Source organism: Platalea leucorodia (assembly GCF_965183815.1).
Source record: "Platalea leucorodia genome assembly, chromosome: 1".
Taxonomy (NCBI): Eukaryota; Metazoa; Chordata; class Aves; order Pelecaniformes; family Threskiornithidae; genus Platalea; species Platalea leucorodia.
In genome coordinates this window covers 81088503-81160591 of record NC_138823.1, presented here as the reverse complement: position 1 = coordinate 81160591, position 72089 = coordinate 81088503, and positions in this window count along the sequence as shown.

Genomic DNA, 72089 nt, shown 5'->3' with positions numbered 1-72089 from the left:
CTGTGTTGGAAATGTATTTTCTTATGTTTTTTAATTATGATTCAGGTAATTCTACAACAGTATTTTATCTCACTCATAATTTATTGTCTCACCAGTCACCAGCAATCAAACTACACCAGCAATTACTTCATATAATTGCTTAGATGACGGTTGATTATCTACCACTCTTTTTGCATGCTCTTCTCAAGAAAAAAAAGGCTAGATTTTCTTTGCAAAACTGAAGAAGCTACCAAGTAACATGGGTAACTAAATCACCAATTTACTGACTGTGTCTGACATGAAAGCACCAGTTACAAGCTCATCAGTCACTTCAACTCAAGGGCTTAAAATAAAGAAATATTGGAAAGGGGTAGGAAGTGGAAAAAAACAAGCCATTAAAAACAACCACCAGATTTGACACAGTCCTTACATTAAAAGGCTTCTGAAGCCACACACTATAAATAAAAACACACATTTCCAGCTTTTTCCTCTTTTGCATTGCACTTGCAGAGTTTTTCCCTAACTTTGATGGAGTACAGACTTTGATCATGTCCATCCCTTTCTGTTAAGAGATATCTTGCTTCCGAGCTTCTAACATCTGTCACCTCATAAACAATTTCTTGTTTTATGTTGAACAGGCAAGCTCCTACTCTTCAACTACTTTGTGTCTCTTCGCCACATTAACCAAAGCAATCTGAACACTTTTGGCCATCACAAAGCTGATCCTATCTTGGAGTTGCTTTAAAATTGACTATTAGCAATATGCACATCCCTAAAACAGAATTTGTCATTAGGGCAAAATCTCTCAAAATAGCCCACTTATGTTCCAGCTAAGGCATTCCAGGCTGTTGCTTGATTAGGGTGACCCTTTCTCCTGTTTTATCATTAATTTGCATTTTTATTTTTCCTCAGAAATGCAAATGAAGATTCACTTGCTTAGTTAACTGTCTTTGTTCAACAAGTGGCAGCAAGTAATTTGTTTCTTTTTGAAACATCCGACATCCCTATTATCTCTCCCCTGCATACACATTCAGATCTGGGTTTCTATTTGCCTTGATAAACAGCAAGTATTAAGAGAAATCTGTTGGTCTCAAAGGACTTTCAGTTGTAGACTTCAAAAAAATCAGATAGGTTGAACTGAGGATTGATGCCAGAAGATCAGTCATATTAAGTCTCATTTTCTTTAAGAACCAACCCGGCTAACTTGGATACAGGTTTTTTGAGTAGAATTCTTTTCTAATTTTCTAAATACTGGAACTACAGCAGACTTTTGGAATATCCCTATTTTCCAAGAATTACAGAAGGCATAAAATAGGTAAGAGAGCTCCTGGCATGGGAACTTGCCTTTGTCAAGAGTTTGATAACAGAGTATAATGAGCTGCGGCTGAGCGGACAACATACACAAAACTCTGGGTTTAGTAAGCCAGGTCCAACAGGGCAACAAAAGCAAGAACTGAGTGTGGTGAGCCTAGATACTGGCCACAGATCAACAAGTAGCAAGAGAACAATGCCTTAAAATTTTGGAAAGTTATCCTGTGATACCATCATGGACTTATTTGATTGGCAGCCTGAGTTGACATCTGCATATAAAAGCCCCCAGTAGTAGAAATGGGTGGAACATTGTTACTTGGCCATCTGACTCCATGTAGAAGCAAACTGCCCAAGGTGGAGCAACTACACATAGGTGCCAAGCCACTTCCCAGAGCCTGACACTGAGACTGGTTGCAGCAAGTGTTGCAGTTTCCCTAGATTCCACTATGCCACCTCACTGGAGAGATGTATAGAGCAGTTGTCAGTTACTGTGGGTGCGTGTGTGTGTGGGTGTGTGAGTACAAAGCTTTTTCCTGATGTAGCCTATCACTGGGACCACTTTAAAAGTTCAGCTTAACAATTTCACGCTGGCCTGGTGTTCTTGTTTCGCTTAAGTTTGTTTTGAAAAAACAAGATAATTTTTTAAGCCCTTATATGTTCCCATCACTCTTTGCCCAGTCCTGCTTTTCTCCAAATTCTAAAACACCCTCTTGAAAGAGCTGATTGTAGGTATACACTATTTTGCATTTACCAAAGGCAAGCCGTGTGATCAGTATGCATTGTGGTGGTGATGTTAGGTGGTTATGATAGGTAATTACTTTGTATTCTGGATAATTGCCTAGAGCTGCCAGGTCCCCCTTGGAAATGACAGGTGTTCATCTGCCCTATGGGGTTGGAAAGTGAGAGCATTTCCCTAGCTATCTGGCCTAAGAAAATGTTGAAAAGTCAGGTGGGCTAGTGGGTGCTGTAGTACAGTGTGACTCCAAGGGAAGGTTTGCAGAATCAGCGTACTGAGGTTAAAGTACTTAACCCTGTCTCCATGAGGCAGCTCCAACACAAAGAGATTGTGAGACTTCCAGCCCCTCTCAGCAATCCAATGAGATGTCCTCACGTTAACTTTTGTTTACAGCAAGGGCAAGATCACATTGTCATAATTTCTTGTAATAAATTCTCTTTCGAATCATGTTGAACTTGGAAACAGTGGAAACTAAAGAACCAAAGCTTGTGGCCATCTGCCTGTTCTCCACAAAACAGACTTCAGATTGCAACCTTTAAAGGGAACCTTCCATGACAGAGCTGGTGTCTTCTAAGCTCCAAGCTGGGAAAGATATTTCTAACATTCTTCCTGATATTTTAGGGATATAGATTGAAATGTATTGACAATTTGCAAGTTTGCTGCTTCTAGTTTCAAAGCTCCTTTTCTAAAAGTTGGGCAACTTTTTCAGTATACTGATATTTTAGCTTGCCCTCCTCCCCACTCTCTTCAGTGAGCCATAAATATTTATGATCTGTGACTCCTGAGGAAGATAGAGACAAGATCTCTAGCATCTAAAAATGGATTTCAATGGAAGTTACATGCTCACGATTCTTCCTATTGACTCTATTGGGAACTGGATTGTTACTAAAACTTGAAAACATATATCAACAAACAGGGCTAAATCATCTCTGTGCATTTTATTTTTAACTAAGCATACAATGACAGAGTAATTCAGGCATTGACAAAAGTTAGAGGAAGGAAAATTTCCCTGCTAGACATTCTGCAGGAAACTTTTCCAACATTAAGAAATATTTCCATTGAAATTCGCTCTTCTTAAGACAGAAAAATCAGCTGTTGTTGTTTCTTTTCTTTAGAATCCCCTCAACTGTAATAAAATAAATGGTAACATTTTCTTGAGAAAATCAGAGCTGCATCATAAACCCTGACTGAGTCAGAAGGAATAGAACTTCTTTTTACTCTATCTGTGCTTTAAGCCAGCACATAGCAAAAGATGTTTTTATATCATAAAATTTGTTCTGGAAAGGTCCTGTCCCAAAAAATTGTGGAGAACTGTTTTTCAAGTGGTTTCATTTTCCTAAGACTATCCAATGTGTCTCCCTGGAACTGAAAATTCCTTTACCTCAAAAGGAACCTTTCTTTTTTGGGGGGAAGTATTTGAGAATAAATTAGGTAAATTACTAAGGGCCAGGAAAGTTCATTATTTCTCTAGAAATATAAAGCAATAGCTTTCTGTAATCGTGATCATCTCCCACATAGTATGAATAATGTGCCAATACGCTAGCAACTGAATAATGAAAGACAGTAGGTGCAATTACACTGTGTTTCCTTGGAAGGATAGTCCAGTTTTGCAATAGTGTTTTAACTCACAGCTGTAGTTACTTACCTCACATTTTATAACTTTGTTCATTTCACATACATTTCAGGAAGAAGGCCTGCTCAACCATTTCTGAAAACATCTTAGTCTGTTTATTTTCTTTGAGTAGGCTTTGATTTATAAGTGCGAAATGGCCTGTACAAATAATCAGAGACTTAAAAAAAAAAAAAGAAGCCTAGCAGCTATTAAAATTGCTACTATGTGCCCTAAATGTGCCCTGTGCCCTATGTGCCCTGACACAGCTGGTGAGAGAGCCAACTATGGAAGGCGTCCTGCTGGATCTCTTGTTTGTTAACAGAGAAGGCCTGGTGAGTGATGTGACAGTTGGAGGCCATCTTGGGCATAGTGATCATGAAATGACAGAGTTTTCCATTCTTGGAGAAGTAAGGAGGGGGGTCAGCAGAACTGCTGCCTTGGACTTTCAGAGGGCAGACTATGGCCTGTTCAGGAGCCTTGTTGACAGAGTCCCTTGGGAGGCAGTCCTGAAGGGCAAAGGAGTTCAGGAAGGCTGGATGTTCTTCAAGAAGGAAATCGTACGGGCGCAGGAGCAGACCGTCTCCATGTGGCAGAAGACAAGCCGGCAGGGCAGACCAGCCTGGCTGAACAGAGAGCTTCGGCTGGAACTCAGGAATAAATGGAGAGTTTACGACCTTTGGAAGAAGGCGCAGGCAACTCAGGAGGACTGCAAGGATGTTGTGAGGTTATGCAGGGAGAAAATTAGAAGGGCCAAAGCCCAGCTGGAACTTAATCTGTCTGCTGCCGTAAAAGACAATAAAAAATGTTTCTCCAAATACATTAGCAACAAAAGGAGGGCTAAGGAGAATCTCCATCCTTTATTGGATGTGGGGGGAAACACAGTGACAGAGGATGAGGAAAAGGCTGAGGTACTTAATGCCTTCTTTGCCTCAGTCTTTAATAGTCAGACCAGTTGTTCTCGGGGTACCCAGCCCCCTGAGCAAGAAGACAGGGACAGAGAGCAGAATGAAGCCCCCACAATCCAAGGGGAAAAGGTTAGTGACCCGCTACACCACGTAGACACACACAAGTCTATGGGGCTGGATGGGATCCACCCAAGGGTACTGAGGGAGCTGGCAGAGGTGCTCACCAAGCCACTTCCCATCATCTATCAGCAGCCCTGGCTAACCAGGGAGGTCCTAGTTGACTGGAGGCTGGCAAATGCGATGCCCATCAACAAGAAGGGCTAGAAGGAGGATCCGGGACACTACAGACCTGTCAGTCTGACCTTGGTGCCAGGGAAGGTTATGCAGCAGATCATTCTGAGTGCCATTACACGTCACGTACAGGACAACGAGGTGATCAGGCCCAGTCAGCATGGGTTTATGAAAGGCAGGTCCTGCTTCACTAACCCAATCTCCTTCTATGACAAGGTGACCCACTTAGTGGATGAGGGGAAGGCTGCGGATGTTGTCTACCTTGACTTTAGTAAAGCCTTTGACATGGTTTCTCACAGCATTCTCCTGGAGAACCTGGCTGCTCATGGCTTGGAAGAATATACTCTTCACTGGGTAAAAAATTGGCTGGATGGCTGGGCCCAAAGAGTTGCAGTAAATGGAATCCAGTTGGTGGCCGGTCACAAGTTGTATTCCCCAGGGTTCAGTATTGGGGCCAGTCCTGTTTAATATCTTTATCAACAATCTAGATGAGGGGATTGAGTGCACCCTCAATAAGTTTGCAGATGACACCAAGTTGGGTGGAAGTGTCGATCTGCTGAAGGGTAGGAAGGCTCTACAGAGGGATCTGGACAGGCTGCATTGATGGGCTGAGGCCAACTGTATGAGGTTCAACAAGGCTAAGTGCTGGGTCCTGCTCTTGGGTCACAACAATCCCATGCAACGCTACAGGCTCAGGGAAGAGTGGCTGGAAAGCTGCCTGGCAGAAAAAGACCTGGGGGTGTTGGTTGACAGCTGCCAGAACATGAGCCAGCAGTGTGCCCAGGTAGCCAACAAGGCCAATAGCATCCTGGCTTACACCAGAAATAGTGTGGCCAGCAGGACCAGGGAAGTGATCATCCCCCTGTACTCAGCACTGGTGAGGCCGCACCTCGAGTACTGTGTTCAGTTTTGGGCCCCTCACTACAAGAAGGACATTGAGGTGCTGGAGCGTGTCCACAGAAGAGCAATGAAGCTGGTGAAGGGTCTAGAGAACAAGTCTTATGAGGAACGGCTGAGGGAGCTGGAGTTGTTTAGTCTGGAGAAAAGGAGGCTGATGGGTGACCTTACTGCTCTCCACAACTACCTGAAAGGAGGTTGTAGTGAGATGGGTGTCGGTCTCTTCTCCCAAGTAACAAGTTATAGGACTAGAGGAAATGGGCTCAAGTTGCACCAGGGCAGGTTTAGGTTGGATATTAGGAAAAACTTCTTTCACTGAAAGGGTAGTCAGGCACTGGAACAGGCTGCCCAGGGAAGTGGTTGAGTCCCCATCCCTGGAGGTATTTAAAAGAGGTGTAGATGTGGTGCTTAGGGACGTGGTTTAGTGGTGGACTTGACAGTGTTAGGTTAACAGTTGGACTCGATGATCTAAAGGTCTTTTCCAACCTAAACCATTCCATAATTCTATCATTCTATGAAACAGGTAGCTTCCAGAACATCTGCCCTGAAATACATATGCAAGTTTTGTGTTCAGCAGTAGAATTCTGAACTATGGGGATGGCTTCTAAAATATTTTAGATAATACAAATATAGGTATTACAAATATAAAAAATAAAAAGTTGTTATTCTGCATACTATTGAAGACCACCGTCCAAGAAGCAAGGGAAAGCATATGTGAGATTGAGTGAATGAGGGCTTTTCTTATGCCCTTTAGCACACAGGCCTACTGGTGATGTTAATACCTGTCCTGTTCTTCCCCCACAGTGGGGGAACTATGGCTGATAGCAGATGCCTTGGGACAACTACTACAACAAGGCAAATACCTAATGATTCTTTTCCAGAGTACCCCTCCAGTCCTTCTATTTCACAATCGTTTGCATGCCAGCTTTGGCATACTTATCATCTTGCAGTAGGAAGTTCCACTTCTGAACTACTCATTGTGTGAAGAAATGTCTTCTTTATTCTTAAGTGTAGCATCCACTCTGGAGTGCACAGGTATCAAAATTACCTTTAGAAAAGCATATCAAATTACTTCCTCAAAGATGTCTTTTATACATTATCAACCTCACACTTTTGTTTTCCTGTCTTCTTAGCTCTTATATGGCTAATGCATATTAGAATATTGAATTGTGTTGGCTCTTAACAAACACATTTGCAGTGGCAGGAAAATAATATCAGTCCTTACTATTATTATTGTGCTTATTATTTTGATTTACCTTTTGTTGTAGCTTACTAAACTAAAAGTAATCCTATCAACAATGCTAATACTCTAAAAATATTTCTTTTTTCTTTCTAACAAACGGGTCACTGTAGCTTCATTGGTTAAAGAGGAAGCTGTATAAATACACTTAGTATCATTTGCACACAAGTTTCTCTGGTATTTTTGCAGATATGAAGGTGCACAATAGAGTGAAGACCATCATCCTAACAACACATACTCTAATAACTGGTAGCTAGGCTGGGGAAAGCAGCTAAGTAGACTGTTGGAAAGACAGATCTGTAACACTGAGTTCGGGATCTACTGTTCTAGAAAGGATGAGTTTAAGAAAAAGACATAGATTTTCACATTTTGGGCCAAACCTGGAACCCATTGCTCTCACTGCATAGTAATTTCTCATTCAATCAAAACATCACTGGAAAAAGGTATAACTTCAAGGTTAGCGTGGATAAACTATTCACTTTCCTTCCTTAAGTGTGCAGTTGTTTCCAGTTACTCTGTTTTCCCTGAGCCATGCTTACTACAGTAGTAAGTACCTTACAAGTTAGTACAAGTACCTTAATGGTACCTTAGAGTACCAGTAACTTACTATATGGTACTTCCTGCTGAAAACAAGATTAGCACTTCTGTCCAAGGGTATCAGGTTAGGCTGCCATGTGATGGATTAAGAGATTTTATTAAATGTGACCTGTATTGGACTTTGAGAGTCTTTCAGAAGATACTGTACACTGTTTAGTAAGCTAATAAAAAGTAAATATCAAGGGATAACCCAAAGTCTAATAAATGAGATTCATCTGGAAAGCCATAGATATAGAAATTGCTCATGTTATGTTAATGGTATTTGATGAAGACAAGACACAGAAATCAAACCTTTTCATTCATGGATTCAGTGGTTGCCAGCAAAGGGCAGAAGTCCACCCTCTGCCCATTTATAACTGGTCAAATAAATAATATATGTTTCTTTCACTTCCTCAGAAGCTTTAGATATTAATCAATCACAGCTACAAGCAGGACATCAGGAAAGATGTGGTGAATGGCATTATGCCATTCAGCAAGGCCTATATAGCTCACTGCAGTAGGTTTTGCCTATTAGGTTTCAGAATCAGGACAAGACTTTGGAGATGTTTCCCAGACATCAGGGAGGTGTCAGCACAGGTCATGTGGGCTCAGCTCATGTGATTTACTTCTTACCACTTCAGGAACTTAAGATGCTGGCAGCTTTTTTGTCCTCCCCACCTTAGGTTTCTTTCTATTGTTTCCCTCTACATCACCTGAAAACTCCTCATTTTAAAATATGCTTGTTACCACTAGCTGACTTGACTTATTGTTCTATTGTCCACAGATTTGTCTGCTGAGTATCTGAGATAATTTCTCAGGCAGGACTGAAGTGTCAATTTTCCCTTGAAAAATGCTTCATTAAAGGGCAATGATGAAAGCTTTTCCAGCAAGAGGAGAAATGGCTAACAGTAATAGAAAATTAGGTTTTCAACTACACCAAAACTGAATGGAAAATGAAGGATGTAAAACACTTGGCATTATCACAGAAGGGGAATTTGATGTGAATGTGAAAAGCCTAAGCAGGTGCTGAACTGGCAATTAATGTTATATGGACAGATTCCACAGGGATGGATTTTATACTGATGGATAAACCAAGAAAACCAAGGAGAATTAACAGATATAAACAGGCAAAGATTCAGTGAAACAACAGTTGTCTTCAGGCCTCCCATCTTATAGCAAAACAAAAAGAAGACATAATGGCTGCAGTTAAAGCAGGATAAGTTTGAATTCAGTCGGGTGTTAAAGTTAAAGCAGAGTCTAAGAGAGAGTGCTTTGTGGCAAAGGCCCTTAGCAAGAGATATCAGAAATATAGAAAGCAGGGCCTGAGGGATGGAATATTTATCAAATGAGTTTAGTAGAATTGCTGTCCACTGTACAGTGAGGATTTCTTGGATTGCTGAGTATGACATCAGTCATCTGAAAAAGAAACAGCTTTGGAATGGCACCTCATTTCTGAAAGTCACAAAACAGATACCTGGAAATTTCCTTAGAGAGGAGTGGGATGGGGTTGGGAGACTGCATAATCTGTCCCATTATGTACAAAGGAGAAAAAATAATATCTAACAAAAGAAATGGGTGTGTTATTGCCATGCTTTTATCGGGAGGCTGAAATATTCTGTTTCCTAAGAGTGAGAGGACTCAATAATATCTGTTACATATTCTCCTCCAAGGATACCTAAAGTACAAATTAATTGTTTAGAGACTAAAAGACTTAACTTCTACTTGGAAGCTTGAGTTTCTGTTCCAACAGACTTACTCAAATACTTCCTAGGCATTGCGGTTAGATTGTTAACATTTAGCAATATTTGATAATGACACAAGAGATGAACTACATCATTTCAAGTATGCCTGTTCCTCTCTCCTTCAGGCCACAAGCTTGTAAAAACTAAAGTTATACCAGAACTTTTATAAATGCATTTTCATAAATGCATTTTTTATAAGTGCAAACCTGTGTGAATCTATAAAATAAGTAAAGGAAGGGGAAATGATATTTTGGTTGTCAAAACCAGTAACACTGATGCAGTGTAATACAAGTAGCATGTCTGGCAGCAGGTCAGGAAGGAGGGAAGAGAAGGAAAGGTTCCAGGACTAGAGTAAAGAAGAGAAAGTGGGCTTGATCAAGGTCAGAGGAAACAAACAAACAAACAAAAAGATATGACATGAGATTAAAGAGAATAATCTTACAGAAAAGCTGAATTGGAAGAATATTTTTTTTTTTTTTTTTTTTTCTGGAAGGCCCTTGACCTTAACCATTTGCAGGTAAAGTCAGTCAATATTAAAGGTCGGAATGAGATGTTTTCATGAAGAGGGGATGATTAGCTTATGCTCACTCACCATGTGGTTCATGCTTTTCAGAATAATCTGTGCTTCTCTTTTGGCAAATATATGAATCTATAATAAATGAGCTAAAATAAGAAACTCTAAAGCCCTTTCCATTTCCTGTACTGTAGAAAACAAAAGCAATAATGAAAAATGAAAGTGCTGATGCACTAAATCAAAACAAGCAAATTAATGACCTCTCAAATTTAAAAATAAAATTAACTCATGAAGAAAAATATCTTTGCTCTCCAAATTGGTGTTACACATTGTGAGGTTTAAAAGAAATCTAAATTTCAAGAAAAATGAGGATCTGGAGGTATGCTCTAAAGTTTTGTCTAGCCTTCATAAGCAAATCTACTCTCAGTTCAATTACACGGTTGTCAAGACTAACGTGAAGCCAACCTTTCTTCCCCTATAATGCAGTTGTGACAATACCATGCCTGTATTAATATAAACACTTTGATGATTTTCAGTTTTAGACTATATCGAGACTCTTTTCCAATGGACTTTATTTCTTTCTGCTTCACAATCCTGATTTCTTTAAAAAGACAGTAAATTCTACAAAGAGGTTTTCTTTTTAATAGACCTAAAATATTTTGATTTCTGCCATTTAAATAAAGAACAGAAACTACATGGATTTGAGCCAGAACTTTAACTCCTTTTAATGGTCATTTAGAATAAACATATCTTTTTAGCACTGTTGTGTTAATTTGGTAATTTTCATGTGCTCCAAATAACAGTCTTCTACAAGCAGCCATGGAAACAAAGCTTGTTGTGTTCTCTAAACACAGCATTGTCTTTCAAAGTAGCAGGCAGGCTGAACAACTCCTTGGGGAATTATTCTCTGCCGGGAAGGTGGCAGAAGTAGTGAGGTGAAAGAATGTAAAAAAGTGGGATAAAGCAAAAGAAGGCAAATAAGATGGGTAAGGGAGATGTAAGCTGTTCCATAAATAAAGTCACATGGAAAAAATACATAATGAAAACCTGCATATCTTAAACCTAGCAAAAGAAAAAGATCATAAAAAATGGTGCAAGACACAAAATTTGGAAATGAGTTTGATAAAAGATTGCTCATGAAAAAAGATTCAAGTGGAATTCTGGCAATGTGAAAGGTTAAGACATTTTTTAAATTGTGCTATAAAAGCATAAACTAGATGTTGAAGGTGGAAAAATCCCTACTTTGACTTATAGACTAATGCACTCTGGAATTATTTTGCTGAGAAAATAAATGTTGTATACCATATACATTACTGCGTGCTATTTAATTAACTATGAAAATAATCATTAAGTAGCTTCTAGACTATCCATATCCATTATGAAATGCATGTACATACATACAGATATTATTTTTCACCTAGGATGAACAGCCTTCAATTATCTCCTCCTACTGTGCATACAGTAATGCACTACCATATGAAAAAAAAAAAGTCAGTGAGAACCAGTGACTGGAAGTTTAAGTCTGTACCATCCAAGTACATATACAGTACATTTTAAACACAATTAACTATTCAGAATATCTAAGAGCCAACTTCTGGACTCTGTATCTTTTTGTTTCAAAATAAGGTTTAATGATATTAAACGTCATAATTTGAAGCATCTCTCATTTTTTTTTCCTTCCTGACAACTCCATTCTAGCCTCATTATGTCCATTTAAGCAGTAAGAAGAAGCACTTGTTGCCTTGATCAGTGGTAGTTCAGATCAATGTACTATAAGAAAGTAATAGTTTTCATGCATGTGCTGTTTATTACATGTTAGATGCAGTTTAAGAAGAATGACAAGGAAATAATGACAAGGAAATAATTTCATAAAGATGATATGGAATATAGCAGCAGTCATCACAGGTAAAACAAGGTTATCTTATAGTCAAAGAACAAATTGCCAGTTAACAAATGCTTATACTATAACGATAAAAAGTGAAAAGGGGATCATGACTACTAGGATAATATTTGAACATAACATCTGTCTTGAATGAAGTTTCAAAGACTTTTTTTTACTGGTGGAGGTATGGTAGACTCTCTTAAATACATAATTTGGTGTATTTTCCCCCATTAAAATATTCCCAGGCAACAATGGCTTTTATTTAATTTAAAAGGAAAAGAGCAAACAACCCCAAATTTCTTTCTTTCATCAGATTCCTACTTTCAGTTCTGACTGTATGACAAAGTCTCTATTTGTTTGCAGAAACAGTTCCAATGTAAAATTGCCTGAAAATTTTTTATGCCTGGGAGCCTACTCTACATTTGAAAGGTACAAAGAATTGTCAACATCTTTTCTCCAGCTGCACAGTTTAAGAAAGTGAACATATGTGGTTTGTTATTAAATAAAATTCACAAGTCTTCTTGCTCTTACTGGTACCACTTCTTATTTCTACCAATTCCCTTTTGAAGAAGCAAGTACAGATATATTGTATAAACAGACCATCCACTTCAAAAATAAGAAGCCATTCAGAATAGACTAAAATTTGATGAGATGGAAACAGAAAAGAGCACCTCAGAGCTTCTCTTGTTTAAAACTTTTTTCTTTCAAAAATATGTTAACTGAACTGCGACATTGCTTTAAAGAATGGCTAGTCTATACTTATACCTCTCATATTTCTTTTCTACTCCTACATTTGATAAATAAATAATAAAATAATTTTATCATCTCTTTTCAATCATCCCATTTGAGTCTTTAAGCACTTATAAATACCATTTAATGGCAAGTCAAAGATTACTCTATGTATGTGGAATTGATTTTCCTTATTCAGCTTGTGGCTTTGTTTGCTTTGAAATTTTTTTTCCCCTTCAGTTATAAGTGCAAAGCTAGGGAATAGTTATTTTCCCTTGTTATTACTAAGAAAAGGTTAAGGAAGTATTCTTCAATATATTTGTGCAGATGAGTCCGAGTAGAAGTTTATCTCCAATGTAACCGATAAGAATTAAATGAGATTTTTTCTTTCTGCCCCAAAGAACTGACATTTTATCTTGGAGTACGGTGGTTTTTATGAACATTCTTAGAACCATCGAGGTCCACCCAGATCCTTTGTCTTCCCAGGGATATAAGCTGTCCTTTTGCCCCTTTTTTAGGTCTCAGTTATAGTGATGTAAATCTTGACTAAGGCTCAGCCACACCATTACGGAAACTATACAGAAAGACAAAAGCTCTCCCAATACAGTGGAAACTCCAACAGAAGAAAGTCAGTTTCTCAACTGGTACATGATCACCTGTAATACCATTGCTCCACTAAAAAGCCATGGGCTCAAAGTGATAACGTGGCATCCGCCTAATTCTGTATACCATGCAGAGCTTCCAGCCTTGGAGAACTCTCTCGTACATCAGAGAATGCAGGATATAGTTCTATTAAAAAAAAAAAAAGGGAAAAAAACAAAGAAAATAAAAGAAAATTATTTCTTTTGCAGTGTGATCAATATAGTAGATTTTGACCAATGATAAGAAAAATATTTTTTTTTTTAATTTTTCCACTTTTTCATACAAATTACCCTCTAACCAAAATGAACATAATCCCTGACATCTATCAGAAATTTGTTTTCAGCACAAAAATGGGAAGCCATGAGATTTCTTAGGTAACCAATACAGAAAAACAGACATTTAAAGAGAGTATGTCCCAAAGATTCCAAAACGAACAGGAAAAAATCTTCTGAACTGAATAGCAAACTGTACTTACAAGCTTTTACCAAGAGTTTTGTCAGGGCTCCGAGTGCACCAACAAGCCCTAATGGACCAGCCTCACCTGGAACATACCTTCATGGCTCTGTCCATGGGTCCAGGTGCAACATTTAAGCTCAGTCCTCGCCTGCAGTCCCTGCCTGAGCTGTGATGTCGAAGTGCTGGTCTGCAGCTCTGTTGTGCTTGGGCCAGGCCATGGACCATGTTGATCCTGACCAATAGATTGCCTTCCTGGCTTGACCTCAACCTGCCTTTTCACCACGGTCCTGACTGGCAGTACCTGGACCTGATCATGGCCTTCATGGTAAGTTCCCAGCTGGACTTTGAACTTTCCTCCTCAGTACAAACTTGGCTGATGATCTTGACTCTAAGTTGAATGTGGCTGTAATCTCTGGGCCCATCTTGCTCCCTTCACTCAGGCTGAAGGGCTGGGCCTTGGTTGGTGAGGTCCCTGCCCTGTTGGCCATCTGACTCCTCTCAGCTCCCATCCCTTAAGGAGTAGCCCTGCTCCTGCTGCTCCCTGACAGCTCACTTGGGCTGTCTTGAGCCCTGAGCCAAGCACTGTGGAGCCTGGTCTGTGGCTGTGCAGGGGCGTTCACCTACGAACCCTCCCAGCCCAGCTCTGAGCTCTGATCTCCCCACAGCACTGATGCTTTACTCAGTCCCAGGCTACTGAGAAAACCCCTCTGGGTATTGCCAGTGGTGGTCTGTGCTCCCTTCCCCTTTGGGCCTGAGACCATCATAACTGAGCTTGAAGTCTCCCATGCCATGTCTCTCTTCTTGATTCTTGTCACTGCTCTGGCTCTGTCCTCTGAAACAGCCCATAGATGACCCATGGTGATTAAATCACTCAGGTTTGAGAGTTGCTCCATTCTATTATTCTCTATCTATAGAATAATATAGATATATTATTCTCTAGAGAGAGAGTATATATTTGTTATTTATTTATAAATATATATACATTATACATGTTATATTTAAATATAAAATTCTATTATATACAAATAGCTGTATAGTAAGTAGCTGTGTCTTGAAGGAAAGAATGAGAATGGAAATGCATCTCCTTTTTTGCTCAACTTCCAATTAACTTGTGGTTAATCTGCTGCACTGGTACCAGAGAGAGCTTCTGTTTTTTACACCTTTGGCAGCTTTGCTCAGTCTTTTTTTTTGGGGCAGGAAGAGGGGGGAAGGGGGCTGTCTCTCAATTATTGTTTTGACTAGCCCGACACTCCGGGCAATCTTCTGGCTCATAACTAATTTGACACCTAGAAATGACAAAAATAGTGACCCACAATCATCACCGTAAAGAAAGATCCTTAACTGAAAAAGCTGGCCACTCACATTAACATCCTGTCAACAGAAAACACTGATAATTGGAAAAGAGGGAATGAAGATGCCACAGCAATAAACAAACCTGAGCTTTGAACAGTAATGTAGTGACTGTAAGCTGAAAACCTGATTTTAGGTGTAACAGATGAGTGTAGTCCAAGAGCGGTGGACCTAGAAGAGAAATTATGAAGACTCATTTAAGTCAGTGAGAAATGGATTATGAGAACCATGGTGGACAACATTTGCTTTATTTGTTTCTGGATTTGTAGGCTAGAGTAAATATTTGAGAGGATTCCTCTAGGGGCAAGTGATTGGTCTTTTTCCCAGGTGAGGCTGAGCAAGCTTAAGCGGAAGTTTAGAGACAATTCAGGAGGAGTCAAATAGAAGAAAGGAGCCAGAAAGTCACAGAAAAAACAAGTGGGAACCAGTGCAGAATAGTTACCTCTGCACTTTGGGTAGCTGGTATAGAGTTTGCTGCAGCTCAGTAAGCCACTGAGACCACTGACAGCCTGAATGCAAGGGCACACTGGAGGAATTGTTTATAAACTTTATATTACTGGTATTCCATGTGACCTAGTCACTTTGAGCTTTCTCTGTTTAAAAACTTAGATATTTCAGTTTAGATTCCAAGAAAGTAATGCTTTTTTACTTTAAAAGTTTTGTGACCTTTTCTGAGATGCTCAGTGTGAAGAAAGGACAGGCAAATAAAACCCAGCTCAGGACTAATAGCAATGATGTTAGAAGATGAAACATCATCATCAGAGGCAACAGTCTTCTGTCTAGAGGGTGATAAACACTTAGAATACATTAGCAAACATCTGCCTGTATGTGAACTATAGACGTTCTAATTATCTAGTCTCTCTAACTACTCTTTTTGGTTTCTTGGAGCATCCTAGGGAACCAAAATCCATTAGGAATTTATGCATAAATATGCTCTGGATAAAACAGTTAGAAGCTGCTGGTCACAATCTAAGAATTTAGCTGTAACAGGCACAGAATATCAAAGTTTGTCTTTATGACTGGTTGAAGCTGTGTTCATTGCAAGTTAAACCAGTCACTACAGCTCATCAACTAGTTTTAAACTGTTTTGTTTTCTTTTTTTCTGCAACTAGCCAATCAATTATAATGAGATTTCCAGTGAGTATTTAGTAAAAATTTCTACAATGTATGGCTGAGCTTTGAGGGTTGGGATAGGAGTGCTTATTTAAGGCCTAAAAATATGAATAGTAGAAGATGGCAGGAATAATAAGACTACAATATATTAACATCAGAACAGTATGCTTGCACTGAATTAAATAAGTAAGAAAGAACCATTACATAGTATTAAAATCCAAATATCTAAAAGGGCACTGAAAATTATATAGGAAATGTTGACAGTATAAATTTTTCATAAAGTAGGATAGAAAAATCAGAATTTGTTGCCTATTGATGACTGCTATTTAGAGGAAGAGCTCTCTTCTGTATTTGAGGCTCATCAACAGATGGATCTAGCCTGAGCTTCACCTATCAAAATGAGCCAATGTGTATATGAGTTGGCAGAATTTGACCTATGTTAGTTTACTGAGTATGCTCTGTGTTATTTTACAAATTGGTTTGATCAGTCTAGAATATGAGTTACTATAGCTCATATTCTCGGAGCTACTATTCTTTTTTGTTAATTCCATGTTATTTAAGTATTAGCTAACTGAAAGAAAATAAACACAATATCAGGTTTATAAACCAAATTAAAAAAAACCTTTCACTAATGTCACATAATAAATACTGATTAAAAAAAAGAAAATCTTTTGGAGGTAATAAAAAAAAATACCTTCTGTATGAGTCTTCCTTTTTTATGGCTCATTTTGACATAAACTCTGTTTTTGCGTCTGCTAAGATGGAATATTTGAGTCTCCTTTGTTAAGTTATTATGCTGGGAGTTTATTGTCAAGAAATTCTGATTTGTATTTTTTTTTTCCCCTCTCTTGAACTTTGGTTTGGATTCAATCAAAATGCATGTACGGAAATTTGAATGGAGTTTGTTTCATTATTTTCATTATATATATGCAACATTGCAAAACCAGAAAGAGCCTGTTCTCGTGTAAGAATTGTGCTTATGGGAATAAGGAGGGAATTGTTTTATGTTAAGGTTCATTAGTGACCAAAAAATCAATTAAATTTGATTCTTGCATGCTTAGTTTTATTGCTTTCACTGAACCAGACTGTTTGTTTTTAGCTGAGAGGGTCTATTTGAGAACTTCTATGTGAAGCAGATTTGCATTTTCTGGATATGTAAGTAAACAAAACCAAAGTCCCTTCTACAGGAACATTCATTTTACAGGAAAGAGGCATATATTAATTGCTTAAATATGTACATTATATTTCTTTAATATTTCATAGCTAACTTAATTTAACACTGGTCTATAAAGTGATTTCTCTCCAGTTAAAATGAAAATGAAAAAAAAAGAACTTAAGAAACGCTATTTGCTTGAAGAGATTCAAGAGAACCATGACAGATCTCAAAGGTGGCACTTAGCCTGAGTGCTAAATGAGAATTAATCTATCATCTGGTCATATTCCTGTAAAAGAAACATGAGTGGTTTACATAGGAGTCTTCTTGCACAGTTCTCTACAAGGTTCAAAAAAGAGTAGTGATTTCTAATAATTGATGAGATATGCAGCAGCTACCTAGTGCAAACAAACAAACAAAACTCTGAAAAGCTAACATCATTTCTCACTTTGTCTCAGAAAGTTATTTACCACCACAGACAAACAACAGAAGTTTCAACCTCATCCTGAATCTAGAAAAACTTGTTCTAGGTCAGCACAGAATCAGCAACACTATCTTCATACTATGTATATAGGATTTGAATTTTAGGAGTCTGAAGTCTATCTCCGTCCCCAGATGTTTTAAATTTGCATATAAATAAGTCATCTTATCAAAGAAAATCTACGATGACTCAAGTCATAAGCTAAAAATGTAACAACACTTCAAAAAAAGATTTTTATTATATATTTTATACTAATATATTTATATTTGGAAATATTCAGTTGGAAATAAATAAGTAATTGGACTTTAAGTTATCACCAGCATTTCAAAGTGTATAGACATTTTTGTGAATTTTAACAGCTGAGGGCCCTAATTTTCAGAGGTATTTTTCTGAAAAGAAAAACATATGAAAGATTGATTTGGGCACCCCAGAACTTTAGTGACTCTCAAAAGTTCACAACTAGATTTTTCTTCATGTGAATTCAGTGTCTATTTATTTACATAGCCAACTTCTTTATCATTAGTATTTACTTAATTGTCTAAATACTAAAACCCTCTGTAAGTTGAAATATCCAATACAACTTGGCTTGGGCATTTCCTTCACATTAAACCCTGAATTGAAACAAACCCTTTGGAACATGGATGTGCATCTATACTGAATTTAAAACTTGCTTTATGGTTTTATCAGCTGTTTTCAAAATCTGAAAGGAAACCATTAACTGGAACTTCTTGCTGATCACTGTTTAGAAAAGAAAAAGAAAACACTACTGAAGTACCTTCCATTTGACAACTGTCCTGTACCAATCAGTAGTTCAGCATTCTTCAGGTTGATAATTCTGAGGAGGAATTTGTAATTCCAAACTAGCTGGAGTGTGAATAAGGTTTCACTTACCTCAAAACTAAAGATATCTTTCATAATAGATTTTTAGTTAAAGAATTTTTTGGACCACTTCAAATAACACTTTTTCCCAAGCCCCCCCTCCACTTTTTTTTTTTTTTCTTTTTTTTTTTTTTAATTGTGATGATGTCTAACACACAAGTTCCCTGGTCACATATTCTTGAATTATATGTATTCTGTCTGGTCAAAATAAAATAAGTTTTAGTTTTCTAGGCAGAGGTTCAAACTTGTTCAGCGTCTTGTCATCGCTTGTCAGTAGAGGGCAATACCTATCAATGTGGTTACTGTACAGGCGGAACTATACAACTAACTGCAATACACTCAAAGGAATGACATTCAGTCAGAAATTATTCTTGAGGCATCTGAGTTTTGCACCGTTTCAGTTATAAGAATTCAGTTAATAGTTGAAAAGAGGCAGCAATCTCATATCTCAAAATGTGACGAGGCAAGATTAAAAGTTCTTAAATAAAGATGGAGATAACCTATTAATTCTCAGGCTCTTTGTTAAGCTGGGAGATTCACTGAGGCATTCAAGTATGAGAGCTCTTGTTCTATATTGCATAATATGATCCAGCATTCAAGGCAGTGGCTGAGATTAGAGTGTTTTCCAATAGTGAAGATTAAAGGCTGTTTTCTGTAGATTGAAATGGTTTAGTAGTATCCTGTTTAAGATCTGTCACAGTTTTTAACTGAGTTTTGTAAAAGCTGTATCTTCATTTTCACTAATGCTGTCTAAAAATGGTATGGGAGAAGTCCAAACAAATACGTGGATTAGCATAACACCTACAGGTTACACAAAGAAGCAGCAAAGGCCTATTTAATCTTAGCTTTCACTTTTTTGAGTGGGGGGAATAGTCACCCTTTACTTTGAAAATTTCAATTCTTTTTCTGTTACTCTTTTTTTAGACAAATTTAACAAAATAATATTGAGCATATCTCTAATTCAATTTCTCAATTTAACTAAGCAACATGTTTTTCATTACTCTAAAGAGGATAAAATATTGGGAATATTTTACTAGCTGTAAATAAGAAGAATTTTCTGTTCTTTCAAATATTTTACTGTATTTAGAAAAAATCAAACTAACCAGTTGTTAACTCAAAAATGTCTTATAATTCTCATTTAGTCTTAAAACTAAGTGTGCTTAGAAGAATTATACTATTAGTATAATGCTGTCAATTCTACGGTCTGTTTAATGGAATTTTATGAAAGGCTGAAAATGAATGGCTACAGCCCTGGGGCTGGTTCATTGTTTTTATTTTTGACACAAAAAATAAAATTTCAGTTGTGCAATTATACTCATACCAGTGCTGGAAAACAGGGAGGCTAAATTCATTATGACTACTTACACTTTCTAGAATGGGAGCACACTAATTCACCTGAAAAAATCTATTTGAAAGAAATCATAAAAGAGTAGTCTAAAACTACTCTTGGTAAATCGATGGTTAGAATCACTGTTTACTTCAGCCTAGAAGGACGAGATAAGAGATAATGTATGTAGACACATCTAAACTACAACAGTTGAAATATTAGGGTGAAGACCAGACATTAAATAAGAAGGACGCAGATAGACCTCTCTTTTCTCATTATACAAGTTGACATAAAAATCTAGGAAGGATTGAGGGGTTCGTCAATTCTCTGTAGCTTGAAAATGCTCACTACTCAAACTTGAGGACCAGACCTTTGACGTGTGTGAAGGAGATGTCCTTGCAAGAGTGAAGATGCCTCAGTGTTCATCTGCCCGCCTGGTCAGTACCATGGTCAAGTCTCTCTGCCTTTGTGCCTCATCAGATATGCACGGGAATGAGATCTGAAGCAACTAAGGATGCCATTCTCCTCTTTAGTCTCTGCATGATTCTTATTGACTTTGTTCTGTGCAGAATTTGCTGGAAGTTTAAGACTAATGGCTGTATAATCTTATGGGTTTTAGGATGACTGCATTGACATTATCTCTTTATACAGAATCATCTGTCTGATGGGACAGAAAGCAACAGATCAAGACAGCTAGTTCTGTCTCAAGAAGAAGGGCTATCTGGGATTATGGGCACCACAGAACTGCTCCTTGGGAAGCAGCATGCTTCAAGAAGATGGAAAGACATGTTCCCTGAGGGTGAGTATCTGCAGATACTATTTTTAAAATGATTCCTTTTAGTAAACTATTTAAAAACATGTGCGAGCTGCTCCAGGAATGTAAACATGTATTACTGAAGCTGCTTTTAATTTGAAGGAAAAAATATCATCAATTAATTGTAATTTCCAGTTTATTATTCTAATTTCTTTATTTCCTGTGGAAGAATCTCTACCCCTACCCTGCTAATGTAGAAAGTCTTTCTTTTCTTCAGTAGTTGCTTTAATGAGCTAAATTGCATATTTTTAATCAGTGCAGTGTGCATAATGTAGAGCATAAAATACTGTGCTGGGTAACAGCATTGGTCTAAAGTTGTTCACAGAAATACAAGCTTGTTATTTTCATTCTGAAGTAATGTAATTCAGCTGAATATCACTGAGGTTTAGGCCTACCCCATTTCTTCTGACACAAACAGGAAAGAAGTAACTTATATGATGTCTGATGTTGAAAATCTTTGACAGATAATAGTAAAGTAGAAAACTAAGTCTGTTCTACATGTTTTGATTGCTGATAGGCAAATATTTGACATATTTTTGAATTGTAAGTTTCAATTGTCATATTTCTCTCCAGAAGTTAGATACCACTAATATAAATGATAAGGTACTTAAAATAAAGAAGATGAAATTAAATAGAATTTATAGCGTTAGGCAATGTTCCAGAACACAGAAATCAACAGATCTTCTGTAGCCCAAGTGTGCTTTGCGTCAGAATTCCAGTTTCAAGGATGAGAGAGAAAATGATCCATAAAGTTTGTTTTTACTAGTATTAAACCTAAAGGTGGTTTACGATTCACTAGGACCCTTGATTGCACAGAAACTGAAGGTCCAGTAGTTATTTGGGAGGTTCCGTTTTCTTAGCAGACCATGCCAATTTCTCTTTAATTATCAAAGAGGTTAAAACCACAAAATCTGACAGATTGTTAGCTGAACGCAACACAGACAGAGGGCACCATTCCATTCAAGCCAGTTTTGGGGAAGTTCTGTTGCACCATATGCTAGAATCAGTTCAACAGCTAATTAGTGCTTATTATAAGACAATCACTCTCTCAAGGAAATTTCTTATGGATGGTCACAATTACAGAGGGAGAAGAAAGAAGGAATATAAATCTGAATAGCATATACCCTCACTGACTTGTTTACTCCAGTCATAAATAAAGGTCAGCATAGTAAGCCATCTTGAATAACCTTTCAGCTCAATCCCAGTAGTCCTGACATTCCTGGGCTGTATCTGGAAAATAAATATTGAATGCTGTAGTGAATTACAGCTTTTTTCCTCCTTTTTCTTAACAGTTGTTGTGTAAAGAATGGAGTAAAGTTGATTATGCAACTGAGTTCTTATCTATTAAATTAAGCTAATTAAAAGAAAAGAAATTGCAACAGCGATTTACAAAAGTTTAGAATTATCAGCCCAAGAAGAAAAGTGATTGTTATAAACATGAAACATAGCTTACTTTCCGATAGTCTTATACATTAATTTTAGTTTACCAGGCAAAAGCAAGAAGCTGAATGCCAATATTTTTATAGGGCAAAAGCAAGAAAAAGGTGAAGAAAGATGCTATGATATGCTGATATTATGGTATATGCTACCTGTTTTCCTGGGACTTAATATGATTCTCATCAGAATTTTTAAGACTTATCTATTCAAATAGGCTGTTGAGGTTCAGGCTTTACAATCTCTCTCTCTGAGGCATGCCTTCTACATAAACAAACTGATATGCAAAACACTTAAGTAGTCTTGACGTTCAAAGAAATTGTTAGACTGAGAACTCTAATTACACAGGCTTTGGGAAGGAATAATTTGGTGTGCAACAGATGTAGAAGAGACCTATTAGGATGATGAGAAGAAGAAAGAGTTAGTTATTGCAAGAATGAATACGTGCCTGTGTGGTATTTCCTAGGCATATGTAAGCAAACTCTCCTTGCAGCCTAGTATGATTGGAAACCACGCAGCTATATTGATAAAACTGTTTATGACCCCAGACTATGTCTGTTCACACCAAGAACAGGCAGGGAAAACCCTCATGAGACTACAAAACTTCTCAAAAACGTATTCTGGAGAACCTTAGCCTTTTTTATGTCCAACCATTTTGGCACAGCAAAATAAAGCCTGAGGAAGAGTTGACTTTTTTTATTAGGTACAGCAAGGAGGGAAGTTTCAAAACAGTCTTTTGGTAGAGCATCAGAGCTAAAGGTCTAAGATAAATTTCATCATTTTTCAAAAGAACTCTACCAGAAAGTAAGTCCTTTGATTTGGTTGGTTGATTTTTGATTTTGTTTTCTTCAGAAGGTGGTTTCACCAAACATCATAATATGGCTTTCTGGAATAAGTTAGAGTTTTATTTTCTATTTTTTGTCGTGGACATACTAAGGTGATTTCTAAGCACAGTCCATTATGAGCTCCTGCAAAATTTCTTAATATGCACACGTGTGACCACTTCAAGTAGAATTCAAATAATAGTGTCTACTAGCTGCTTAAGCTGCCTCTGTTCAACCAATAAAGGAACTTAATTTCCCTGAGCAGATGAAAAAGACTCCTGCTCTCTAAACCAACTGTGTCTGACAATGTATTTGAATGCATTGCATCTCTGCAGTAAACCTCATGCTTTAGAAAACCAAATGCACAACATTTGCAGGCATGCATCTTGCTGAACATGCATGGTGTGATCTCTGTGTGTACATTATGTTCAAGACCTCCCTGGAATCCTAGTCACACATGGGATACACAGGTGTTCTTCCAACAACCTACTTGCTACTGAGAAAATACCAGTCAAGAGCTACCTGCCACTGGAACAAATCGTATAGCTGGCATCTATCTTTCCAAAGTACTTCCTCATTCTGCACTCCTGCACAGAATGAATTGCTTTGTTGACATGGAATTTTGTTCTGAGCTGTTGCCATTCCCAAAGTTCCCCCCCTTTTTAAATAACTTGAAATGTGTCAGTCATATGTGGAAGCAAAGGGGAGATTTTGCTGCTACGGGAATGATTCATGTGGCTTATATTATACTTAGGAAGGCCCTGAGACTAGATGTTTCAGGTTAATCTATACATATGTCACTAGAAGAATATGCAACTAGATTTTTAATAAACCCAAATTTAGCATTGTGGTGGGCTGACCTTGGCTAAGGCCCAAACTCCCATCCAACCACTCTCTCATTCCCCCTTCTCAACAGGACAGAGGGAGAAACTAGGATGAAAAAGCTCATGGGTTGAGATAAAGACAGGGAGATCACTTACCACTTACCGTCTTTGGCAAAACAGACTTGACTTGGGAAAAGTAATTTAATTTGTTGCTAGTTAAAATAGATTTGGGCAGTAAGTTCTAGTTGTTGAAGTGTGGGTTTGAAACTGGGACTTCTGTGAAGCCAGAGAGAAGTAGGAGCACAGAAACACCCTTTTCCGAGCATGAGTGACTACAGAGAGGTGGGATTCTCTTCACAGATGTCAACGTTTATCCTCACTTCACAATCATCTCTAGAACCATCAGCTGGTCTCTTCATCAAAGAAGAGAAATCCAGCTCTGGTGACTATCATGCTTTCTTTACATTTTTGGAAGGAAGAGAGAGAGAGACTTATGGAAGAGATGGAAGGAATATTCACATGGAAAGCATGCTGTGTGAGACTAGATAGCTGTTGCTGCAAAGGAAACAGGCATTGCAGTGAAAAGGGATTCCTTCACCAAATAGGCTCTTATATCTGTTTGCAAGAGCAGCCTGACATTAGTGCTGAAATACTTTTGCATGACAATTGTTGTTAGCAAATAGCAGGGCATATCATCACAAAGAGGAGAGTTGCAGGTCTCAGTACAGAATGTTTACGACAACTAGGTATGACTTTGCATGTATGTATGCTTTCCTACATGAAAAAAAGACATGCACCACTTTCAAAATTGATGCTATACATTAATTTGCAGTGATACTGCCATTACAACTCCCAGGCCTCACATGCAGTCTTTGGAAACAATTTCTGTAACTGAAACACAATTCATTAGTATTACATGACAAAACACTACTGTAGCATCAGTCTCAGCATCCATGAGAGTTAATACTTATGCCTCCCTCTCTGGCAAAAAAAAAAAATCACACACATTCAATTCCTATCAAACTTCTCATTCCGGCACTCAGGCTACAGTTTTCCAGATCAACCTTGTGGCTGGCATGTCAGCTGGAGATGGGGGAAGTTCCAGGCAGTCTTCAGTGTAAAATGGACACCATCTGTGTAGGAAAATCTGAAAATCTGAAATCTGAAGGCAGAAGCAGGATGGCCTGGCATGGGCATGGATCTCCACTACTGTTGGTCAGCCAGACTTCTACTAGAACATTTTGTTCACAGGAGGTCTAATATTCATCTACTCACTATGGGAGGTAAGGGTGCATTTCTACAGCAGCAGGCAGTCCAGATACTTGCATAGCCAGAGGAGCAGCCCCTAATCATCCAGAAAGCCTCAATAGCATGTCATGATCTCAATTGCCAGCAACATGACATACCCCAAGCACAGAGCAAACAAGAATGAGATTCTGCTGGCTGTCCTCAAAAGGGATTCTCTTTTGTCCAGGGGAGCACCTTCAGTTGCAGGGAATTCTCCATTTGGTCTTACTCAAAGCTAGCAAGAAAGACCTCTCAGAGAAACGCCAATAACACAACATGTCTCACAGAATATGCAACCAAGCTTCTCTCTGCCCTTGCACACATTTATTTCACCTCTCTCCCATTCCTAGTCTTGGCAGTGGATTGCTGTAGACATGCAACTCTCACTAGCTCTGTCCCAGGGCATTGTCATGCCCACCAACATAAGGGACACCTGCCAATACTTTGAAGGTCATTCTGTTTATGCAGTCCTCCTGGGACATGGTCAGCAAAAGAATGAGTTGCCATCACACCTGCTCTGCAAGCTGTTGTCTTGGGATGCCTGTGAAAAAGATGCGTGTGGAACAAGAGCATTGCACTGCATGTCTCCAGACACTGCGGAGTATAGACTTCCCTGATTTTTTTTCTGCACAAACATACCTAAAGGGGGCAGTCTGAGCTGCAACTGTCAGCCTTAGGACCCTGGTGTGAAAAAGTCACAGCATTCCAAATAAGTCCAGGAGTGTTACCCAGAGGCCAAGGAACTTGAATTCCAATACCAGCGGGAGAACCTGTCCTGCTTGCAGGCAGAGGGACTTGCATAGCAGTGGCAGAAGGGTCAACTTTTCCACTTTGTGCATCATATCTAAAAGGGCCTACATCAAGACTACAGACTACACAAGAACTCTTGATTACTACTGCACAGCCTTGGGTAGTAAAAGCGTGCAACATGTAGAACATGCTAGCATATTAAACTTTTGAGTAGCTTTAGGATCTCTGTTTTGGTGTAAGCAGGAGTTGGACTAAAAATACAAATAATATCAGTACTTAAGCTTCTTCATAACAATCATATTTAGAATAAAAGATTGAGATGAACTTTCACGCTGAATTTGAACCATTTCTGAGCCAACCGTCATCTGTGGTTCAAAAACTCCAACTATCTTAATCCTGCACATTCACACTTTTGTTTTGTCTTGTATTTGAGAACTATGGTAAATACAGCAGACGTAAGTGATTGTAATTATTTAAATAAGAATGCATGTAAAATTAAGCTTCTGGACATCTTCCACTTCTAAAAACTTTTTTATCCCATCAGTACTGAAAAATGACTATATTATCATTTAGCAAGTAAACCAAAGCAAGCATGATGAGCAGTTTCTAATAATTACTGATTTTTACAAGGCTGAGATTTGATAGTTTCCACTTTGCTACTTTCTGATCATTGTGAAAAAATTAAGGATGGTTGCACATATTACTTTCTAGAGCTTGTCAATTCATCAACTGTATTAGATCTCTCTTCTCCCAGAAAATGAATGTTACTTCATATACTCTCTGCTACCTATGGTTTAAGATGCTTGCAACTGTTAATTTATGTAACTGTTGTGCAGTATGAAGACATGTCATTGCACTTCATCGATCAGTATATACATTTGTTTCAACTTTCCAACATAAAAGAGTAAATTGTTTTTACCACTAGGAAATCTGTATGTATCTCCCTGGAATTCAAATTTAAACAGCTTCTTACCACACTTTACATGTCAGACTTGACAAAATTAACTCATTTCTTCATAACAACTGCCATTGCAGAACAGAAATTTTAATGGTGTCTTAGTAATGTGTTTTATAAAAAGAAAAGGCACTGTTCTGACCTTGATAACAGAATTCACAGTAGTTTCAGGCATCTCTAATATTCCTGTGACTGATTATCCTCAAAATGCTTTTACTGAATTTTGCCCTGTCCTTATATCTGCTCCACTAGCGCAGTAATCTATTACAAGAACCTCTTCCCCAATACAACTTTTTTTTTTTTTCCCTTTCTTTTATTGTCTCACAAGAGCAGCTATTCAAATCAGGCTGATCTCTCCCTTCTCTCAAAACCATAAAAACCCTGTTGATAACAGACAGAAGTACATCAGCTCTGGATTGTCCAAGTAAGAAATCACATTTTGTTTTGGTTTGCCTCTAAACAGATGTTAGGGCTTGCATGCTTCTTTATTAAAGAGCCACACAGGTAACAGATAGGGAAACATAAGACACACAGTCATGCTATCTAGGGACTAATCCAAGCAAATCTTCTGCCCATACATTTTTCATCAATTCTCATTTAGAGTAGACAAATTATCTGATTAAATTGATAAAAAAGCAGATTGATCCCATGTGCTATCTCCTATATGCCTTTCTCTCCATATCGCTGGAAAGGCATTTTAATTATGTATGCATTAGTTGGTGCGTGCATGGGGTGGTATTTTTATGTGCAGTCTTACACACAGTTGTGGTTGTCTGAGAACCCTGATGGCACATGACTGAACCTGAAAACTAAAATGTTTTTTACAATGTAATAGTTGCTCTAGTACGTGGTATTATTTCATCCTGTACACTATGTTTCCTGTATATAAGTACAATACTTTTTGAAAGGTGATGATGTCTCCAGGCAGTCGATGTCAAGATGCTTAATGTGTGTAGAAAGCCCCATGAAAACTAATTGCATAGGTGTCACCATAATACAGCTATACCTGTAAACATCAGCAAGGTAAAAACAAATGAAAATTTTGAGTTGCAGATCTCATTGGGGATTTGGGGGAAGCAATGGAAATAAAGCCTGCTAGGTAACTGGGTAGAGAACTACCCTATCTTCCTTAACTACTTCCCAATAAGAAAAATGCTATCCATCTCCTGCACTTAAATATCATCAGTAATGCTAACACAGAAACTCCTGATGTCTGAATAATGTAGTGAACTCTGTTACATTTACATTAAACTTTTAGCTTTGGTCTGTAATCCAGTTTAATGAAGTGATGCCTTTTTCATCATTTTCCAAACTGGCATCAATGATTCACATTAGCATTCTCATCAAGATCCTGAAATACTGTATGTTCATAAAATATCAAAATAATTTAAACATCATGAAAAGAAGCAGGATTAGAATAGATTTCAGAAGTGGAGACTGAGGAGTCCAGCGAAGGGAGATAATTATTTCAAACAAAAATCGGAAAAGAAAAGGGGACATAAAAGCCACATTTTTTGTTTTCAAAATATAATGGCTGTATGTAATGAACAGTCATCATTTAAGTACAATATACTACAAATTAATAGGAAAACACACTGTAAAAATATGTTCATGAAACAAAAAGCAGGATGCAGTTTAGCTAGTCCCCAGAAGAACTAAAATCTACATCATTTCAAAAGAAAAAGAAATCTTTCAAGAAGAACAGTATCCAGAGAAGAAGTCAACCTCAAGAAAGTGAGAGTAGCTCCTCTATCAGGTAGCTTGGTGATAAGTATAGCAAAGATAAACACCAAATGTTCATTTCAGTACCTGTCCCCAGAGGAATATGTACAAACAGTGAACTGTAGAAACAAATTTAAAGACAGTCATTGTCAAAAAATCCCACACCTTTTATAGAAAGAACAAACTAGGACAGGAAAGAAAGGCCAAATTTGTTCCTTTTCCGCAGTAGTACTTATCTCTGTATGTAGCTGTCCTCTGACTGTTCTCACCCATAAAGAGCTGAAAAGACAGTACAAGGATCTCACTAAAGAAAATAGTTTTTCAAAATATGTTATTTAGTATAGAGAACAAGGTAGGAATTTCTAGCCGAATTTATCTGCAACAGAAATTACCATCAGGCTTACCGCTTCCCCTGTTTACTAGAGCTGCCAGTAGTGGATTGTTTGTAGGGATAATTTGACATTTATATGCTTTTACAATTTCTTTGTTTGCAGTCCTTTCCATATGAAATTTTGCTTTGTCTGCTTTCTGCTCCTTTACTGCTGCTCTGCTCTATAATGTAATTCATTTTGATCTCACACACTGGTACTATCACTTATAATCCAAGGTATCTGCTCCTCAGAAGTCCCATCCTGCAATCTTTCTATAAATCTTATACTCGCTTAAGAAGTTTTGGAGCATTCCCCATCTTACCTGCCAGATATTCTGCAGTTAAGGATACATTTCTTGAATGACCAAACAATACATTTCTCATTTGTGTAAGTTACATAGCTAGAAAATTCATTACACAGATTATCATTTTTATCTATATGTTAAGTGAGGCATGATATGAATGAAATTTCAGAATGTGTTCACAACATTTTAGGAATAAAAAGCCATCCTAACCACCTCATCTATCCTTAGACCACATGATTTGCATGTCAGAGGGCAGTAAGGGTGGTACTTCCCCAAAGAGACAATGGAGTGGAGAAACCCATCCTTGAGCTAGGGAAAATGAGTGAGAAGCAAGAAAGAAACCATTATGCTCTGATGCCTTGCACTGCCCATCACCCCACTGAAGAAATGAGGAGGGACTGAGTGTGATGTGTGGTGAAGACAAGGGGAGATGAGACTAGGAAGGGGGTAGGGGAACAGTTGTACTGAAGTTGAGCCCGGGGAAAGGGAAGGAAAGGAGTTCCCTTAAGTGGTTTTTTAAGGTTTGGGGTTTTTTTGTTTTGTTATTTTTCTGAATGTTTGAATCAGTAGTTAAAATTTTAGGTTAATTGAAATTAAATTATTTTAAGTAAAAACCCCTGGTTGATACTGTTTTGCCCATGACAATCAGAAAGAAACAAATGTGGCCAAATATAGGGGAAAGGGGATAAAAGTTGCTGGGTGTAAACAGGCAGCTTGTCTGTAGGTCTGTCTTACTGATCCTTACATTTGACCACTGCAGTCTATCCTCTACTCTTATTAAATCCTATTTCTAGCTACCACATGGGGGTGAGGTATTTATTCTGCGTGCCTCTGTGCAAACACTAGCCAACTTCAGTCCCGACTGACAGGCCTTTAGGTTAACGGATCTAGGCACCTGCAAGGGGATTGGGACCAGAAACCTCAAGAGCTCATGGTTTCCAGGGTCAGGCAGCTGGGGGAGACCTGAGTTTGGGGGTCAGTTACTGGGCAGCTGGGTCATGGAGCCCGTCAGATTCAGCAGCTCCTAACAGTTCATTACTCGATGGAAATCAAGAAAATTTTGTGCACTTCAAAGAAGAGAGAGACGAAAAGACTTCTTTAGTTTTAAAAGAGACTTGAGTAAAACACCTTGAGGAATGTAAACATATTGTAGAATCTGCACATGAAAGGATTGCCACAAGAGAGACATAGTAGTACTAGGTGAAAAAGGAAACATTTTTTATTTCATATTCTTTCTAAACTTGGATTAAGGACCTGATAAGATCACAATAGCTGAATGGTTAAACCAGCAGAACACAGGGAACAGTATCTTGTGATGAACACAGTATGGCAGTTACCTGCTTAAACCAAAATTACTGACGGTGAAATCATGTGTGTATCTGTGCTCGGTGAACCAGAATGAAACAAAATGTAGGCTTCAGTTAGTCATCACCACCCTGACAGAAGCAAAAGGCAGAGAAGGTGGTTTCTGCGTACAAACATTTTAAACCATCTTCTTCCCACCAAAACTGTTGGGACCCTCCTTCTTCACTGAAGGGATATATTGTGACAAAAGCTTTAGGCTAGCTCATAACTAGGTAAAAAAAAAAATCCCTACCTGCCGTACTCGACACAGCATACTTGATTCAACTACAGACTTTACCATCACAGAAAGAAGCAAAATCATATATTTAGTTGAATTGTCTACTGCTACCCAATGGATGTTTATTCTTTTGTAGACCTGGTAGCCAAAAGCGACTTTTGGTGAGTCACTCTTACCTCAGACACAATAACTGGTTTGGAAGACTGCATCTCACAAGCAGCACTTGAGTTCAGAGGTATCCTGATATCCAGAAAATTATCCCTTCTAGTAAGTCTGTTTTCTATTTCATTATTCTCCGAGATGACAGCACATTTGGGAAAAAAAGATTATTTGCCTGTTTTGAACACTTATTTTCCATGAACGCAGTCATGGCAATAGCTTTGCCAAAGCATTGTGCTTTGTTGAAGTACAAGGGAAACAGCTTCACCACTAGAATCTGACCCATCACTCCTCTGTGCTTCCTTCATAATTTGTGCCTTCAATGGGAACAGGTATTAATACTCTACCTGTGACAGCAGCTCAGCAGACTGTCATGTTTAGGAGAAGATCTTGAAAGCAATTCATGCAAATTACATGCCAGCTTGTCGTCTTCAGTAGAAGAGTACATTAAATGTAAGAAAGTCTTCAGCAGTGACAAGTTAGAAGAGTAAATATGAAAAGTTCTTTCCCTGTCATGAGAGAACAGAGAAGGAAGGTGACAAAAGGTAGCAGAAAGTAGTTTGATTCTCGTGAATTAGGTACGGTTAGTAGCAATGGTTAATAAGTCGAAACTTCCAAATTGCCTAGTGCAGTAAAGATGAAGAGGGCAGTAAATCTCAGAAATTAGTAGTACTAATGAGAATACAGAAACTGGAAGAAATATGATGCCATATTAAGAAAAGAAGTAGAGAGACAAATGAAATGGGATAGTGGGGAAAAAATAGATCCTCTTATTACAATCTAAAAAGACTGCATTTAGCAGAGGCACAGTGAATACTAAAAACCTATTAATATTTTATAAGATTATTCTTGTGTGCATTTTGCAAGAAACAAAATGGGGATACCCTGATAAACTTGCATAGGCTGATCATGCTTAGATACTGTATAGACTTGTTAAACAGGGAACTACAGAAAAACCTCTCAGACCCTTTCTGTACCTTCTGAGAGGCAAAGAGAAAGCACCGAGATGTAGGCCTTACCCCAGCTATAGCTGGGAGAAGAACGCATCCTGTCTAGAGGACTGCAGTGGCTGCACTGCTTCTCTCCAAAAAACCTCTCTCTGGAATTAGGCTGTGCTGCTCAATTTATCATAGCCCAAAAGTTAAACCTAGGAGACCATTTCTATAAAGATGATAAAAACTTCTTGTTCCATTTAAAACAGGTGATGGAACAAGATAGATAGCCAGGTCATTCCACGCAATAGTCTGTTTCCTCAGAAATCCTACCTCCAGAAAATCTCTTCTTGTCTAGATAAAAAAGGACTGTGAGGAAGACCCTCTTGGTTTAAAACTTTCCTTCTCTCCTATGTTTTTGGTGTATTTCTTTGTTCCTTGTGGTGACTTAGTGAAAAACCTTCTGCTCTCAGTCTGTACTTATCCTCTTACAAAGGGAGAAGAAGAAAGCGGCATACTGTTGGTCTTTATCATTTATACTAAGTTTAAGTGGATATCTCAAACCTGCGAGGCCACTGAGGCTTGTGAGGCACTTTTCATTAAATGGTTGGGTAGTCAGAGTCTAACTGGATAATTGCATTCTCTCATGAAAATTTCCTGTTAGACTTACACAACTGTGTTCTGATGTTGCTCATTGAGGGCTACCAAATTCCAAGCAAAAGAATTTGTGTATTAGACTAAGCGATTTTTCTATTCAGTCTGCTCAACTCTTATTTAGGTACTGCCATAGATGTGACTAGCACCGAAGGGATCCCTGGAAGGAATTTCTGTGACCCAAGCAGTTTGCAAATTATCAAACAGATTCTGCCTCTATTCCTATCAAAAACCTTTCAGATCAAGAGACAGGACATACTTAAATAAAAGCAACAAACTGGGGTGCAATCACTGACACTAAGGATGGAGTAATCTGGCCTTAAATAAGAATACAGACAGTGAGCCAGACAGACATGCCTAATGGATATCACTCAAAAGATGATAAATTTAAGATTGCCCTATCCATGGGAAATTCTCCAGGTTGATTTATCTGATTAGAATTATGAGCACTGATATTGTGAATACTCTGAGAATTCCTGGTTTAAAAAGAGAGGCTAATGATATCCTGCCCTCCCTCATCACCTGAAAAAAGGAACACGAAGCAAAGCAATTAGAAAAACAGATAATAGAAGTTTTCCTTCCTCATTGTCAAATAGACTTTTTCTCTTCTACACACAAACATTATTTCACTTGTCTCAGTAACCTCTCGTCATCATAATAATACATCCTTTCAGTGTCAAAATCAAAGTGACCATCATAAGAATTCTGTGCTAACAAGGGTGGCAAAAAATGCTATAAATCCTTTTAACTTGTCCAAATATATCATATTTAAGAAAAGTAAATCAATAAAAAGCATCCAAGAAATAGTTTTAACTTATCCACCTCTTTTTTTCTCTCTGCAATATTATTTTCTTTTTTTTCATTATTTAATTTCTCCTTATTGCAAATAAGAGGATGGAAGGATAGCTGCAGTTCATTTTTTAGTCCTAAAAATTGCTGAGAATATAGCTCTGTGGAAAACATTAGCAAACTGCATATTTTTCAGTTTATGCAGAACGCTTAATTCTTCCAGTAGTTAATTTTTCTACTAGGTATTTTGTAACACTACAATACAAATATAATATTTAATCTGTTCAAATTCTTTACAGGCTGATATACATCAGAATTCAAGTTATTACTCTTCCCTCCAATTAACTGTGCCACAAACCTTAATACTTTCTTAAGGAAAAAATTGAGGCCATGATAAATGGAATGGATGTATAAATTTACATGTGTGTATGCATGCACATTAATTATGTGGAAAGTGTTTAAACATTAAAATCTCTAGTGCAGCCTTCAGAAATGTTGCAACTGGGAATACATTTGTATGATGTAAACACATAAATTTAAGTTGAAGTTTTTATTATTTAGGGTAGCTCAGTTTAAGAGTCAAAAAAATTAATCGAAAGTTAAGGACTCTACCTCAGAAAACAGAGAACAATCTTTTTTCCTTCACACTGAGATAATTTCATGCTCTATCAGCTAAAAGGTCTTAGTCTCTGAGCTGGATGTTTCAATGCTTTCTCCTATACTGGAGAGTTTTCACTTTACAGAAGACAGAATTTGTTATTCACTTGCCTGTATAGGTGGTTTGGTATCAGCTGTATGATCATCCAACAGGAGAATCTAGTCAATCCAACACTGACTACTTTTAGTACATTTTTCTCCTTTTTAGAAAGATTCTGAATTGAAGATGTTTATGTACGAGAAAATGATGACATTGCATACTCTTAACCTACCAGTGCGTTTTCTTTAATGCACCATTCATGATTTTAGTGGTCTACCTCGTTCATTTGAAGTGGTTTACCTTTATGCAGCTTGAAGCAGCCTTTACTTCTGCAAGAGCTGCCACAAAATCACAGGGGAACAAATGACCTCAAAACCAAAAAAGACAATTTTGTCCAGCCTGGCAAATGATAAAGGGAGAATTTAAGTATTGAGTTTACAAACTACTCAAGATCAGAGCAAGATGGAACCTGGAAATTGTTATATTTGATTTTTATGCTTAAATGGCTCCTTGCAATCTCCACTACTATGTACTAAAATCAGATTACTCTGAAAAGCTAGAGATTTCAAAACTTCTTTTTTTACATAAGATAAGGTTAAAACAGTTCCTTGGTAGTTTGCATGTTTTTTCTAAATGAACTACATACAGATAATTTAAAAAAAAAAAAACCCAAGCCACATTCTATTTCTGAAATGTATGTTGTTAATTGGAGACAATCAATTTACTTCCAGAAAGTTTTCAAGGACGTAGTACAGTTTTAAAAATTGTAGCATTCACTTCATCATACTTAGAAATAGTTACTTTACATGAGTGAATACATCTCTGTCTTAGAAATAATGAAATAGTATGAACACAAATCCTTCCAATCTGCCTGTATGTCTTTTAGTACTTGCAATTCTCAATTTCAGGTTCATTTAAAAAAATAAATAAGTATGGGTGATGTTAAGACCAACTGAAGGGTAAGTTAATCTAGTGCGAGTTGCCCTAGTTTTGAAATATTCAAAGCTTGTTACATTACTGTGATGACTTTTACGGAAGAACTGATTCGAACATGAGTTGTAAACATTCCCTAGCAAGTTAATGTATTTTGTAGGCTAGGATTTCTGAATCTTAATAGCTTAGACAAATATTGCAGAGTTAATGGTGTTGAACTTTAAATATCTATGTATACAAATGTATATAAATATAATTTGTGTATCATACATATATATAAATTAATTGTGGGAGTGTAGAATGACAAAAAAATAGACAGCTGATCAGAAGCCAGGAGTAGAAATAAGACAAAGTCATGCATCTTACACTTCAGAAATAAAGAGGCAAAAACATATTCCATGGAAACTATTAAGGGATTTTATAATCTACTGAGCTTTTTTAAAGTATCAAACTCTCTGTCCAATTACAACATCGCTGCTTCTGTGCGAGTTAGCTAACAGATGAGTAGGAGGAAAAATTTGTGATCCTTTTGTTTCACACTCCAGCAATAGCATGTGTAAGAGATTCGTTTTGCTGTGCTTACTGACCTCACACAGCCTTCTTCTGTCTAGCATGCTCAGGGGAAGACACAACAGAAAACTGCATGTTTGGCTTTGATTTTGAGCTATCTTTTCCTAAATTGTGAATGGTACTGTAACAGACTTTGTGTTGCCTCTTGTAAATGGAACTTTCAATTTATTTTCAGTTTGTTTGGACTGGATATCAACAATAAGGCCATTTTGAAGCTGTTACAAAGTTGGGGAGAAAATAAATATAAACTAAGTTTGCTTCTTTCTTGGAGCCAAGTTTTGAATATTGAAAAAAGCACCATCAATCAGAGAAAAAAAATCAACATGTAAAATCCTCTCCTTCAACACCAGTCTCCTCCAGAGCTATGAGAGTTTCCAAGAGACGTGCTTCTCTTTGCCAAATGACAGATGCTTTGAGTCAGGCTGAAGGTGAAATGCAAATCTCCCAGAGAGCCCAAACCACCCTTGTGTGTGAGGAAAATTTAAAGATAAATTCTCCGGGGGGGAAGGGGAAAACTAAAACCAAAACCCCATCTTTAAGAAAAGGTTCGTCGATATATAGATATCCCAAAAACTCAAACCCATAAGAAATTGGTGTACTTAAGAACAATTTTCCCAAATTTAACAGGGTTTGTAGTCAAGCTTCTATAAAAACATTTATCTCTGACCATCATCCTAGGCCTCAGGCTCAGCATCAGAAACATTACTCTATCAGAGTAATTTGCCCCATTTTATCTACAGCTCTTAAAACAGTCTTTTTTTTGGGGGAGTATCCTAGCATCTGCGGTTATTCACTAGTATGAATATACATTTCAGTCTATCTCTGTGCTATTCCTGCCTGGAAAAGTAAATGGCAAAAACTGTGCACTGACCATCGACAAGCATTTAGCAAACTGATACATCACAATGAGGAAACATTAGAATGTAGCATAAATATTCATATGTGCTGTTTGCACTAATTCAAAAGCTCTTTTCATTTGCTTCTTGTAAATTCCTCATATTAATTCCTACCCAACATAATATAAATCCTGGATAACATCTCAAGACTTAACACACATCAAATAAGGTGCACATGATCATAAATTATCTTCTTGTTCCTCTGCTTTGTAAAGTTTAAACTATCATATTTCTATCTTACACTTCCAGTGAAAAAACAGTCAAAGATGTATTCAACATTAAGAATTATTGATAAGGAAAACAAACCAAAGCAAAATATTTTCATGACATTTCTTTAAAACTTCCCATCCCCAAGAGTCACAGTAGAAAAAGAACAAGTGCAGAAAAGGGTAACAAGGACCAACAAGTGTCCATAATATCTTTCTGTGAACAGCTACTAAGGGGACAAGGGCTCTTACCAAGTAAAAAGATGACAAAGAAAATGCAATAATTGATTATAAAATCATTGGGGGCAGGACAATAACCTGAAGAGGGGATGATTACTGATTGTCTCTTATGAGAAAAAGAGAGCATTGAGACAAACTAACAGGAGACAAGTTGAAAATGAAAGGTGTACTTCTTCATTCAACATGTAACTAGACAGTACCACAGATGTAGATGATGACAAAAATGTTCGTGGATTCAGAAAGCAAGTAAATTAATGGTGGGGAAAAAAACCCAAACAAACAAACAGCTATCTTGGCCTACTGAATACAAAGAGATGACATCTGATTCATGAAGTACCCGATTCACAACTTGCTGGGAGCTGGGACATCATAAAAAGGGAACTATCACTACATTCATGTCTCATTTACTTTCATTGTTAGTCTGAATCAGTGTAGGCATATTATTTATTTTCATGGTATAGACCATGTCCTGCCGTGTTTCTGTTCAAAGATGTCAAAAAATAGTAGTACCTAGCACCTTATATCCTCCTGTGTACACAATCCTCCAGAATTAGGTGACTGCAGTACACACTGCCTGAGGCTGTTTTCAAAGTTGTTTGATCATTTCAGGTGCAATTCTATACTGTCCCCATTAGGTAGACATGCAATTTTCAGACTCTTTCAGTATACACTTGCGGATCTCAGTTTTGACATAAAGATATAAAAAATACAAAACAATAAATGGAATTGTTGCTCATTTTACTTTGTATGTATAAAACAGCATAAGATTTAAGTGAAAGAGAAAATATTTTTTAATTAAGGAATAAGTATCTGCAAGGAGTCTGAAGTTATTTACTGAAAATAAACTCATTGGGGGTTTTAAATCACAATCATTCAGCAGAGTCAGGCATACGCAGTCCTAAAGGAAAAATGTCTTTTTATCCCAAGCAATTGAACAAACCTAATTCTCTAACACAAGAATTTAGTACCAGCACTCTGTTTAGATAAAAACTAAAATCACTTCAACAATGGTGTGAATTCACTAACTCATAAGATTACTAAACATGGCAAAGTCTTGCAACTGAATACAGGATTTTCACCTTCGAGTTTTGCAAATCCTTTGACCTTTACAGTCATGAGCACTCAGTCATGGGAGAAAAAAGAAAAAATAATGTGAGTATTCTGAATGGTTTTGTTATGCTTCATCAGAGATATATGAAATGGATCTCATGGTATTAATTTATTTTTCTTTTTTTTTTGTTTGTCATAAGCTTATGATCTGCAGCTAACACAGGAAAGTTAAAAGCAACAGAATCAGACAATGACAATAAGAGCTGCCATCTCACAAGACAGATACACATCTTTATAGGTAGCACTGTGACTTTCATTCAAAAGCTATAACAATTCAAATATAATGAAATGCTTTAACAGCATGATGGCATTTTCAGTTTCCAATCTGACAAAGCTACAGTCCAGGACATTCCAAGGTTTCAATATTACTGAAAGCACTTCACAGTTTAAAATGCTTTCAAAAGCCTTCTGCAGAGACATTGGCTAGATGTGAAGCAGTGAACTGTTAAAGAGGTGAGAAAAGAAATATGCAGAATGATTTGGAAGACAGATGAATTTTCTTTCCTGAGTGTACCCATGGCTGTTTAAGAACAGCATGGGTACTAGCAGCTGCCTACTCATTCTTATACCAGGGAATTCTGCTGCTGCAAGCTGTATTACAGTACAGGGGAGGATGGTTTTCCATTGGAAAAGTAAAAATTTGGAGAAGAAGCAAAATAAAAAGAAATAGAATTGGTTTACAACACCCCAAATTGTGCAGTTTCCATTTACCATATGTGAATGACAAGGAGAAAAGGCAAGTATAAAGTAGACAGGAGTAAGTGAGACTGATTACATAGCAATAGCGAACCTGTGAATTCTGTCACAGTCCGTTTTCAGATTAAGGCCATGTTCTCCCTCCTTCTTTTACTGTAAAAACATTGTTGAATTTCAGTTAAATGTATTACTAAAATGTATTTCTAACCCTTTATATGTTGTTCGATAATATGAAGAAAGGAAAATTGAACAACAATTAATGTAGGTGAATTCTCTTCCTACTTCCTTCACAGTACCACAGTCATTTAACAGCTATGCCAATAAACACACTGTAAGCAATCTCACCTTCCTGGTTTTTGCTAGTGAGTTTAATATCCTGAAAAAAGCACTTGTTTCCAATAGTTCAAACTTTAAAATAGAATACTTCAAAATAGAACGGAATTAATAGATACCACCATCTAATTCATTATTTACTATAGCAGGGAAACAATAGAAAATTATTGCCATTTCTGAGTGCAAAGAGGACAATAACTAGTTCAAATGATCTTTTAAAAAATGATGGGCAATCTGTAATGCTGTAAAGCAATGGGACAATATTTTATAACAGAAGGACCTTTAATACAGGGTGATAATCTATTTTCAAGAAGGGTAGACACTGCTTCCTTCTATCTGTCTTGTACTTCAAGAGTATGTAGCAAAAGCACAAATGTGTCCCAAGACCAGCAATATAGCACTCAAGGCTCATTTAAGCATTTAACTAGCTTTTTGGGTCAGTTTATAGGAGTCATATGAATGACAGATTTTTGGTGTTCCACAACAGTGGATTGTCAAAAGCTATTTCTTTTCCCTTTAAAGCATCCTGCCTTTTTATTTCCTCACTCAGATGAGCAGCTGATGACCCAGCACTGGTGTTCCAGAGACTGTTTGCCTGCCTCTTTGCTTCCTGTGCGGAACAGAAACCCCTGCAGATGTACAGGGTCCGTATCAAAGAATTCCAAAGCAGAGTGTTGCTACTTTACAGCCAGTTTTCAGAAAACAGCACACAATAGGCTTGTAAACCACTACTAATTTATCTGCCATTCATGTCACATGACATTGGCCAGCAGTTTTATTAGGAATGCACTGCGATAGGTTTATGCATACAGTGAGAAATCTCTTGCTTGCCCACTTTGCATATCTGATTTGCACTGCAGGAGAGGTGTTGGCAGGTGGTACTGGTGAGACTGACTGTACTAAACCATTTTTTTTCTATTAGCTAATTCAAGCATGCAACAACTGTAGTTCACTAACAAATCAAGCAGCATAGAACAAGAATAAGTTGATTTGTATGTTTCAAAACTTGGGTATTACAACCAAAATGTAAGCGTAGTTGGAAAATCAAATTTATACTGGAAATAAAAGTTACAATACAGGAATCTGGAGTCTATATCATACTCTGTTCCTATCCAGTGTTAATAGGGCATAGGAGACAGAAAAATTAAATTAGTATAAGCTGGTAGATCTCTTAAGAACTTGATATTTGAGTAGGTAGGATCTAGCTCTGCTCTGACTGCCTTTCTGACTTCTAAGAAGAGAAGGTGGGTGGGTTCAGTCTTTAACACCCATGAGTCTCCAGACTGCCAGCAGGGTACAATGCCTCATGACTCCTCCAGCTCCAGTGGCAGCACAAAGCTTTAAGAGAAGGTCCCATGAGCTCACACTCTGGTCTGGTAAAGCTGACCAAAGTCTCTTTAAGGAAGAACACGCCATGGAAACAGACAGAAAGGCAGGGTCACAAGAGATGTAAGATTTCCATATTTGGTAATTTACCTCTTTTTTATGCTCTATGATCCTGATGAAGGGTCTCAGCTCAAGTGATTTGGGGGTCCACTAAAACCTTCAGTTTATCAGTGGTGTGCTCTCTGTACTACCTCTCTGTCCACAGACTTTCCATAAATTAGCCTTGTTAGCAAAAGAGTGCAAGTACTATTCGATGGCTGCAACCAGGAGGTACATATGTGCTGACTGCTCCCTGTCAACTCTAGGAGTTGGCAAACAGCTACTGTCTCTTTCTGGGCAGCAGAACAAAAAAAATGGCTTGCCTAGGCCATGTGAGCTGTCACATTTTACAGGTCTAGCCTGCATCCTTGATGTTTTATTTCCTTCAACCTTCAAAAGCTGAAAGAATATTTTATAATTGCCCCATTAATCCTAGAAAGAAGCTAAAAAAACATTATTTCTGTGAATCTGGTAATAAGAACACAGGGTGGATGGAAGATATCCTCCAATCTGAATTCAGAAAATGTTTGTTATATGCTCTGATAGAACATATCAGTTCTGATCTGGATTCATGAAGAAACTATATATTTACAAATCTGAGCTTAGACCAAGAGAACTGGGGTGAACCTCAGACAGCCTCTCTCTGCTATTACATTTGAAAGCAAAACAGAACTGATAATGTTAAATTATGCATATCTGCTAAAAAGGATAAAAATGTTCAGAGGCAAAGTGCTGCAATAGACCATTCAAACAATGGGTTCCAGACCTAAATGCAAGCAAACAACAATCCAACTTAACCTGAAAATGAACTGATTTATCTTGAGAAGTACTTTTTGTTCAGAGCACTTGACATTCCTTGCTTTGCGTTACTAGATGAAATTTTATGTAAGGTTTCTATCTGATGCCAAATGTAATAAAATTAGAATCTGAAGGACCTAGAGTATTTGGCCAAACATCACAGCATTATTCTGACCATTGTCAAATTGAGGTGATTTGTTGATGATTTTACTGATATTGCAAAGTGATGAAAACTTTTTAATGCAAATGACAGTATTATGAGTGCTTTTGTAGGTGTTACGAAAGTTTCTGTAGAGAAGTTGTCTTTCACAAACATTTCTAATAATGATACCAGAGCTTGGTAGTTCAGTACATTCACGGCACAAGTTTTACAAGAACATTGTGTAAGAACTGACAAGATTTGTTTTAGTCCTCACACACCTGACAAATCCAAATTCTCCCCTTTGTCTCTACTGTACACGAACTAGGCATTTATTTAAAAGTAAGTAGATAAGCCTTTATTTTCCCCTCTATATCTTAGGAAGGCTCTCGGGGAATGAAAAATTTCCAGACAGAACATTTAGATGGGGCCATATGAACAGAGAAGTCACACAAATAGAAAGCTTGGGAAAACATAAAAAGAAATTTTCAGCAGTTCCTGGTGAAAGAACCTGCCTGGAAGAGACAAATTAAATCATGTCTGTTTAAAAAGTCAGTCCCCAAAGACTGCCAAAGGAAAGGAGAACTAGACTCCATCCCTCATGGACTCCATATGCCAATTACCTTGTAACCATGCTATATATAGCTATAAATATTTAAGAAAGAGCATCTTGAACAACTACGAATTCAGATGCACTTGCTTACTTATACCTTTCCGACACTTGAAGAATGCAAACGTAGACAAGGAATGCAGAGATGGAATTATAAAAATAAACTGAAGTATAGACTGTGGGACTATAAGTAAGAGATAGACATTGAATTAAAATTCTCAGCTTCACAAGCAAGTACTAGAAGAAAGTTTAGCTATCACTCAAAGGATCATAACCTACACTCAGTATAGATACTAGTATTAGTAACTGAGCATTTCAACATATCAAAGAGTAAGCCAACAAGACCAAGTCAGTAAGCTGTAGAAGAGTGCTGTTTCTGTTCATTTGGCTCTGTTCCTTTCTATTTTCAAGGAAATATTTGAAAAGATCTATTAGCTCCTCTCATCTTAGGTTCAGCACTGTTTCCCATCTTTGTGGAGGTCAGTTAGGGCCAGCAGCACATCAGTCTAAAAGTTATTTTAAGATTTAAGCAGAAAAATTCCACCCGATGGTGAAGCTGAGATGGGTTTAGTGAGCAAACAACTCAAGCACAGAACAACTAAATACTTCTTTTGAAAATACTGGACTAGTTAGGCACTTAGAAAACAAACAGTACAACAATATGCTTAGTGTGATCCAGGGACTGAAAGATGAAGCACTTGTGCATTTTAAAAGTCATTTTTGGGTGCATTATAGGAAAACCACTACCTGTGGCACAATAAGTCATTTTTTAAACATTTATTAAACAGGCACTGAAGTCATCCGCATTATCTTATGTTTGTTGTGATGGCACTGCTTCCCAGTACCAAAGCCAAATTTACTTAGAGTCAGTGTAGTTACATTATAGAACATTCTTGAGGCAGGAAGAGTTTTGTTTCTCTCCTTTTCCAGATCTTTTTTGTGTAATCATGGGACCACAAGTCAATTGTATGGTAAGGGAAAGTATTTGTCAAAAGCACAGAATTTTTGGCATAAAGGCAAGGATAATTATGGAATGGCTACGATGAGGGGGCCAACTGTTCTGAATACACTTCCGTACTACTGAAAAGTATTTGATAAGTGCCTTTCACTTTAATGAACTATTCTATTCTTCTTGCTTTTCCTAAAGTGAAATATACACAGCTAAAGAAGACTGTTTGTGAACCCTGCTCTTTGTTCCAAGTCTGATTAAAATTTTAGCTTTGTATTTCTAATTTTACAGGCTGAGACATTTGGATTCGCTAGTTTTTAAATGTATACTTCAATCATCAGAGACCAAACAATCTATTATTAGTACAGGTCTTCCATACCACCCAGCAGAAAGCAGCTATAGCTCCCACTATGAGGTCTTACAGAGCTTTTTCTACCATATTATTTTGGAATAGCATTTCAGAGAATTCTGTTCTATCACAATAATCCTGAAAATTTTACTAAACTTTGTTACCTGAAGGATAATAACTTCTGTTTACTCCAGAGAAATAACTGAAAGTTTAAAATAATTAAAATATAAGAGGAAATTTAACTTTTATACATAATAGTCATTCATATAAATACCCTGCAGTATTTCCAAAAGATCCCTAAAAGTGTTTAAGTAACAGTGTTCTTAGTCATTACTAATCATGTTAGCTAGAACCAAAACAGGTTTGGGGAAGGAGGGAGAGGAAATAATGAACAGTTTGGAGACTCTTTTATGATATTCTAGATATAATCGGCTTCATAAGTGTCCCATTTTCTTCCATGTTAAAAAGTGGGGTGTTTTTCTGAACATAGCATTCATGAATCTTAGATTTTTAAGCAGAGCCAACTGGTTTTCCCAGAACAGATTTTTCAAAAAGCAAAGTCTCTTTAAGGTCAGAATGTTTTAATAATTAATCTTATTTCACTCACTTCTTTCTCCCCTGCTCTTTATTACCATAAAAAAAGTAAAAAAAAAAAAAAAAAGCAAACATTACCCAAATGTAAAGGAGAAAGAAAGGCTTACTTTCATTTGCTATATCAAGGGACAAAAATTAGAATTCAGCTCTCTAAGACTGAAAAATTTGAAATTTATCTTATAAAAAATAGTGCTTTAAAAATTATGGTAATTTGGAGCCAAAAACTAAGTATGAATTCACAGGAATTCATTTAATGAAATCCTTTGTAATAAGTGAACAAAATTTTAAACCAAATACCCTGATACAAGACCTGAAGAGTCCTGAATTTAATGCCCAGAGCATGGCCCAGTTAAATTAATACAATTACCTGAAATTATATCAGCCTCTTGAGTCACAGTGGATTTTTGTCTAAAGCTTTCACATTACATTTGCAGTTCTTCTCCAGTTCAGACATATTTAACACACTGCAGTGACTTTACCAGAAATTTCTGACCTTTCAGATTATCCATGAATCGTAAGAGCGTGAAAATGCCAACAAAAAAAAAAAAAAAAAGGATCCACTTCTGAACCTTAATTGATTCTATGATGCAATTCATATGAATCAACACATCCAACCCCTTTTACAGGCACACAGATTCTTATAATGTTGCAACTATATTTAATAGAAAGAGATTGAAGATGTAATGTCCCCTCTGAATTGGTATTAACATAATTGTAAACAGGACTTTCTAACATTGCTCAAGTAGTTTCCATAGTGACTGATTTTACACTGGAATATAAAACATCCTCTGCTTCTGTGTTATTTCTGCTTTAGAGTTTAATATTTAAGAGCACTAGGAAGAATGTGAATAGCGCTTAAGTTGTAGCACAGGTATATACTTAGTACCCCTGAGGATAACATTCATATTTAAAAATTCTTTTTAGATATTCTCAATACCAAATCTTACCTGAATTGAGTTACCTTTGAAAAAGTGTACTTTAGAGTTCCCCATAGTTTTGCACTCCAGCTCCACAGAGATGCTCTTTTTGTTACAGAATTGTCCTGGTTTCAGCTGGGATAGAGTTAATTTTCTTCTTAGTAGCTGATGCAGTGATGTGTTTTGGGTTTAGGATGAGAACAATGTGGATAAGGCACTGATGTTTTGGTTCTTGCTAAGCAGTGCTAAGTTGTTGCTAAATAGTTGCTAAGTAGTGCTTACACTGGTCAAGGACTTTTCAGCTTCCCATGCTCTGCCAGGTGCATGAGGGGCTGGGAGGGAGCACAGCTGGGGTGGCTGACCCAGACTGGCCAAAGGGCTATGCCGTACCATGTGACGTCATGCTCAGTATATAAGCTGGGGGAAGAAGAAGGAAGGGGGGGGATGTTTTGTGTGATGGTGTTTGTCTTCCCAAGTAACCCTTACGCATGATGGAGCCCTGCTTTCCTGGGGATGGCTGAACACCTGCCTGCCCATGGGAAGTAGTGAATGAATTCCTTGCTTTGCTTTGCTTGCACACGCGGCTTTTTGTTTTACTGCTAATCTATTTTATTTTACTTCAGTTATTAGACTGTTCTTATCTCGACCCACAAGTTTTCTCCCTTTTACCCTTCCGATTCTCTCCCCGATCTGACCAGCGGGGGGGAGTGAGCAAGTGGCTGTGTGGTGCTTAGTTGCTAGCTGGGGTTAAACCAAGACAAGAATGTGACTGCCCTGCCTACAGGGTCCAGTCATTTCTTTCTGGCCAAGCCTTAGTGTTGTATTCAATGATTCTCCTTCTGAAACTTGCTTATTCCTTAAACATCACTGAAAACTATTTCTGTCTTGCCTTATTACCCACACAGAACAGATATACAGTTCAGTCTTTTGGATAGACCTTCTTGCGTCATTGCACTTGCATGGTTCCGCCTTCACCTCTCACCTTTACATACCTGTCAAATTCAAAGCACATCCTTTCAGATGTTGTTTCTAAGCATATAACTCTCAAGAGACTTTGCTACACATCATTAGCTTCCCTATCAACACCTTAACTTATTTTCAGACATTTTTGATGTCTTATAAGCCACTCCTTGAATAACTTAGCAAATGTAAACCTAATAAAACTAAAGATCATACTCTTCCTGTAACTCCAATAAATAAACCTCTCTTTTTTTCTTTCCTTTTATTTCCTAGTAAAATAGCCCTGTAACCTACACTTTACTATTCTTTGGTCCTTTTTTTTTTGTAGGAACAGGGGAAGATGGCCTTCCCAGTACGGGTACCAACTCCTCCATGTTATTCAAGCAGAACCATAAAGTCGATTTACTTATCTATTCCTGTCACTGTCTTGACTGAATATTGTTTCTACATTCACTTCCACTAGATCACACACAGGTACTTTCCCATCCTTTTGTTAGACTTTAACAGTTGTGGTACTAAGTTGGTCAGTACATTTCAGACACAGTGAGTTTCTGAAAATTCAAAAAAGTTTTAGATAGAATGAGAATTTGATTCAGCAATGATTTAACTTTCTGCTTAAAAATTAAGCATGTGTTGTTCTAAATGAAAAGACCTTTATACTGAAATAGCCTGATTACAGTTAATAAGTATGGACAATGCCTTATCTTAGTCAAAATAACAATCAATCACCTTAAATTATTGCCTAGTCATAAAGCCATGCTTCCATTCATAGAAAGCTTAGCTGATACTTGAGATTTGTGTCCCCAAAGCATACTATTAGATTTTAATATTCAAAATATGTCACATAGGTTCCTATTGTCCCAAAGTTGCTGTAGAAACAGAACATTCTTAAGCACAGTTTAACAGGTCCCTTGTTAGACTGTTAGACATTTGCCAATGTTAATATCCTGCACACATGGAAAAGATACTAATTAGGGGAGGATGTACCAAGTAAGATAATTCAGATGCATTGCATAAGACATGTTCCAAGACAAACATTATTTAACCTAAGGTTCCAGAAAAAACGTGAATGAAATTAAACTGTAAAAACAACTGCTATGTTTAGTTTTCTACTTTTACTGAAGACAGACATTCCTCTTCTATTATCTCTCAAACTTACCTCCTGTAACAACTCCCTTCCTATAGTCAATGTACTAGTCAACAAAGTACAGAAAAGCCCAAAATAACCCATGTCATGGGTAAAAATAAAATGGGAAATGTGGTAGTTGAAGAAATCAAAAAACAGAGGGCTCCCAGCTCACCTTTTTTAAATTGGCTCCACTGAACTATTTTTATTCCTTTTTTTTTCATTCTGAATACTAAGTATATCTTCTGCTTTAGAACAGAGCAAAAAGGCTTAAAAAAAGAAAAACGAAATTGGCAAAGTAACTTTCTTTGCCTCTGATCTACATTCTCCTTCTAAGACATTATTCTTTTTAATGGTTTTCCTTCACTGTTCTTTACCAGTTTTGTGTTATTAATCTGTACCTTCATCTCGTCTCTAAACTTCTCCTATCCTCTCCAGCCTCTTTATATATTCTGAAGACTGTTTAATTCTGCCTTCCTCTATCTTCTAAGCATATTATTTCTGTGCATTGGGTTTGCATGGCAAGGTTTTGGTAGCAGGGGAGGGCTACAGGGGTGGCCTCTGTGATAAGCTGCTAGAAGCTTCCCATGCGATAGAGCCAGTGTCAGCCAGCTCCAAGACAAACCCGCTGCTGGCCAAGGCCGAGCCAATCAGCAACAGTGCTAGCGCCTCTGGGATAACATATTTCAGAAGGGGGAAATAAAACCCAAAAACCTGCGCAACTGCAGCCGGATAGAGGAGTGAGAATATGTGAGAGGAACAACTCTGCAGACACCAAGGTCAGTGAAGAAGGAGGGGGAGGAGATGCTCCAGGCACCGGAGCAGAGAGTCCCCTGCAGCCCCTGGTGAAGACCATGGTGAGGCAGGCTGTCCCCCTGCAGCCCATGGAGGTTAACAGTGGAACAGATATCCACCTGCAGCCTGTGGAGGACCACATGCTGGAGCAGGTGGATGCTCAAAGGAAAACATGACCCCATGGGAAGCCTGCACTGGAGCTGGCTCCTGGCAGGAACTGTGAACCTGTGGAGAGAGGAGCCCACGCTGGAGCAGGTTTTCTGGCAGGACTTGTGACCCCGTGGGGGACCCACACAGGAGCAGTCTGTTCCTGAAGGACTGCACCATGTGGAAGGGACCCACGCTGGAGAAGTTCATGGAGGACTGTCTCCCGTGGGAGGGACCCCACGCTGGAGCAGGGGAAGAATGTGAGGAGTCCCCCCCCTGAGGAGGAAGGAGCAGCAGAGACAATGTGTGATGAACTGATGGCAACCCCCTTTCCCCGTCCCCCTGTGCCACTGGAGGGGGAGGAGGTAGAGAAATCAGGAGTGAAGTTGAGCCCAGGAAGAAGGGAGAGGTGGGGGAAGGTGTTTTTAGATTTAGTTTTTTATTTTCTCATTACCTTACTTTGACTTTATTGGCAATAAATTAAACTAGTTTCCCCAAGTTGAGTCTGTTTTGCCTGTGACAGTAATTGGTGAATGATCTCTCCCTGTCCTTATCTCGACCCACGAGCCTTTCATTATGTTTTCTCTCTCCTGTCCAGCTGAGGAGGGGGAGTGATAGAGCAGCTTTCGTGGGCACCTGGCATCCAGCCAGGGTCAACCCACTACATTCTGCAGTGTAGCTTGTATGTAGTGGCCTACTCTAGGAAGTCTAGGTTTATGAATAAGACAGGATATTTCTGTTTCTTTTCTGGCTCCCTAGACAACATTTTCCAGCAAAGTACTTCCCTTCTCAAGTATTAGAATTACTCTCACAACATACATAGAAGATTTTTTTCCAAAACTTGTACCCACTCAACAGTTTAAATACTATGTTTAATTATACAAAGAAACTAGCAGAGAACCAGGCTGAAAAGACAGTCCTAATATTCAGGCTATGACTGTTCAGTCTTCCGTGGTGTCAGACAGAACTATGGAACTGTGGTGTCAGAGGGAAGGGCTAGCCAAAGGGCATTTTTCTTCAGAAGTATCATCTCTGTCAATTCATCAGTCTTTTGCTTCCTCCCTCTGTTAGTCATCTACAACCTTTTGAAGTATAGGAAAGGACATCACATCTGTTTATTGTTCTAAACATGAACATGTATGGATGTTAAAAGGTAGTTAAGGACTCACATCTCTAATTCTACACCTCTCCACTGGGACTGGTGATTTCTTCTCTCTGGCAGCATAATCAATTTTATTCAGTAAAAAGAAGAAATATTGAAAAGTATGAAGGAGACAGGGAAATAAAATGCATAAATACCTTGTTGTCATGATGGAATGCCTAGGCTTTCTCAGTTTAAGCATTACATATTTATAAAAGCCCTCTTCTGCTCAAAATTCTTCATGTATTCTGGCACAGCCCAGAAAAGGCTGCCTGTTGTCTGCTCAGCTAGTTCATAATGCCCCAAGTTGAACTAATGACTGTATAATACTGCAACTAAATCAGTATTCCTCAAAGGAATGAGAAGGAAATTCCCTTCTATTCCCTTCTGCAATTAAGCAGAAGTTAATAGCATCTACATTTTCTGTTGCAATCCTTTCCAAGAAGGAAAGATAACACTTTTTCAGGCTCCATTTGTGAAATACATTTAATTTTTCTTTAACTATACAATGTCCTTTGAAAATGGGCTGTTCCTAATCTCAAAACATTTTGCTGAATTAGAATCTACCACCATGAGACGTAGTTAGGGTTGTATGTTCTCCTAGTTCAAAAATGGTTTAAGTAGATAAGCTTTCAAGTTAACTCATGATCTAACAAACTCCAACTCATCATCTTATGAATATAACTGCTTCCTGGAAGTACTACTGAGCCATTATGACTGGCGTTATAGCAGCCACCTCAAAGCCATTTCTTTACTAACAATGCTTTGTCCATTGTTGAAATAATTTCTCTTGAATAGAGAAGTTTCTTTTCTGATATTACTACTATGAACTCAGGATTAAACTTCCTGTCTAAAAGTTACCAAAAAGCACACCATTCCAGGTATTGAGTGTACTGTTTAATAAAGTGATGTCAACAGAGCTTCATAACCTGGAGTGGTTGCTCATGTGTTATTTAGTGGGAGGGACAGAGCGCTACTTTGGGTCTAGAAGTTCACAGATGCTAGGATACCTGAGGGTATCTGGTTGTATGTCTTCATGCCACTCAGTTCGAGAAAAATGGGAACATCAGATTATACAGACTAGGAGCTGGTGGTAAGATGTTACTTAGTTACTTCCTAATCTTTGCAGTTAAATCCAGGTCAGAAGCAATTTCGGTTTCTAAATTTTCATCACATAGCCTCCTCTATGTGTGTTAATGCTCATACTATTGCCCAAATTGCCACTAAATGACACAACTTGAGAAACTGAACTGCTGGGTTCTCCAAAGTATGACTATTTATTTTCTTTATCTCTTCTGAGCAAAATATTATGTTAATATCTGATGACCAAGAATGATGATTCTTGCTACACCTTTAAAATATATCTATACGTTGCAAGAAATACTTATACCGTGCAAAATAAACCGCTAGGTAGTCTGCTCCCTGTATAATACCCAATTCAACATTCACTGAAGTCAACAAAAGGTTTTCTGCTGAGCTCCATTGCACCAGGATAGAGTAAGAACGGTAACTAAATACACAGAGGTAGATCTGACAGAGGAATGAAAATTATCATTATATTCCCATAACTTCTCCTGCAAAATTGATGAAAATCAAGCAGTGGTTGTAGTATAACCAATACAATCTATAAAAGCTTAAGCTCATGTTCTGCTCTCAAATATGTCAAATGTGACGTAGTAAGTTTTCATAATTTAATATTTTGATTGTCAGCCAGGAATAGAAGAATAAAAAAGGCCAAAACAAAAAACTCTCACCCTTCTAGTAAGCAAATTCAAAACATAAGAACAGTCAGTTTTGGAAACATTAAATATAGCTGTCTGAAAATACACTCTTGTGACAGCTTCATCTACTACTTATCTCAATATTTTAAATGTACTCTTAGAAAAATCTGATTGAAATTATTAAACTTCTCTTTCTTCTCTGTTCTTTAAAATAATAGAGAGACTACAAACTTTGAGAAGAGACAAGTACATCAAGTACTCATTTTGTCAGTAGATTTTAGAAAATGCTGAGTCAAAAAGAGGTTCATGTAAGTTCTGTCTGTTAGGAGAAGAATCACTTTTAAGATTCAAAAACTTTAATACAAGTATAACCTAAGGCACAATTTTTTATTAAAGTTTGGAATTTAACTTGTCAGCTTGTTTTTTCTTCAGTCAGCTCAGTATTTGTGTGCTGCTTTTCAATCTGTGGAGATTTCCATATGTAGAGAATAACTTCACCTAACAGTTTTCTAACACTTGACATTTTGTCTGCTTTGGGGAACGGATGTTGCGAATGAGAAAAATTTCTTGATTCCAAGTTTTCATCTATGTATCCTGGGTTTTCCCCTTGTCTTTTAGTTTTCTTTTTGGTTTTCCTCCTGGCATTCTTCTGCTTCTATTAGCCTTCTTTGTCATTTCTTGTTCATGCTCATTGTATTTAACCTTCTTTTATGTATAATGCATGTGGCATGTAATTCATGTTTAATGAAGAATTCCTGAACTATTTTTATTTTACTAAACAGAGGAGACAAACTCTATTGCAAAATATGACTTCACAACAGCTAATATGAGAGGGTATAATTTAGGCACTAGGAAAGAAAAGGTGACAGAACTGAGTTGAGTGAATAAGTAACTCTATTTTTAGTATGTATACCAATGTATTGTAAACAGTTCCTTAAATTGTAAATCTTCTAAGACAGAACATCCAGGAGTGCATTGTAAATGATTCCTGAAGAGGAATAATTATTTATCTGTAGCTAAAAATTAAATCCAAACCTAATCTGTATAGAACTCCAGTTTATATCATAATCTAAATTACTTCCCCAGCAAGTCAGCAAGTACTACACACAATAAAAACCATATCACAAGTTTTTTTCATGGGTACTCACCTGTCTTCTAGAAGAAAGATTTTATATTGGTAGTGAACTAAGCATCTTCAATTTTAACTAGTTTCAATATCTTTATTTTAAAGGACATAACCTTGGCAGATCTCTATGCCAGATTACTTCTACTGCTGGCCTAGCACTGTGATGCATTCAGACTAACAGCTGACCTAAATCCAGAGCGAAACCCTAGTGATTCATACACCTGAATGGGAAGTAGCAAATACTAGCCCATCCCTCAATAGCCTTTGGGTGCCATATTCACCTCACAAAATGGGCAGATATTACCCTAGAATGTCTAGGAGCATGACATTCTTGGCAACCTACAACAAGTCAAGACGCAAAAAATAACGCAAACCAACCCATTTCTTGTGTAGTGGCACAAATTCTTCTCTGTAGTGGATTTAACAGTGAACAAGAGATTTCTTGGTACTGTCTGGAAAAGAGTTAATCATGTTTTGCTGAAGGGTATCACATGTACCATTAGCCAGCTTGCACACAACACTTATGGCAGAAACCAAGAGGTGCAGAAAATATGTGCTAGACATCTGGTGCATATGGGTTGAAGTTCTCACTGTTTAAAAGACCTGGGAACGACATTACTACTCAGTGATATTTTCACACTATCCAGTAGCCTTATCCTTTATGAATTTAGGTTAGTTACTTGGCCAAGATTTTAACTTGGGGAGTATTGGTTTCTCCCCAGGGTATTTTTCTCCAAGGGTATTTGCGAAGGTCTGCACTATGTATCAGTGACTGCTGTTACAGTTTTTTACCAACAAAGCATCCAATGAAGTCTAATACGTTGTCCACATAGGAACTGAATTACTATTTCATAGATGTGCAGAGTGTTACTGCTCGAATAAGTGCCAATTATCCTTCAGTGTCTATATTTCCTTGACTGGTGGAAGCTTTTTCACTACTGCAGATAAAAACAAACAAACAAACAAACAAACAAAACCTCATTAAAAATTTTCAAGTTGGTGAGAACTTCGCCAGCTGTTTCCTTGTATACAGGAAAGCTGTATCAGAACACTGAAGTAATACAGACTTGCTCAATTCTCCAGATTAGTAGGAAGGACATTAGTAAGACTAAGACATTAAAATAATTTTTAAAAGCATGATGAAACAAATAGGAATTTTTCTGAGTGTGAAATTTCTGTTCATTAAAGATTTTTCAAGTCTGGCAGAAGCTGTCACTTTGAATTGCATTAAAAAAATTTCCAACTGGATAGAACATAGTTTGTCTTCAAGAAGTGTGACAGCCACAAAGAGACAATGGCAATTAAACAAGAAAGACCTTTCAAGGAACACATCTCAGGGCGATGTAAAAGATAAAAGTAGACATCAGCAGTCACCTTCTCATAGTAACATTCTTGCTTGATAAAAATACAGAGAAATTCAGGCCTTAGCAATACAAGGGACATAGAAGAGATCATTGCACTACAGTAAAACACTTGAAAAACCACCTTAGAAATATTAACCAAAGTATTTATGATGAAGGAGTAACTGATTAACAGGAAACAATAAGAGTTTATGGAGAACCTGTTGGCAAGCGGAAAGTTATTTTTCAGCTATTGGCTTTGTTGTAATTAATGTTTTCATTAACTATGTGGTCATAAAAGTAGGACCTTCCTGATTACATCTGTTAAAAAAGCTAGGAGACATCATCAGTATGACAGGCAATGGATTATCATGCAGGAACAGCTTGATAACTAGAGTAAAGGAACTGAAATTGGACACATCCATTCTTTAGATATTAAGTAACTTGGGGTATGGCATGGGAAGTAAAAGAAAAGGGAATAATGAGTCCATGTTTTCATCATATAGAATCTGTACGATAAGGTGATGTTACCATGAAAACTAGAAGTATAGTCCCTTGATTTATCAGGAAATTCATTTCTGTACAAAATGAGATTACACATAGAATGGAAAAGATGAAAATAAATACACACAAGTACAGAGAAGGGCAACTAAATTAGATAGGTTCTTTAATGGCCCAGAGAAGATCAGAAGAATAAGGGATGAGACAGAGTGTTTTTTCTCTATACTAATTAGTGGGTTCAAAAACAAATGAAAGAAAAGGGATACTTGAACAGAAACATACTGTTTGTAACCAGACCAATACAATCAAGACAGCCATGGATACATTCAAACTGAAAATTAGAAAATGGCTTCCAGCTGTCAGCAAAGAGAAATCATTAAACAGCTTTTCAAAAGAAACAGGAGGAACCCAGGCCTAACTGGTTTAAAAGTTATTCTTGCCAAGTTTCTGAGACATTTTAGGCTGCAGTCAGCAAAGAACAAACATAAAAAAAAATCAGAACTTCCCTAGTCCTATGTAAGAGTATTTCTTCAGCTTTCGGACAGGGGAGAGAAAAAAATTGAAACAAAATGGCAGCTGCTATGAGGCCATATTTTCCTTGATCTTTCTACAGAAACCCTGGAGATGGTATAGAATCATAGAATCGTCAAGGTTGGAAAGGGCCTCTGAGATCATCATCGAGTCCAACCTGTTAACCTAACTGCCTGGTCTACCTCTAAACCATGTCCCTAAGCACCACACCCACACTTTTTTTGAATACTTCCAGGGACTGTGATTGCACCACTTTCCTGGGCAGCCTGCTCCAGTGCCTAACCACTCTCTCCATGAAGAAATTTTTACTAATATCCAATCCAAACCTCCCCTGGCACAACTTGAGCCCATTTCCTCTCGTCCTATCACTTGTTACTTGGGAGAAGAGACTGACCCCCACCTCACTACAACCTCCTTTCAGGTAGTTGTAGAGAGTGATAAGGTCTCCCCTCAGCCTCTTCTTCTCCAGACTAAACAATCCCAGTTCCCTCAGCCTCTCCTCATAAGACTTGTGCTCCAGACCCTTCACCAACTTCGTTGCCCTCCTCTGGACACGCTCCAGCACCTCAATGTCTTTCTTGTAGTGAGGGGCCCAAAACTGAACACAGTACTCAAGGTGCGGCCTCACCAGTGCTGAGTACAGGGGCACTATCACCTCCCTGCTCCTGCTGGCAACACTATTCCTGATACAAGCCAGGATGCCAATGGCCTTCTTGGCCACCTAAGCACACTGCTGGCTCATGTTCAGGTGGCTGTCAACCAACACTCCCAGGTCCTTTTCCGCCAGACAGCTCTCCAGCCAGTCTTCCCCAAGCCTGTAGCGTTGCATGGGGTTGTTGTGACCCAAGTGCAGGACCCGGCACTTGGCCTTGTTGAACCTCATACAGTTGGTCTTGGCCCACTGATCCAGCCTGTCCAGGTCCCTCTGTAGGGCCTTCCTACCCTCCAGCAGATCAACACTTCCACCCAGCTTTGTGTCACCTGCAAACTTATTGAGGGTGCACTCAATCCCCTCCACATCATTGATAAAGATATTAAACAGGACTGGCCCCAACACTGAGCCCTGGGGAACACCACTTGTGACCGGTCGCCAACTGGATTTGACTCCATTCACCACAGCTCTCTGGGCTTGGCCATTTAGCCAGTTTTTTACCCAGCGGAGAGTGCACTTACCCAAGCCATGAGCAGTCAGTTTCTCCAACAGAATTTTGTAGGAAACAGTGTCAAAGGCCTTACTAAAGTCCAAGCAGACAACATTCACAGCCTTCCCCTCATCCACTAAGTGCGTCACCTTGTCATAGAAGGAGATCACATTAGTCAAGCAGATCTTCCCTCCATGAACCCATGCTGGTTGGGCCTGATGCCTTGGTTGTCTCGCATGTGCCGCATGGTGGCACTCAAGATGATCTGCTCCATAACCTTCCCTGGCACTGAGGTCAGGCTGACAGGCCTGCAGTTCCCCGGATCCTCCTTCCGGCTCTTCTTGTAGATGGGTGTCACATTAGGTAACTTCCAGTCATCTGGGACCTCCTTGGTTGACCAGGACTGCTGGTAACTGATGGAAAGTGGCTTGGCGAGCTTCTCTGCCAGCTCCCTCAGTATCCTCGGGTGGATCCCATCTGGCCCCATAGACTTGTGGGCATCCAGGCAGAGGAGCAGGTCACTGTTACCTCTTTGATTATTAGGGCTTCATTCTGCTTCCTATCTCCATCTCCCAGCTCAGGGGGCTGAACACCCTGAGGATAACCAGTCTGACTATTAAAGACTGAGGCAAAGAAGGCATTAAGTACCTCAGCCTTCTCCTCATCCTTTGTGGCAATGTTTCAAAAATATGACAAAAGTCCTCCCATTGCTTGTTGCAAACAAGGAACATAGATGCTTACAATCTTTTTCCACTCAGCAACATTAGCCTTTATAGATAACAGAATACCAGATTTTATCAGTGAAGAAAAAAAAAAAAAGAAAGAGAAAGGTCATATTTCTGAGTCCCATGCACACCATCTAGCAGTCTGTCAGTCACATATTTGAATATGCACATATGTATACTGAACAGCTATAAATTACCTTCTAGCAGAGTTGAAATTCAGAAAAACAAGCAAAAAAAACCCTTCCAGCAACTTCTTAAAAAAAACTAGCAGCAGTATTTACATTTGTAACATCTATCTGAATCATATTTAAAGAACAGATTTGTGATTCTAGGAATTCCCTACAACCAATATTAACGCAGAATAAAATAACTAAATACAGTTTTGTAAAAGTAACTTTCCTTTATCAAGTAATATCAGATATGTCATCTAAAACTGAAGTGGTTTGCTGATTTGCTAGCTACATAAAAGCAAAACAACTAGACAGAGTAAAACTCAAATAATTATCAAATTAAAAAAAAAAAAAAAAGGACGGAAGGGCTGGCTTGCCTTAAAGTTCAGAACAATAACATATACCTTGCTTTTCCTTTAAGATACAACTACTATGTATGCCAGAATAGAAGGAATACTTATATTTGGGCAAGACCATTCTTCTTTAAATTTCCAAAAAGTGGAAGCATGCATAGCAATCACACATTACCCCAATGGAATAAACTTCAAATATTCTAAGTGGGATGGCAGGCTAAACTTGAAATATTCTGAAGGGAACCTGACTGTAGCATTGCTGATTCTCCATTTACCAGAATTATTGACTGAACTACTGGTTCCAACTTTGTATATTTATATGAACTGGGTTTTATTGAAGAAACGCCATTACATAATAGTGTAAAAAATTATCTGATCTACTGAATACTGAAGATGATAAGAAATGTAAGTTTCATTAATCAAAAGCTAATGAATTACAATGTTGTAATGAGAATTGGCCTAACTTTTGTTTCTTTTTCCACAAGAAAATCATGGGGTCACATTTATTTAGAGGATAATTTGTGAAGGAAGTTTAGCTTCTATGATTATTTTTACACTTCAGTGTAGTTATCTACAGCTGCATCATTGGCAAGACTTTCTGATGAAAATCTAGTAACTGCAAGCAAAGTCTCAGTATGTTTAACAATCTGCACGGTATGGAAATTATTCAGGAAGAACCTACATTAAGGGAATGTGAAGACTGAAAAGTGAAAATGCCTCTGAGCTGCCTTAGATCATCATCTCAGATTTATGCAGTACAACAAAGAATTGAATTATGTTCTTGCACATATTTCCAGAGCATTAGTGTCTTGATTAATGCAAAGAAAGGAGAGTTTTTCAGAAATGAAGAAGGATTTTACAATGAGGAAGGCTATTCTCCTTTATACCTTTATCCAATGATCTTACCAAGAGATTTCAAAATAGCTTATAAGGGAAATTGAGCATTATTATTTCCTATTTCATACCTGTGCAAACTGAACTATGAAAAAAAGGAAGTTTCTTGCCTACTGTCATCCCCTGTCAGAACCAACCAGTAAACCTGGGTGCCAGATCGAATTTCATACTGCAGTGACATGACGCATTTATTTGAATTAATTATTCATTTTAAGGAAAGGTTTTTAAAAATGCACTCTATAATTCTTGTGGGCATTGAAGACCACCTCAGAGAACCAAATCTTATCCCCTGGGGACTACAGGATATGTATGCTGGCAACTCACTCAACCAGATGGTGATTCATATTCCACAATTTTTGTGTTCATAGAATGATTTCCACAGCTAATTTCAAGAAGGAGATGAACATTTATCTATTAAAGGAATTGCTAATAGTTTTTCATTTGCAAATTTGCAGTTGTTTCACTACCAAAGTTCTATCTAAGATCTGCCTCCTTTCTTTCAAGCACTTGTGCTTTTAAAATACATATAACACTCCCCATGTGATGAAGCAAAATGCAGACTCTTCAGAAACAACAAGGTCAATAAATAAATAAGAAAGCCATTACTTTTTATTAGATACTGGCCTATACTTCCAGATTAATTCCCTTCAAATCCGCTCTTCACCTTGTATTGTTTCAACTCTTTAACATGATTGGATTCACAGGGATTTGTTTAGAATTATTTCTATGAAGAAGTTCCAGATTCAGGATGAGCAAATTAAATGGTTTGCCTGTAACAGCTAGTCTTTGCAAGTAAAGAGGTTGAACCCTGATTTCCATGCATGCCCTAATCACTTTCTCTCCTGTACATGGCCCTCTCATTTCAGTACCTTATTCATGGCACTGACACGTAATGTTCTTTCTTTTAAAATAGCACACTGAATTCAACTTTTACCACAAAAAGGAGTATTCCTGGCATTGCTCAACATCTTTCAAGATGAACAGCAGCAAGTGGCCCACTGTTCTTGTATGTCCCAGTGCCTCCACTGCAACGTTCATAATAGAAGGGTTTTACTTGGGCTTAGAGGATTATGTTTGATGCACAGGTAAATAATTTGGTTTCCTTTTTATTAGACTACAGAACATAACAGTTTAGAGAAATCTGAACCTACCAGCAGAAATAAAAAGAAACCCCTGGCCATACCGATGTCACAGCCTCCCCTTTCTTGTCAGTGTCAGGAATAGTTTAGCTGAAGTTGACATCTATGTTCCAAAACACTCACACAAATCTTCTCCCTATGAGGTAGTCTATTTCTATAACTTAACTTTGTGAGTTTCTTCACAAGAACAGCGGTAAATACAACGGTAAGAACACTTGAATTGTTAGCATCAGTGAACAACTGGGGGGAAGTTACTCTACACATGAAATTAAACTAGGTAACTTTTCATCTCCTATTCAAAATTTTGCTCCATTTTGAACATTGTTTAACAATAAAAAGGGGTGAAGTGGTGCATCAAAATTTGCCCAGTGTTTTTTTTTTTTTATTTACAAGTGTTCACTTGGACAAACACAACAATTCCTTTTTTTTTAAGATAATAATTTAACTCAATATAAATGTTTGCAAATATTTTCCAAGATTACTATTCTAAGATTCAAAAATATGTTCACATGGTTTTCTTTCTTGAGCATATTTTGTGCATAATTGTCAAGGGAGGGTGCAGGTTAAAGTTCTGATTGTAAATGAGGGTGAGGAAAATATTCTGGAGTGAAAACTAACCTATATCAGTGTTTTAAAACATAAAATTTTTTTTTTTAAAAACTTTTCAGTCCTTTGGAATGATGTAAAGTTTACGCGACCATCACATTAAAGCAAAACCAAATGATGACATTCAAGGCCACTGAATCATCAATTATTATTCCGGTTAAATGTACTCATTTGAGGGCTTCGACCTGATTTCTACAAAATTTACAGTTCTAGTAAACACAAAACCATAAGCAATATACAGATTTAAAAAATTACAAACAATTTTTTAAAATTCCAAAACAGATATTTTTCATCACTGTATCAGAATTCCTCATTAAAAAAATGCATTCCTCTTTATAATACCTCTGCAAGGTTACAGAAAATGTCCTCCATCATATGAAAGGAGATTCCAAATCCCCAAATGGTAAAGAGGTGACCAGAATAAAATTTATCAGGACAGCATTTCCACAGCACTCATTTTATAGTCCTTTCTTCATTTAAAGCACAAGTACTGCACATAATATTTTGCCTGCAGCCACGTTAGTCCTCCAGTCTGCTTTCAGATTTTTAGAAGGAATTATCTTTCTTTCTCATTTACAAGCCCAGCAACACAGATGGCTCTACTGAAAGAACTGATCTCAGGATAAAACTAGCTCATCCCATACATGATGAGCTAGGACATGATAAGTAGAAGTAGAGTGAACAAAAAGTGTAATTGTCAGAGTAATAAATTCCAATGAGCATAATTTTCCACAATCAAATACCAAACCAGAACCTATATTACTAGTAAGATGACCTCTGATAAATTTCAGGCTTTATCTCTAAAGTTGAAGATGTGTCTCTGAATGTAAAGGTCCCTGAAACAAATATAAATTGTTACAACTAAAAGAATTTAAGAATGCGTATTTTTGCTCACTTTCTTCTTCACATATATTTAGCTCTCAGAAACAAAATATATTGTAGCCTTAGGGAAATAATTTTTACTTCAAGTGATAGCATTTTGGGAAACAAATATTTGCAAGGGAGTAAAACCTAGATCTTTTAAAGGCAATTTACAGAAAACCTTAAGAAAACACCCCTAGCTCTTTCTTACACCTTATGTTACTGGCTACGTTTACTGAGATTTTGCATATCCAGTCTTCTGATGCCTATAACCATTCACTTCAGTCTGTCACAAACAATTTTGTGCAGACATAAATGTGACTCCTAGTTATGAAGGGCACAGTCAAATCTCTCAAATATCTTCTGGCAAGAATCTGCCTGAGGCACCAGGGAGCATTTTATCATGTCTATCACTGTGTCAGATTAATTAAGCATTGAACTAATTTTAGCAGTCTACAGTAATCATACCCATATACAAGTGAGTATCTCAAAGAGGAAAAAAAAAAAAAGACATGTAAAAAATATATTCAGACCTTGTGCCACCTCCGGTGTACCTCCTGGTAAACATATGTCCTAAAGTGGGACATGATTTAGGCCCTTATCTCTTTAAATACTTTCCCCTTTCCACATAGGATTTATAGCCTTGAGAAGTGGTTTCTAAGAAGGTCCTAAGTCATGCTCCCCTCCCTACCCAGAGAAACCCCACCAAAACCAAGAGCTATCATGAGATGTGATAGTGTGAGAGAGTTGCATGGCAGCTTCCCTTCAGAAAAGGACTATGTGGCTGTGTTATTGTCATGGTCCTTTATTTCCCCTTCTTTCCTGTTCTATTCCCTTCTATCCAACCATATTTAACCACTCAGTGATGATATGTTAAAGATGGCACATGTTTTACTTGTTTATATAACTATATGATAATTCTTTAAAAAGCGAGTAATGAGTTTAGGTCTGGAGAGTGCATTGCACACTGTAATGAACTGAACATGCACAGGGAAGAGACATTTCAAAAGTGCAGAGGAGATACACAGCAGAGAATGAGCGACTGGCCAGCAAGCAGCGAGCCTGCAGCAGAGATGAAAGCTTGGAAATTAAAGTGCAGCACATGGTAGACACACAGTCAGGCCTTATGGGTGACGGTGGGGAGGTACCTTCCTTGGAGACAGAGGAGACTGTAGTTTGCAGCAGCTGGAAGGTCTTGGCTACCCAGAGCACCAACCTGAAAGAAAAGACCTGTCCTTCAAATACACAGTGATAGTGGAAGTTTTATTTACAAATCATTTATTATTTATGTCCTTCTAGCTAGTAATTTTGAGTTCCGTTTCTAAAAATTTGCCTGCTTGTATTTCTGTTCCAAACCCCCCCTAGCTTTTGACTTTAAAAGTTTTTCCCGTCTTTTAAGGGTACTAGCCTTACAAAACTGTCTAAACAGACCAAACGCAGTGTCCCATCCCATAAGAGTTGTCTTATAAGATTGGTGCTGACTGGGTGCAATTACTTCCTTTCCTTGAAAATATCTTCCCTCTTGAAAAACATCCTTCCATCAGTCTTGGGATCCATCTCAATCCATCCACTTCTAGCCATCTGGGTTTGTAAAAGAACAAACTGAATACTGTGGAACAGATTGGGATCAAGAAAGCACATGAGTCCCTAACATGCTTTCAGGGCTTTCACAAGGTAAATTGGGGACTCTTTTTTTTTGAAAACTAATTTCAACATATAATATTTAGTATCTGCTCTATTAAAAGGGAAAAAAAAAAAAAAAAAAGAAAAGCAAGAAACAGTTTTGCTGCAGAAAATGGAATTGCTGCCTGACTCGGAAGATTTCGTTTCTTTCTTTCTTGCCAACATTTCCCAATGCTGCAAGATATTGAAACCAATATTACCTTCCATAAACCTCACTTTCACTTAAATAGCTAAATATTCATACTTCTTGGAAGTGGAGGCATAGGAGAAACAAACATAGAGGTAACATATGGATGCCATTGCCTTTGGTCCACCAATGGATGGTAACAGAGTAGCTCCCTTCCTTTCTGGACAACATTTAACAGGAATTCATAGCTTTTTTTCAGATTGCAGAGAAAATAAGCTATAAAGATTTTTACTGAAAAAATAATTAGAACAAAAGTTAAGAAAGCACTACTAAACGTTGTGTTTGCAGCTGTCAGTCCATTCAGAATATGCGCTTTTGATGTTTGCAGTAAAAGCTTAATCTTTGTCCCTGAAATTCTCTGGGGGTTGCTCAAGGACCAAGTGGACATCATTCGGTATATTCAACAAAGCTGTTACCTGTGGAGCTCTACTGATGCTGTGCTGGTTTCTAGTCTTCCTCACCATCACTTCTTATATAGCAGAAAAGAAACCTCTTTCTCTCTTTCTCTCTTTTTTTTTTTTTTTTTTTTTTTTTTTTAATTCAGCTACAGTCCTGTGATAGGCATACTGATGTAGTTACTTTTTCTGATCTCCCTTGGAAAATGTGGAGAGGTCAGTGTGGAAGGAACAGATGCTAGCTTACATAGTGCCTATAAAAGCATTTCAATATGTCATGAATTCATTTCATGCAGCCTTCCATTTTTACCTCTGTAGTACCATAAGACCTAAACAGAATGCCTGTCCAAGCAGAAATTGCATCATTAATTTGTACATGTGAAAATTTTTAGTTATTTTCAGTTAAAGTCTAGGAATACTTGTTATCCTGGCTGAAGGAAGGAATAAGGTTCTCATTAACAGCAAGCAGAGGTTTTGTGAGGAGCACCTAACTCAGAATTCTTATATTATATAATAAGAGTCAGCTTTGTTGCCCAGAAAAGTATGCTACTATAAAATAAATTAATTACAAGCTATCATTAAACAGGTATGGAAACCACTCTTATGAGATGGGACCCAGGGCCGATCAGCTCTATTCATCAATCTAAGCTCAGTCTAAATAGTAGCCACAGAGATACAACTGATCATTGCATTTAAGCAGATCATGGGATGAATGTATATGTATATTGAGGACTACAAATTTCCAGGAAACAAAATTTGCAGAGCTCCTCCAAGCTAACAGCCAGGTGGAGCCCTGTTATCCCACTACCTCAACATGTACCACAGTAAGTCAGGTTTTGCTCTGAATAATTTTGCAGAAACACTAAATGTTTTTGGACTGAAAAAAAAAAGCACCTCCACATCCTGTTATATTACATAGGTGGCCCTGATTAGTCACTGCAACTGTTTGTAGTTATGTAAAGTTAGAAATTTAATACAGATAAGATTAATTAAACACCTGGTGTCAATACATAACCATTCTGAGAAAAGTGGTGGAGCCAATCATCACTAAAAAATGAAGCTTAACATTAATTTCTTGAAATGAGTGTATACTTGAGAGATTCTGCATATACTGAGGCTTCTCATTCAGCCTCTATCTTCCACACACAAAAGAACAAATTAAATACATCTGCAGTCTACTGGTTGTGACGCATTATCCTCACAGACAGCATTAATAAAGTTTGTCTTCTTTGGAAGCAGACAGTAACTGAGGCTGTTCTGCTTCCCTAGAGTTACAATTTTGAATCTTCAAATCACAAAGAAAACTGACAGTATAAGGCCCATTGCTATTGTGAAACCCAACTTTCCCAAGCCTGTCACACTGTATTCCTTGTGAACTAGCTGCCAATGGGCTGCATTTAGCACCATGTACTCTCTCTTAAAGGTTCAAACCTAACTGCAAGCAAATAAGTGGTTAGCAGCTATGCAGGTTTGCAATTTGTGGCCAACAGAGCATTCACATCTGTATCTAATTATAGAATGGAATAGCCAAATTTTCAGTTTTATAAGTGAATCATTAGCAGAGCCTAGCACACATGCGCCAGTATTATTTAAATTAAATATCAAGCCACAGTGAAAGGGTTAAAGCCAAAATAAACAAAGCCACTGCATCAAGATGCCTCCTGAAAGAATTAAAGCCTAGGGGCAAGGAGGATATTTTAAACATCTTAGTCACTTAACTAAACAAAAGAAAGGCCTTTGTGATTTAGAGAGTAGTTAGAATGGTTGTAAGAAAAGGGGGCTCCGGATAATCCCATCTCAGACAACTGGGCCTTGGGAGAACAAATGCATGGAAGATAGGAAGTCACAAAAGAATGACAACAACAGCCTTGAAGGACACCATTTACGTGATCCTAGGACTGAGTTTGCACAGAATCATAGAATCATAGAATCGTCAAGGTTGGAAAAGACCCTTAAGATCATCGAGTCCAACCGTCAACCTATCACTGCCAAGTCCATCGATACCATGTCTTCAAGCACTGTATCTATCCGTTCTTTAAATACCTCCAGGGACGGAGACTCAACCACTTCCCTGGGCAGCCTATTCCAATGCCTGACCACCCTCTTGGTGAAGAAGTTTTTCCTAATATCTAACCTAAACCTCCCCTGGCACAGTTTGAGGCCATTTCCTCTCGTCCTATCACTCGTTACTAGTGAGAAGATACTGAACCCCACCTCGCTACAACCTCCTTTCAGGTAGTTGTAGAGAGCAATAAGGTCTCCCCTCAGCCTCTTCTTCTCCAGACTAAACAATCCCAGCTCCCTCAGCCTCTCCTCATAAGACTTGTGCTCCAGACCCTTCACCAACTTCGTTGCCCTCCTCTGGACACGCTCCAGCACCTCAATGTCTTTCTTGTAGTGAGGGGCCCAAAACTGAACACAGTACTCAAGGTGCGGCCTCACCAGTGCTGAGTACAGGGGCACTATCACCTCCCTGCTCCTGCTGGCCACACTATTCCTGATACAAGCCAGGATGCCAATGGCCTTCTTGGCCACCTAAGCACACTGCTGGCTCATGTTCAGGTGGCTGTCAACCAACACTCCCAGGTCCTTTTCCGCCAGACAGCTCTCCAGCCAGTCTTCCCCAAGCCTGTAGCGTTGCATGGGGTTGTTGTGACCCAAGTGCAGGACCCGGCACTTGGCCTTGTTGAACCTCATACAGTTGGTCTTGGCCCACTGATCCAGCCTGTCCAGGTCCCTCTGTAGGGCCTTCCTACCCTCCAGCAGATCAACACTTCCACCCAACTTGGGGTCGTCTGCAAACTTACTGAGGGTGCACTCAATCCTCTCATCCAGATCATCAATGAAGATGTTGAACAGGACCAGCCCCAGGAGCCCTGGGGAACACCACTCGATTTGACTCCATTCACCACCACTCTCTGGGCTCGGCCGTCCAGCCAGTTTTTAACCCAGCGTAGAGTGCACTTACCCAAGCCGTGTGCAGCCAGTTTGTCCAGGAGGATGCTGTGGGAGACAGTGTCAAAGGCCTTACTAAAGTCCAAGTAGACAACATCCACAGCCTTCCCCTCATCCACTAAGTAGGTCACCTTGTCATAGAAGGAGACCAGGTTAGTCAAACAGGATCTCCCTTTCATAAACCCATGCTGGCTGGGCCTGATCCCTCGGTTGTCCCGCACTTGCTGCATAATGGCACTCAAGATGACCAGCTCCACAACCTTCCCTGGCAACGAGGTCAGGCTGACAGGCCTGTAGTTCCCGGGATCCTCCTTCTGACCCTTCTTGTAGAGGGGCGTCACGTTTGCTAGCTTCCAGTCATCTGGGACCTCCCCGGTTGACCAGGACTGCTGATAAATGATGGAGAGTGGCTTGGCAAGCTCCTCTGCCAGCTCCCTCATTATGCTCGGGTGGATCCCATCTGGGCCCATGGACTTATGCACATCCAGGTGGAGGAGCAGGTCGGTGATTGTCACCTCTTCAACAACTGGGACTTCATTCTGCATCCTATCTCCATCTCCCAGTTCAGGGGCCTGAAAAACCTGAGGATGACTAGCTTGACTATTAAAGACTGAGGCAAAGAAGGCATTAAGTACCTCTGCCTTCTCCTCATCCTTCGTGGCAAGGTTACCTTCTGTATCCAACAAAGGAGGGAGATTCTCCCTGGCCCTCCTTTTGTCACTAACATAGAAGCAAAGGTCAATCAGCGAACACAGTGAAGACGACTATGAGCCTTCATCTGAAGACCCCCAAAGACCACTTGAAGACCACCACGGGAGACGACTGCGCATGCGGATCGTACATTTGCATGTGTTAATAAGTTCCAGGAAATCTCATGTTTATGTAAATGAATTCTCAGACTTTATAGTATAGTGTGTAGTATAGACTTTATAGTATAGTATAGTATAGACTTTATAGTATAGAATCTCTGAAAGTCTACCAAATTGGTGGAGCACTTATGCTGGAGAATCCCCAGTGCTGCCCAGCGCTGCAATAAAGAATACCTGCTTAATAGTAACTTCGTTGCTATTGAGTTTCATTTCAGGGACTCTCTGAATACTCCATTTCTCCCTTGAGGAGATTCGGACTGTGAGGAGAAGCATCCGTCAATTTTTGTAACAACAGAACCAAAGATAAATGTACCATTTTTCTCCTAATACATTCTTCCTATAGGTATCACTGCTGTCACTGGCTTGTAATAATATGTACAAAACGAAGGAAAGATTGAGACATGTTTTTCCCTTGTAATATAATTAATAGAAAGTGCAAACACAGAAGATTGAATATTTCAGCCAACTGATTTCTTGTTTTGTCACTTACGCCAGAGGCACTTGACTAGATGAAATTTTTGTTTGGTTTTTTTGGACATTGTTTTGTTTTCTCCACCCTTCATTTGGAGACATGATTCAAAACAATGTTATTATTTACAACTAACAAATGCAAAATTTAGAAGGCAAAATATGTAATTAATATCCTATTAACAGGATATGTAGATGCAGGAAATTCTTTTGTGGCTGTACACAAGAGCAAGCTTATCAAAGACATTTAAAATTATCTAATCTACATATGAGCCATTCATACTAGATTTCTGTGTAATATCATTCTGTGAAACCACCTTCCCAAAAACATAGTTCTTTTACCAAAATCCCTTGCATTTTAGAAACCTTATTGAAGTAACATTCAAAAGTGCTTTAAGTTTAAATAAATTTAAAGTACTTTTAAAGAAATAAAAAGGCCATATTTAACAAACAATATTTTCAAAAACATATATGTATACTAAACTGGGTAACTCATGCACTTAAACATCTTTCTGTACTAACCTGTGGTCAAGCACAATGTGTTGTTTCCAGGTTATTTAAAGAAAGTACATTTAATACTTAAAGTCTATGATTTTTCTCAACACTGCTTCTGTTGTGATGTCTGAAGTACCTTCAGTTGTGCCTTCAGCACAACTCAGATGAGCCCATTTCTCATGAGGTCAAACTGCTCAGCCTTCCTGTGGCAGAGGGTTCAGGCAGGTGACATAAGACATCCTTTATAGTCTTTGGAAAGGTTCTCTGCCTCTGTGCTTCGACTCGCTGCTGGTTGGATGAGTATCATTAAATGATACTGGAGGTATTTAAAAGACATGTACGTGTGGGACTTAGGGACATGGTTTAGTGGTGGACTTGGCAGTGTTATGCTGTGTGCCGGTTTTGGCTGGAATAGAGTTAATTTTCTGCATAGTACCTTGTATGGGACTATGTTTTGGATTTGTGCTGAAAACAGTGTTGATAATACAGGGATGTTTTGCTTATTGCTGAGGGCTTACACAGACTCAAGGCCTTTTCTGTTTCTCACACAGCCCCACCAGCGAGTAGGCTGGGGGTGCAGAAGAAGCTGGAAGGGGACACAGCCGGAACAGCTGACCCCAACTGACCAAAGGGATATTCCATACCATATGATGTCATGCTCAGCAATAAAACCTGGGGGAAGATAGAAGGAAGGGGTGGGGGGGCATTTAGAGTAATGGCTTCTTGTCTTTCCAAGTAACCATTATGCGTGATGGAGCCCTGCTTTCCGTGAGATGGCTGAACACCTGCCTGCTGATGGGAAGTAGTGAATGAATTCCTTGTTTTGCTTTGCTTGTGTGCACGGCTTTTGCTTTCCCTATTAAACTGTCTTTATCTGAACCCAGGAGTTTTCCCATTTTTACCCTTCTGATTCTCTGCCTCATCCCACCAGAGGTGAGTGAGCAAGCGGCTGTGTGGTGCTTAGCTGCTGGCTGGGGTTAAGCCACAACAGGTTTACAGTTGGACTTGATGATCTTAAAGATCTTTTCCAACATAAATGATTCTATGGTTCTATGATTCTATAGTTTGGCAGTAAAGATTCCTGAAGGATTAATAGCTTACAATTCAAAAACTTTCATGCTTTGGAAATAATTAGGATTATATGACTTTTACTTCTCGATTACAACGACTGACTTCTTCCATTATTTTTATGCTTGAAACATGCAGCTAAACTTCCAAATGCTCGTGGGTGTTTCCAGAAGTCACAGCATGACTTAGAAAAGCCACGCCCTGGTGGGACACATCCCTTCCTGTTTGCAATTGCAATGTGCCCTTAGACGAAAGCATCCGCTGCTTACATTGAGAAGTAATGCTAGGAAAGTACTGTAAGTATGTACCTATGTTTAGCTATTTCTTTCCAATTCTGTGTAAAGCTTTTTGCCCTTCTGCTCTCTCCCTCTCTTGTCTGCCCTTCGTTCACTTTGACACTTTATGGCTATCTTCCCCTCCTGCACCTCATCCTGGTTTGGTTTTATTTGTTGTTGAGTGTGTTGTGGGGTTTTTTTCTAGTCTTTCCTCCTTCTTCCTTCCCTACTCCTTCGAAGGCACCCGGTAGTCTCTCCTTTTTCCTGCTTTTTACAGCTCTCTGGACTCTTTTTCTTCAGTGCAATTGAACCGCCGTAGGGAGAGGGCTGCAGGTGCAGGCACTCTTCTGAATGCTGCTAGCAAATGCTCCGCAAGTCCTTAGAGATTCACAGCCAATAGTTTGACAACTGGTAGGCCATTACCACAGTCCATCCTATTTGTTGTCTAGGGAAAATAACTCTATGAAAATCAATTTAAGACTTTTTTTTTTGAAAAGGTGAGTAGCCAACTAGGTGCATGCTATTTAAATCTAATATAAAGCCTGCTACTTCACACAAGTAAGTGGCTCTCCAAAGTTTAGCTGACCACTAGCTTTATAGACTTCTAAAAAAACGTTAGTTTTCCTTTCAGTGTACTTATATATCGGGTGCAGGTGCCCAGATGCTGGCAGCCGGGGCGACCCCGCGCTGGCCCCAGCCGGTTCCCGCCGGCTCCAGCGGCCCCAGCGCCGGGCCCAGCGGAGCCCCTCAGCCACGGGCGGGCGCCTCGGGGAAAGCCTGGGTGAGGACGGGCAAACGCTGCCCGGCAGCCGGGGCTGAGGGCGGCAGGGTGAGAAACGGCCCTGCGAGCCCCGAGGGGGGAGCGGGAGGAGGGGAGGGGGGGCTCCGGGCGCCCCGGCAGAGATTCCCCTGCGGCCCCGGGAGAGGCCCCGCTGGGGCAGGTGTTTCCCTGCGGCCCCTGCGAAGGCCCCGGGCTGGGGCAGGGAGAAGCTGGGGGAGGGAGGAGCGGCAGGGGGGAGCTGCGGTGGGCTGGCCGCAGCCCCCCGTTCCCCATCCCCCCGCGCCACTCCGTGTGGGGAGGAGGTAGAGGAGTCGGGAGTGAAGGGGTGAAGCTGAGCCTGGGAAGAAAGGGGATGGGTGGGAGAAGGTGTTTTAGGTTTTCTCTTTGTTTCTCACCATCCAACTCTAGTTGGCAATAAATTACACTAATTTTCCCCAAGTCAAGTCTGTGACAATAGTTGGTTAGTGATCTCCTTGTCTTTATCTTGACCCATGAGCTTTTTCATCCTTTTTTCTCATGCTGTCCTGTTAAGTGAGGGGAGTTAGAGAGCAGCTGGGTGGGCGTCTGGCAGCCAGACCATGTGAACAAAACACAACTTACCTGCACAAATTTCTGCTTGTAGTTGTATATAAGCTATTACTTGAAGATGTATTGTCTTCCAAGTTGTCGTGGTTTAACCCCAGCCAGCAACTAAGCACCACGCAGCCGCTCGCTCACTCCCCACCAGTGGGATGGGGGAGAGAATCAGAAGGGTAAAAGGGAGAAAACTCGCGGGTTGAGATAAGAACAGTTTAATAATTGAAGTAAAAAAATATTAGAACAGTTAAATAGGCAAAGGAAAAACCGTGCACGCAAACAAAACAAAACAAGGAATTCATTCACTCCTTCCCATGGGCAGGCAGGTGTTCAGCCATCCGCAGGAAAGCAGGGCTCCGTCACGCGTAACGGTTACTTGGGAGGACAAACACCATCATACCCCATGTCCCCTTCCTTCTTCTTCCCCCGGCTTATATACTGAGTATGAGGCCATACGGTACGGCATAGCCCTTTGGCCAGTCTGGGTCAGCACTCCCCCTGGCTGTGCTCCCTCCCAGCTTCTTGTGCACGCAGCAGAGCAGGGGAAGCTGAAAAGTCCTTGACCGGTGTGAGCACCACTTAGCACCTATTTAGAGACAGCTTAGCACTACTTAGCAAGAACCAAAGCATCAGTGTATCATCGACATTGTTCTCATCCTAAACCCAAACACAGCCCCATACCGGCTACCAAGACGAAAATTAACTCTATCCCAGCTGAAACCAGGACACAAGTGTACTAACTGTACCTGATGTATAAATCAATTACTTTCTTGCATTGTCCAAAGTTGGTGTGCATTTAGTGACTTGTCAAGTAGGAAAAACAAGAAATCCTTTAAGCTTTCATCCTGTACTTACACTGTTATACTTGGAGATCTTACTACCTTCTATCACAGCCATTGTACAGAGGCAACATAGCATGGTCTTATCTTTGTCTAAGTAGGGTGACGGCATTCCTTTCCTATCCCACTTCACATAGGACATAATTAACGTGTTGTAAAATTATTTAATGTAGAACTAAATGAACATTTGGCACAAAACCTGCAGATATTACTGTGTAACTGCTTTTAAGAGTAATATTTCTACCCTGTCTAATCCCCATTTCATATTTTAAATTCCCCATTCATTACTGTCCATAATGATAAAGGAAATTAGTGTTTCCTGATTATTTTTGAGCAGAGAAGATGTGCGCTTCAGTTTGGGGTAAAATTGGATAATTCATTAGTCACACCCTTGAAAGTTCCAAGTCCATTATACCCCTTAAGCTATTTTCCCCAGGGAAATTTCCATCCTCCTAATTTGCAATGCCTGTAGCCAAAATTATTAATATTCTCTATAGTAATGTATAACATGTTGAGTTTATTTGTTTCTTTATTTGTTTGTTTTGTAAAGCATTGCTAACAAGTAGCTGAAGGTATTTGCATTTTTAGAATGATAAACATGTCTTCTTTTTTTTAACCTACATTCATAAATTAAATGTGGAGGTAAATTTCTTAACCCCCACACAGGGTCAAACTGTAACCATTAGACACTAATTAGGACTAAAATCTCAAATAGGAAATAACTGTATCTAGTATCAAGTTTCAGTTCTATTTTCTCAGTTTTTATTGTAAGTGGACTACCATATACCATATTTAGCTTAATCCCTTGGAGACAATCAGACATTAAGAAACTCTCTATATTATAGACTATATGTATTATGATTCTGATGTGCTCACCTAACTTAAAAAAATAATCAGCAAAAAACATTATTTGTAATTTACATTGGTTTATAGCAAAACCAAAGTCAGATTCCTAAGCAAACTCATCCTAATGGATCCAGAATGAGTTGCTTTTTGGATTTAAAGAATTACAACAATACTATAATACCGATAGTAATGTAGTGTAAGCCACAGCAAGAATTAATCTAATATAGGTGCATCATTATTACTATTATTATTGTTGTTGTTGTTAATATTATTATTACTATTCCTGTTGTTGTGTTATAAGACCCAGAAATAAAGATGACTTTGTTTGCTCTTTAACATGTCTGATGGGAATGTCTAGATGTTTCCTATCCCTGCATGTCTTCTCTGCATGATGCCAGAAAAGAGGAGGGGCCTGGAACAGGTGATCCATTGCGAACAACCTTCCACAGCCTGAGTCACATACCAGGAACTACAAGAAAGGCATGCACTTGTATGTAATGTTACGACATGTAGAGCAATATTACTTGAGATTACAATTTATAAAAGACATTTCCTCACACAAGTAAAGGCAGTTTGATCTAGAATGTCTAGCCCTTTCCATCATGTTAATTTCACACTGCTTAAAGTCCTGCCTAGGAATGGGGTTTGATAATTTAGTTATGAACCATAAGGGTATGATAAAATTGCAAACTGAAG